This window comes from Schistocerca americana, chromosome 2 (genome assembly GCF_021461395.2).
Source record: "Schistocerca americana isolate TAMUIC-IGC-003095 chromosome 2, iqSchAmer2.1, whole genome shotgun sequence".
NCBI classification, from domain to species: Eukaryota; Metazoa; Arthropoda; class Insecta; order Orthoptera; family Acrididae; genus Schistocerca; species Schistocerca americana.
In genome coordinates this window covers 494,156,464-494,228,552 of record NC_060120.1, presented here as the reverse complement: position 1 = coordinate 494,228,552, position 72,089 = coordinate 494,156,464, and positions in this window count along the sequence as shown.

Genomic DNA, 72,089 nt, shown 5'->3' with positions numbered 1-72,089 from the left:
AGCAGAGGAAGGTTAGGCATTGAAAATGATAAGTAAAAAATTGTTCACAATACTTATATTCTGATAACAACGCGTTACATGTAGCACTCTTAAGAGAGTGAACATTAAGAGCAAAGATAGTCTACTCGTCATACTTGACGTATACAAACAAAAGAACCAAGGAACCAGATAACCAACATAGCACTACCACTTAATCTGGCGACAATTCCGATTTATGAACAAGATACATGTGTTGCTCTCTATCAAGTGGTTTAGTTAATACATCAGCAGGCATTTCCTTTGACTGCAAATACTTAACAACAGTTTCATTTCTTTTAACACGTTGTCTAATAAAATGTCCTTTAGCACAAACATGTTTTAATCTAGAATGCAGCACAGGATTTTGTGACAGTCAAATTGAAGTCTGGTTGTCATGGAAAATGATTACAGGATTTTGGTGCTTATTATTTAACAACTCACTTATTAGCTGTCTCAAATAAAGCGCCTCTTTGGCTGCAGAATTCAAAGCTGCATGTTCAGCTTGGGTAGTTGAGGTTGCTGCATCCTTCAGTTTCTTGCTCTCCCATGAAATTATGTTTTTCCCCAAAAGAAAAACACATATTTGTGATAACCCTGTAGTTAAATTATCTACAAAATTCGAATCAACAAAACCAGCTATATTCAGATCCTTGAAATCTCCTTTGTCAAACACAATGCCATAATCTATAGTACCCTTGACATAACGAAGCACCCTTTTTGCTGCTTTCCAGTGAACACTAGTAAACTTACAATAATACTGGCTTAAAACATTTGCTGCATAAGATATGTCAGGTCTTGTATTAGTGCTGATATACAGCAAACAACCTATAAGTTCTTGATATTGCTCTTGAATTTTATCACCCTGCATATCCCAAAGCTTTAATTCAGCTTCCATTGGTGTTTTAACAGGAGTACAATCGACCATATAAAAGCGTTTCAGCATATCTGCAATATAACCCTTCTCGCCAAGTTTTATACTACTTTCCCCCCCAGTCTCTGGTTATACAGAGTGCTACAAAAAGGTACGGCCGAACTTTCAGGAAACATTCCTCACACACAAAGAAAGAAAATTATGTGGACATGTGTCCGGAAACGCTTACTTTCCATGTTAAAGCTCATTTTAGTACTTCTATTCAAATCACATTAATCATGGAATGGAAACACACAGCAACAGAACGTACCAGCGTGACTTCAAAAACTTTGTTACAGGAAATGTTCAAAATGTCCTCCGTTAGCGAGGATATATGCATCCACCCTCCGTCGCATGGAATCCCTGATGCGCTGATGCAGCCCTGGAGAATGGCGTATTGTATCACAGCCGTCCACAATACGAGCACGAACAGTCTCTACATTTGGTACCGCGGTTGCGTAGGCAAGAGCTTTCAAATGCCCCCATAAATGAAAGTCAAGAGGGTTGAGGTCAGGAGAACGTGGAGGCCATGGAATTGGTCCGCCTCCACCAATCCATCGGTCACCGAATCTGTTCTTGATAAGCGTACGAACACTTTGACTGAAATGTGCAGGAGCTCCATCGTGCATGAACTACATGTGTCGTACTTGTAAAGGCACATGTTCTAGTAGAACAGGTAGAGTATCCCATATGAAATCATGATAACGTGCTCCATTGAGCGCAGGTGGAAGAACAAGGGGCCCAATCAAGAAATCACCAATGCCTGCCCAAACGTTCACAAAAAATCTGTGTTGATGACGTGATTGCACAATTGTGTGCGGATTCTCGTTAGCCCACACATGTTGATTGTGAAAATTTACAATTTGATCACGTTGGAATGAAGCCTCATCCGTAAAGAGAACACTTGCACTGAAATGAGGATTGACACATTGTTGGATGAACTATTCGCAGAAGTGTACCCGTGGAGGCCAATCAGCTGCTGATAGTGCCTGCACACGCTGTTCAAAATGGTTGAAATGGCTCTGAGCACTATGGGATTTAACATCTGAGGTCATCAGTCCCATAGAACTAACCTAAGGACATCACACACATCCATGCCCGACACAGGATTCGAGCCTGTGACCGTAGCAGCAGCGCGGTTCCGGACTGAAGTGCCTAGAACCGCTCAGTCACAGCGGCTGGCTGCACACGCTGTACATGGTACGGAAACAACTGGTTCTCCCGTAGCACTCTCCATACAGTGACGTGGTCAACGTTACCTTGTACAGCAGCAACTTCTCTGACGGTGAGATTAGGGTTATCGTCAACTGCACGAAGAATTGCCTCGTGCATTGCAGGTGTCCTCGTCGTTCTAGGACTTCCCCAGTCGCGAGTCATAGGCTGGAATGTTCCGTGCTCCCTAAGACGCCGATCAATTGCTTCGAACGTCTTCCTGTCGGGACACCTTCGTTCTGGAAATCTGTCTCGATACAAACGTACCGCGCCACGGCTATTGCCCCGTGCCAATCCATACATCAAATGGGCATCTGCCAACTCCGCATTCGTAAACATTGCACTGACTGCAAAACCACGTTCGTGATGAACACTAACCTGTTGATGCTACGTACTGATGTGCTTGATGCTAGTACTGTAGGGCAATGAGTCGCATGTCAACACTAGCACCGAAGTCAACACTACCTTCCTTCAATTGGGCCAACTAGCGGTGAATCGAGGAAGTACAGTACATACTGACGAAACTAAAATGAGCTCTAACATGGAAATCAAGCGTATCCGGACACATGTCCACATAACATCTTTTCTTTATTTGTATGTGAGGAATGTTTCCTAAAAGTTTGGCCGCTCCCTTTTGTAACACCCTGCACACATACCCAGACAGGGCTTGGCTTCTCCTAGGTCTTTAGCTTCAAAATTCTCAGACAATCAGTGATACAACTTATCTTTCATCACACTGTTATTACACAAGACATAAAAATCATCTACATACAAACCAATAATTGCAACAACTTTACCGACTTTTTAATAAACACACAATTTTCATCGGTATTTGCAACATAACCCACGTCTTTTCATTCCACTGTCCCGCCGGTTGTTTCAAACAATAAATGGCCTTATTAGTTTATAGACTTTACCTTCACTCCCTTTTAAAAAAAAAAAAAAAAAGAAACATCTTGTTGCTTCATGAGAATAGTTTCCTCCAAGTTCCCATACAGAAAGTCAGTCTTAATATCAAACTGATATATCCTAAGGTCAAGATTTACAGTTAAACTAATGAAAGCTCTAAGAGTACTACGTCTCACAACAGGTGGAAAAGTCTCACAATAATCTATACCAAATATTTGTGTAAACTTGTTAGCAACAAGTCTAGCACGTTCCTTTTCAGCTTAAATATCCACTTGTTACCTACAATTCTTTTATTACTCTTTGGTGGATCCACAAGTTCCCAAACACCATTGTTCTGTAAACACCTAATTTCCTCTTTCATGGCCTTTATCCAGTCTTCTTGGTCACTCCTCAAAATGGCATCGTCCAAGTTCACAGGATCTCCTCCCTAGCTAGAAAAATCACTTACCAAATAGATGACATACGGGTACTTCTTGTGTTTGGGTACCCAGGCTGACCTTCTGACTGGTTGGCCCTCTTTTGAAGCAGCAGCGTTCATCGGATGCTCCTCAGTCTCTTCTGTGTCTGCCACAGACTGAGCATCTGGGATGTAGTGTGGGTCTTGTTCTCTGTCACTGCCAGCATTGCTGACTTCTTCCCCTGGCGCTCTCCATTCAGTATAGTGTTTATTTGACCAGAAAAAACTGTAATCTCCATTATTAACAGCTAGTGTCCTAGTTTGTCAGTCATACACTCATTCTCCAGAAAAACAACACTCCTACCTTTCATTATTTTCTTGGGGTTCTGTGGATCAATTAGTCTGTAACTTTTGGTCATTTCATCATAACCTACAAAAACAGGTTCTTTAGCTTTGGCATCTTACTTTCTTCTGTTTTGATCTGCTATATGGAGACGAGGTCGACAAGCATACACCTTTAAATGGTTCAAACGAGATACTTTCCTAGTCCATAGTTCCTGTGGAGTCTTACCATTAAGTGTTTTGTGTAGAACACGGTTCTTTATGTAAACAGCTGTAATGCATGCCTCTGTGCAATACTGCTTAGGCAGACCACATTGAAGTAGCATGCACCATTCCATCTCACAAATTGATCTGTTGGCCCTCTCCACAACCACACTCTGTTCTGGGCTATAGGGCACACTCATCTAACGCTCTGTTCCATTTTCTCTTCTCAAATTAAAATTTGACTTCTCAAATTCACTGCTATTGTCAGATCTAATTGATTTTATCCTTGCACCAATTCTATTTTCAACCCAAATTTTAAACTCACAGAAAAATTCAAATGTTTGATCTTTACTCTTGAGAAAGTAACAGAATGTCCTTCTGGAATAATCACCCACTAGTACATACATGTACTTAGCCATACCATGTGACATTTGCTCCATGGGGCCCCATAAATCCATATGCACAAGGCCAAGCAACTCAGATGCACGTTGCCCTCCAGTTTTAGGAAATGGGAATGTCGACATCTTACCTAGTACACAGGATCTGCACTTGTCAAGAGTTTCAGAGTCACAACACTCCAACTTTATGCCACTACTCTGTAAACATAGCTTAAGTCCAGTGTCAACTCTAACATGACCAAGTCTACGCTGTCATAAGTCTTCCAGATTACTAACATTTTTAACAGCGAGAGTATGCTCATCTGACCACACGGGTTCTACATTTTTTAGTTTATAAATGCTATATGACTCTGATCCAGGAATTATGTCGCCACTTTTGAGCATCTTACATCCATCTTTGTCTAAAACAACATTCATTCCTTTCTTGACTAAAGCAGAAAATGACAATAGATTAGTCGCTAAGCAAGGGACAAGAATAACATTCTTTATTGAGGATGTATCTGGTAAATTGACTATAACATCACCTTTCCCTTCGCTCACTAATTCAACATTATCAGCACACTTCAAACTTTTGGTTGCAATTTTCTGTTTTAAAATCTTTAAGCAATTCCTTGCCTGATGTGATGTGTGACGATGCTCTGGAATCAATGATCCATCCATTCTGGTTGAAATCTGACATACCAAGTGAACAAAACAATGACTTTTCTATTCCCTTTGTTTCTTTCTTTGACGATTCTTGCTTTTGAGGACATTAGGACTTGAAGTGACCATACATCCAGCAACTGAAACATTTCACTTTCTTCTTTTCTTCCTTGTTTTTTGAGAAACCCTGTTGTGATTTCTTATAATTCTTTGAAGATAAGGCAATATCACTGCCATCTTTGTCCAACTTGAGGTATTCTTCCACACTACCATTTAGGATCTTTGTTTTGATATTTTATGATGTGACATTTTCGTCCGTCGTACTGGAGTCTATACCCATCCAATATGGTAAAACAAACTTTTGGTAAACCTCTAAGCATAATCAGTGCAATTAGCCCATCATCAAGTGATTTGCGCATGCTCTGCAGTTTGTTGGCTACATCCAAAATTTGAGTAACGTAATTCTGAATATTTCCTTCGCATTTGGATAATGTAGAATCCAGCAGAACATCCCACAGATTCATCCATCTGGTTTTATTCTTACCAGAAAGCAGGTATTCCAACGTATCCCAAGCTTCCTTTGCCTTTGTTGTGTTTTCCACGTGTGCATACAGAGATTTATCCACATGCAAAAGAATAAGTGTCCACGTATCTGTATCCTTCTCTGCATTTGTAGCAGTACTTGCACCTATGGTGTAATCCCATAATTTCCCGCGAGTTAGAATGAGTTTCATTCCGAACTTCCACGTGTTATAATCATCCTTGATTCTCAGTTTGTCTACCACTGGAGTAGTGGTTTTTGTCAAACTCACATTTAAAGCCATTTTCAGACACTCGAATTCAAAGCACTAGAATAAGTGGCTGATTTCTTCTGAAAAACGAGAGTTCAAATGCTCATGAGGTTGACAATACACAAATCAAAATAAGTATCACACACAACGCGGTCACATAAGCTAACACTCTTCTTCAGTTATTTATCTTCCTACCCACACAACAAACATAGTTCACTGGACAGATTTACTTCTCTTGGCCCATAACCAGTTAACAGAGCAAGGTTATGCATTGACAAAGATAAGTAACAAATTGTTCATAATACTTATATTCTGATAACAACACCATACATGTAGCACACTTACGAGAGTGAACATCAAGAGCAAAGACAGTCTACTCGTCATACTCAACGTATACAAACAAAAGAACCATGGAGCCAGATTACCAACATAACATATCAAAATTACAAACATTATTATCTGTGTTCTTTTGTAGAGGAAGAATGAGTGTTTTCTGTTTCAATGTCTTATCGATTCTACTGTTCTCGCTGACGCACGTTAATTGTTCACAGTCTGTAACTTATACAATTATTTGTAGTAGAAATGTAATTTGCTGAATATATTAGAGATTACTAATTGTACTGCGTGTTTTTGTCAGTAGCGAGTACCTATCCTGTATATGATTCAGTATGTAATCATTGAATGTGGCCCTGGCCATTATATGTAGGCTCATTATTGTAGCGACGCCATTAATGAGAGAAATTGTGTAAGTTCTTCCAACAGTAATTTAATGATGAAAGTATAGAAGGAATAATTTTAATAATTTGAAAACCGCGTCCTGCAAATTTTTTCAATTCATATTAGGCCGGAGGTTCAGTTTTTATTAATAACAATATCAATGAGTGCTTACGCTGCCATTGCACATAGGCAGCTATCCTGGAGCATCCAACCCCCCAGAGAAAATTAATTAAAAAGTGTTTAAATTTACTATCGCGTAATATTAAAAAAGGATACTTAATCCATCGTGAGTAGGACTGTTGTCTTCACATTGGGATATGTATACTATTGTTGGTGATAGCGCCCAGAGAAAAATCAGACGTCGCTTTTAGCAAACATAAAAGAGATAAGATTTGTTATTTCTATATCTCAAAACTGTTGCATACAACTCCTGTAGAAAGTGTCATAATTTCTGTCTCTACGCTGGCCTTAGGTTGTGTTCCAAAAATGAACAGCATACAGACAGAAGTGATGACACTTTCTGCAGGACCTGACCTTTATTTTGCAATACAATACTCAAGCACGCACAGTGCAAGCTGTTAGTGATTTGTTTGACTGTTGGGGCTGCTTAAGTGCTATACCACTTACTGCACTGCCCTTACTAAAGCCCTCGTCAGTTCAAGTTGATTTCTAAACTGAAGGAAGCACTTCACGGCATTCGCTTCAGAACCGCTGTAAATTCGTCGGGCAATAGACCGCGCCGCTCGATCTGTGATGACAACTGGTACTGCTAAAAGTTTCCTACGACTTCCAAATCGCTGGCACCGTCTTATACACAATGCTGGCGATTACGTCGAAGGGCAATAAAACTTTGAAACAAGTATCTATTTTGTAAGAGGTGTAAATAAATAGTTGCCACTATTAAAGTTCCAACCCTCGTATAATTCGGAATTACGGAAAACTAGCGTAGCAGAGCTACTATTTTGGGCCTGCAGCATCCAAAACTGTAAGGTCGAACTTTATACGTTTAGCAAAAGCCTTGCTAGTGTTTGGAGCGATTCGGACAAAATAAATTTTGTATGTACTGCAATCTTTATTTCATCGATGTCGTTCACCAAAGTCATTAATACCGGAAAATGGTGTGATACTTTTTCAAATACTCTAACTGGGTTGCTGCATGTGGAGTGCTGTGTTACTCGTATTAAGTCGCACCGAATTTCGGAAGCGAATGAATTTCAGTACAGGAGAGCTGATTGGCCGTTCTCGAACCGAGCGGAAATGGTTCGTCGTTTATAAGGCGATCCCCAGCAGCGTTCGGTTTTAGGTAAGCCATAAAAAAGCTGACGCAGGCGGCACCGTAAGAAATTGCGTCTCCCTCTGTCAGAATCTGTGTCGCTCCGAGACTTGCCTCGGCGAACAACTTGGGAGCGATAGACGGCGATTGTTTTTTCCACGTGCCGTAGAGCTACGATACGGGATAGAATATTTCGTGAAATCAAGTGACACGAACGGCTCTGTGGCCCGGACATTAACAGCTCTAATAGTACGCCTTGTAGCAAGAACTCTGCAAACAGCTGTGTATTGAAATAATTTTATAAAGACTCTACCGTTTTCGTGGCTTGTAGTCACATCATCAGATGCATATAAAGGTTAAAACGTGGTAAACAACTTGGCGAGGAATGTAGCAGGCCCTACCGTCTTAGTTAAAACCATAATTTCCGTTGGGGATAGGCAATGAATAATAAGTTGAGGGAGGGAAAACATCTACATCTAATCATCTCTCACCCAACGTTTTATTCATTGACTATTCGGTCTAAAGACACAATGGGTTAAACTAAGAATATTCGGCCGTCTGTGTTCTTCGCCATTTTGTTTACCATGTTTTAATGTTTATAAGCACCTGATGACGCAGCTACAAGCTACGAAACCGGAAGTCCCTTAATTAAAGTAGTTCAAAAGACAGCTGTTTGTTGCTTCAAAAAGATGATGATATGTTTCAATCTGGAAAATTTAAATTATGCAAGGAAGGTACTAATCCCTTGCCTACGTGTTGGTGCTTACATACCTGCAACGGAGTCGCGCTTGGATTGCTTATAGGCTGCGGTATAGCCCGACAACGGAAACTTTCTGATCGCCCCTTGCACACTGTACAGTCACATTTAACTGTCAAACCTTTCAAAAGTCTGAATAACCACCTTTTGCAGCGTGGACCGCTGAGAGACGTGCTGGAAGTCAGTGAGATTCTGGAAGGTACCGACAGTGACGTGGAGCCGTGTCGACTCCAGAGCCATTTATTTTTGTGGCCAGGGAAGCACGGTAAACAAATCCTCGTGCTCATAGGCCCACGAACGTGCACGGCGGGCTGTGTGACACGTTGCATTGTCCAGCTGGTAGACGTCATCGTGTCTAGGAAAGAGACGTGCTGGAAGTCAGTGAGACTCTGGAAGTTACCGACAGGGATGTGGAGCCGTGTCGACTCCAGGACCATTTATTTTGGTGGCCAGGGATGCACGGTAAACAAATCCTCGTGCTCATAGAACCACCCACGTGCACTGTGGGCTGTGTGACACGTTGCATTGTCCAGCTGGTAGATGTCATCGTGCCGAGGAAAGAAAAAATACTACTTATAGGGGTAGATATGTTCCCCAAGAATAGATAGCCTATATACATGCATTGATCCAGTGTGTCTATCCGAATGACGAAATCACCAAGGGAATGCCACGAAAACATTCCCCAGACCCTATAGCTCTGTTCTTCGCCTTGGACCGTACCGACGATCGTTTCAATTCGTCTGGTTTCAGAAGTTTCACGCCGATGGAGTACAAAATTTGAATCATCTTAAAAGGCCACCTGTTACCATTCAGTGGACGTCCAGTTGAAGCACTGGCGCCGGCCGGTGTGGTCGAGCGATTCTAGGCGCTACAGTCTGGAACCGCGCTATCGCTACGGTCGCAGGTTCGAATCCTGCCTCGGGCATGGATGTGTTGATGTCCTTGGGTTAGTTAGGTTTAAGTTGTTCTAGGGGACTGATGACCTCGGAAGTTAAGTCCCATAGTGCTCAGAGTCATTTGAACCATTTCTTTGAAGCACTGGCGTGCAAATTCAAGCCTTCGTCGCCGATGAACAGCAGTCAACATGAATTCACGAACCAGGCGCCTGCTGCAGACGCCCATACGCGGCAACGTTCACTGATTGGTCGTTGAGCTTATAGACTCTCGAGCTTATCGAGTATCCGTCCCGATTTGCGATTGGATTTGAGACTTACTCGTACTTGCAGGTAGAACTGAAGACGTCGCTATTAACGAAACAAAATCGTCAAATACAAAGGTAATTTCCAGAGTACTCCAAGGATGTGCAAAAGGACCTATATAAATAATCTAGTAGAAAGCATCGGTAGCTCCTTAAGACAGTTTTCAGATGATACGGTTGTCTATAAGAAAGTAGTAACTCCAGAAGTGCGTATAAATTTGCAGAGTGACATGCAGAGGATTGATGAATGGTGCAAGCTTTGGCAGTTTGCCCTGAACGTGAATAAATGTAACATATTGCGCATACATTGGGAAAGAAATACTACACAGTTGATGACAAACTGCTGGAAACAGTAACCACCACGAAATGTCTAGGAGTAACTATCCAGAGCGACCTTAAGTGGAATGGGCTTTTAAAACAGATATTAGGAAAAGCAGGGACTGAGATTCATAGGAAAAATCCTAAGGATATGGAACACATCCACGAAGGAAATGGCTTATAAGGCGCTTGCTCGACCGATAACTCAGTACTGACCATTAATCTGGGACTCTTACCAGGTAGCACTGACAGACGAGATAGAGAAGATCCAACGAAAAGCGGCGCATTTCATCACGGATTCGTTTTGTCGGCGCGAGAGCGTTACATAGGTACACAGCGAACTAAAGTGGCAGACGCTACAAGAGAGACGTTATGCAACACGGAGATGTTTACTATTGAAGGTTCGGGAAAACCGTTTTCGGGAAGAGCCCGACAACATATTAATTCCTCCCACACACATCTCACGAAACGACCAACAAAATTTGAAAAATTAGAGCTAATGCAGAGGTTTACCGACAATTATTCTTCCCACTCGCCATTCGCAAGTGGAACAGGGAAGGAGGGATGAGTTAATGGTACCAGAAGTACCCTCCCCCACACGCTGTTAGGTGGCTTTCAGAGTATGATGTACTCGTAGATCCCGGCAGTGTAGTGAAACTACGGGAAACCACTGTAAATCTGGATGGCTGAAGAGGAGTCTGGATCGCCACGCTCCCGCACGGGAGCAGGTACCGTACCTTAACACTGCGCAGCGATGCTTGGTGCTACTGCGCTAACAGTCCCATTTTTCAGGACCTGTGGCCCTTTTAGAAACTGTGAATTACATAATGTAATGAGATTGATGCATTTTAACTGAGTAACGTGCACACTCACTCACAACTGACATTTAATAAAAAAAATAATTCTTTCAAGAATTTTTCAGGCCTTCCGTAGTAGTCTGCTAGCAGAGTCTTCTTTACGTCAAGCTGACGGAAGAAAATCGTAGCACCGAGAAGGAGTTGTGCAACATAAATGAAAGTTCGTAGGCGCGATTCTACAGCTGAATGAAGATTTAGTGCCAGAATGGCGTTAGTAGCGCCCCCGTGAGGGTGCAAATCAGGTACGTTTCAAATACACTATATGACGATCATGTGCGTTAGTTAACTTTCAGCTCGAACGTGGTGAGTTAATGTTAGTCAAGAATGCCTTTAAGGCGACAAAGATGCCATTATCAAAATCTAAGATTGAAGGAGGTCGTGTAATAGTGCTACGAGAAGCTGGATGTTCCTTCTACTATACTACAGAAAGAGTTGATAGGAATGTAGCCGCTGTTTATGATTGCTGGCTCAAGTGAGAGATCGTAGGAGGACAAGTTCTGTAGTCAATCTCCTCCTAGTCTCCTACCAGCGGAGTGGAATGGCACAGGAAGTTACAGGAAGTCCATTACTTGTTCTTAGTGTACAAAATGGCTGTCCTCTCTTATGGCCGACCAGAACCTCGACGACGAGCATGCCTGCCCTCACGTTCCCATGCAGTCCTGCATCGGGAACGCCCCACTAATTTGGACATTGCACGATTCGACCAGCCAGCCAAATGGAGACCCATAATGAGACCCCTATCCAACTCTATCAGGTCGAGACAAAGCCGTCTCTTACGAGTACACAGCCTCTGCCTGTCCTTCACAGTGATCACTCATCATTTGACGCTTTTCACGCCCTTTGTATGTGTTAACAGTCCTGAAGAGAACAGATACGTGTTCTCAGTCTCTGAAATACTTGCATCTGTTGCCAGATCCTTCGCGAAATTAGAAAACATGCAATTTGTAAGGGACAGAATAAAATCACTCTACTGAGTCAAAGAAGATTTGTGCCAGTCACGTTTTGTGTCATTTCTAAACCATAATCAAGTCCAAATCCGAAGTGAGGGTCTTCAATAAGGTTCTACACTTAGAATTGATAGCACGTTTATTATTGACAATAATGCACAACGAGAACAGAACTGACCTCTTGTATGGAGAATGCAGCTATTTATACAACCATATAATATTCCGAAATCTTGGTATTTATACAAAAATTGAATTTTCCAGAGTATACAAACATTACGTACATAAGGTATTTGAAGATATTTCCAGAAATGATAGATACTATATAAAAAATAATTGCTAATGGTTTGGTTTGTACCAGCGACGCTTGCCCCTACATCACACTACATGCACGGTATCTCGAGGTATTGTACCTGTCTCACAAGCTTCCATTGGTGCTGGATCTATATTTTTCAATTGACTTCGTTGCGGCGCTGGCGGGCTCTTGCCTTTACGTCGAATTCTTACATCCTCTTCATCATGACGATCATGCACATTAGGCTCTCCCGTAGAAGATTTACGATTGTCGAGTGGGTCTTCAGTTTCCTTGAACCTCCCAACGTCCATCTGCACATCTGGACTGTAGCAGAGCATCATACGGAGGACATGAACAACGTTTCTGCGTTTTTAGGTGTTCTCGATGACTCGTCACGATCCTCAACTTCCTATATGAGCCCCAAAAAGGGACGAAGGCTACGATATGACCCAGAGCAGGGCTTTGCTAACTTTTCCCATGGTACTAAATCTCGCACTGGCGTCAAAACCCGTACTAAGTCTCCTGGGCTGTATCTCACTGGCTGGTGCTTGGCATTACTGCGCTCTCGCCGCTACGGTCGCAGGTTCGAATCCTGCCTCGGGCATGGATGTTTGTGATGTCCTTAGGTTAGTTAGGTTTAACTAGTTCTAAGTTCTAGGGGACTAATGACCTCAGCAGTTGAGTCCCATAGTGCTCAGAGTCATTTGAACCATTTTAGCGCTCTCGGTCTTTTCCTTGGGCGTCCAGGATCCGTGTAAGAGCCAACTCACTTTTCGGTCCTGGTGACGAAATGTTTCATATAGTCGCCGTAAGTATCATCCGATTGAAATGGAAACAATATATCCATTTTCGCTTCGGTCTCGCGACCATAGAACTGAAAATACTATGTGAAGCTACTGGTCTCTTGCTTCGCTGTTTGTATGTGAATGGAACGACAGGCGGTATTGTGTACAAAACTCTCTGTTCAACATCAACATACATCGAGAGTATATCTCCCAAAGTCTTATTAATAAATTCTGTGAGGCCATTTGTCTGTGGACGGTAGACAGTTGTCACCCTGTGTGTGATACCACAATGTGAAGTTACCTTTGATCCTAGTCTAGAGTGGAAAACTGTATCATGATCAGAATTCATCAAATGCAATGCCCTGTGCGTCGAAACGATGTCTTCTAGAAGAAACTTGGCAATTTCTGGAGCTTCAAAAGTCGACACAGCTTCGGTGACAGCACAGCCGATGACTAACTCATCTCAGACGTGGAGAGCACTCTGAGTGCATAAGCTGTAACGTTTCCATTATCTTCCTGTAATTGTACTAGAACTGCCCCTATCACATAACCTCTATCGTCATGCAATGCTAGAAATGGAGATGTTAGCACCTCCTTCAAGACAGGGAAATATGTTTCTTGCATCCTCGTGTCATGAAATTTTGGTGTCTCCCTGCAATAGTTCTTGCAAGGAACGTGCTTTGGTACAGAAGTCCTTTGTTAGTACCCGGTAGTGAGAGAACATTTTAAGAGAAAGTCTCGTATCACGATTTTGCTGGGGAATCGGAACGTCAGTGACTGATTTATTTTCTTTGGATCAGGGCATATTCCATCGTCATTAACTACACACCTCAATCAGAACACACTTCAGCGTGGTTGTGAGGCGGTTTGATGTTCTTCAAATGTCTTCGCAAAAATGACAGCAATTATAAGACAGCATTTACCAGACAGTAAAAGTATACCGTGAATTCAAGGTCTCGAATCACGTTGTTCATCGTGACTGGAGCGTTATATAGTCCAAACCGCGTACCTCGCATTCGTGGACGCAGTCAGGCATTACGAAGACAGTCTTCCCAGTCAGCCTCGGCAACCTCAATTTGTCAGTGGCATTTCTGCATGTTTATAGTTGAGATGTACTTTCAAGCAGTCTAGAATGTCCTCAATGCGTCTCAATGGCCCCTTGTGCAGTGGTCAGAAGTCGACGCAGAAATGACATAAGTCATCCTTCTTCTTTACAGGGAGCACACGAGAGGACGAAGGACTCTCTGAAGGTCCAGTGATGTCATCTTGTAGCATCTTTTGCACTTCCTCGACGATTATCCGTAGCTCACCCGGTGACACACTATATGGGTGGTGCCTAATTGGATAATGGATGATTCCCAGTGTTCGTACTGTCTTTCAGCACGGACCGCTTGGTCTACCATTCTCCATTTCGCATCAGAATGCATCGAAAACTGACGCAGAATGGCCATCACTCGTCGACGATGTTCCTCGGCCTTATCAGATCCTTTTGGCGTTTTACAGCGCTTCCCTCCCCTGCCCTGTTTGTAGCAATAGTGGAGCGCGATTCTTCGACGTTGCCATCAAGCTGCCCATCCTGGACAGGATCGGTTGTCCCCATGCACATACAGCACATTTACGGACGCGGGTGAAGCTGCTCATCTCAGTTGGTGATACAACGTTCTCCTTGAGCACCTACAATGATTATGGTCTTCGAGTCACATGTATATGTCTTTTGTGAGCCCAAGTAGTTTTGGCAGTAGAGAAAGCTTCACAGATTAGCTAGTATCACTACTGGAGCTCGCCTTGTTGCTGATCGCAGGATAACAATATCGTCAACGGCAAAGAGCCGCCTACAGAAATCTTTGTTATGTGCACTTGTTGGAATAGCCTCGTCAATTTGGAGATCTGCAGGGAATCCCATCTGAGAATAACATTATGACTACAATCTGATAAAACGACGCAGTCAAAGGGCTGTCTTGTGATATTGGTAGCTACTATTGCGATGCAACTTCCTGTCGCCAGGACGTATTTTCCATTTGAGACTTTCCGTACAATCGCTTTCGTATCATGGAACACAGTCTTCCTTAGCTGACGATGATATGCAACTGACTTCGCGACCTGGCGTGTGGCATCTAGCCCGACACTTCACCAGGGAGAAAATGCACACCCCAACACTCCAGGGGCCTGACGGACCTGCATACTCAATGGAGGAGAAAGCAGAACTAATGACCCGCACACTCGCAGCGTCTTCACTCCAAACCTGGTACCATCAGATCCAGTGTTCACACTTGCTACTGACCAAGAGGTTACACGCATTTTAGCACAACCATCGCGCGACGACATTCGACATGCTTGCACAGCCGAAGTCTCCAGAGCTACAACGCATTCCGCTGCTAGGAAAGCCCCTGGTCATGATGGAATTCAAAACCGTGTCCTCCAGGAGTTCACGGATAAAGCCAATGAATACCTAACACACGTAACGAATGCCATACTAAAACACCAACACTTCCCCACCTTTTGGAAGACGGCCAAGTTCCTGACGTTCAGGATGCGGGGGAAAGACCACAGCCTTCCAAAAAATTACCGACCCATCAGTCTTCTGAGTTCGCTCAGTAAGATTGTTGAGAAGGTGATTCTCAAACGCATCACTAGGCACTGCATAACAAATTACATCCTGAGACCGGAGTAATTCGGCTTCAGGGATCACCACTCCACAACACAAAAGTCTTGCGGGTCGTTGAACATATAACACAAGGCTTCAACAGAAACAAAGCAACAGGGGCGGTGTTCCTGGACATCGAAAAGGCTTTCGACCGTCTATGGCACAACGACCTCATTCGCAAACTCAGCGACGTGGGGTTTCCCGACGGGCTGGTGCGTCTCATACACTCATACCTCACAGACAGGAGTTTCAACAATGACGTGCAGGGAAAACAATCAACAAGACACGGTATACACGCGGGGGTACCCCAGGGAAGCATCCTAGGGCCCCTACTGCTCAGTCTCTACATAAACGATCTCCCAACGACACACAACACAATAATGACAATCTACGCGGATGACACAGCTGTCCTCGCGCAAGATTTGAAACCATCAAGCATTACGTCACGCTTACAGACCGCACACAGAGTGGCTTAGAGGAATGGCGTGTTAGATAAACGTCGACAAGTGCGAAGCCGTTCTGTTCACTAGAAGACCGAAGAAACTGCCCAAACACCGATACTGCAGACCAATTACTCTACATGCACACCTAATACGTTTCCGCGAGAAAGTCAAATACCTCGGTGTCTGGCTGGACCAGAAATAACTCTGTGGGGACCACATACAATACATGACCAACAGTGCAAGCGCGAGGCTCAAACAGCTCTACCCTATGCTCAACAGGCGTAGCACACTGAACAGAAGGGTGTCGAGGTCCATGTACATGACACTTATTCGACCCCTGATGATGCACGCAGCCCCTGTCTGGGGATACGCTACGCCCACAGGCCTGCGCCGTCTGCGGATCATACAAAACCAGGTACTCAAAATCATAAGAAATGCTCCACGATACCACGCATCGTGGACCTTCACCGGTAATACCGACTTGAGACTCTCACGGAGGTAATCCACAAACTCACCACAAGACTCTACAGAAACTCCAGACATTCACTGAACCCGTTCATTCTAATCTGGGAAACTACGACCACAACCATAGATGGAAACATGAAAGACTAAAGGACATACTTGCAAGGACCTAAGATCTATGGCCAAGTACACGCAAACACAACGGTACAGGTGAGCCCCTGTTAATCAGCCACCATTACTGGATATCCAGTGGGAACACACTTGCCGAACATACCATACACTACATGCAGACAAGTTTCACACACACCCCACACAGTGAGATGATCCATGGCCGATCTCCCACTAATATGTAACGATCCTGATTGTTCCAGGAATGTAGCGCCCGCAGTAAACCGGGATACATCGCCATCGCCTGCGACGGTAATGGTACATGATACCCACACTAACAAACCCAACCTTGCATGAACTATTGCAGCTAGTAAGCCACTACTGTTCTTACTACCAATGCCACTGGCGCATAGCCGGTCGGGGTGGCCGAGAGGTTCTAGGCGCTACAGCCTGGAACCGCGCGACCGCTACGGTCGCAGGTTCGAATCCTGCCTCGGGCATGGATGTGTGTCATGTCCTTAGGTTAGTTAGGTTTTAGTAGTTCTAAGTTCCAGTGGACTGATGACCTCAGAAGTTAACTCCCATAGTGCTCAGAGCCATTTAAACCCACTGTCCCAAAGGTTTTTTTCCCCGCGGCACGAGCCTTGACACCTTTTTCCCTCTGCTCTTCAAATTGCTACCCTCATTCGCGTATCGTTCCCTATCTATCACCTGATGGACCGTGTTAGTGCTTAGTCTTACCGAGATGCACGGATAACACCACAGCCCAGCATCCTGTGATCCACATATTAGATGACTAAACATGTTGACGGAGGTGACAGTAGAACTTTTGGTTTTGTCACCACGTTGGTGCGGGCGTGGAGGGACCCCATCTCTATTAACCGACTTCTAACCAAAGAGAACCCCTGAGTCGACTAGCACCCGAGTATATTGGCCGTCGATGAATAAGTCAATGGGATCTCTTGATATCTTGGTAACTGCATCTACTGAGAATATGCATCTATGTCTGCCTTACCACCATAGACTGTCACCTCAGTTTTCCTTAATTCGGTGAATGCGAGAGCGTCTGGTACCTCTATACGGTGGCGAGGAACAGCTACGGCGTGTTGGAAAGCGTAATGGTCCAGGGTACGGCAATGGGTTTCGTACTATAGGTCGACTATAATCGACGGCAGCCGACAGCCGTGAATGGTTGCCGTCTTGCGGCTTAACAGTCATGTACACTTTACTTCTCTCTCTGCAGAATCGTACAACGTGATTAGCGTTTCCAGAGAAAAAAACATGCTGTCGTATTTTTTAGGTCCTCTAAAAGTATGTTTTTATGCGGGGCGTTGTCCTTGATGGAAGTATCTCTTGTATCTACGTCGTCCGAGTTGGTCGAGTCAATTTGATGGCAGAAATTGGTTCTAAAGACCGATACACATCTTCCTCAAATTTCTCTACCATCTCTTAACTTACAGGTGCTACATCCAATTTTCCTATCTCTTATGTACTCGATCAGACATTTATGGCTGACAGAAACTGCTATATGTCTTCTGGCGCGTGGCAATGGTGAGCACATCGAGGTTTCCAAGACTCCCATAAGGACCACATTCGGCAGTTGGTCATACCTCTTCCGTCTGACTATTTTTTTACCGTTTATTCCCTGATACCACTTGATAAATATGTCTGTTGTTGTGACGTTCTTTACCAGAAGAGCTTGGTAAATGTCTTCTGCGACTGTTTCAATCAAGTGTGAGATTTTGTAGGCCTCCGTCACGAGGTGACACAGCGACAAAACGCATTGTATGTGCAGATGTGTGGTTAACCCGTGGCATTGGGACCTGTTCTTCAATGAGCTTGCTGCTGATTGAAGCCAAACGTGTTTTTCAGTTCGGCCGGCAATTTTTCCCAGGTACTTCGTTGTTCTCTAAGCACTGTTAAGCTCTACCGTCCAAGTGGAAGTGCACATTTGCCGAACAAATTGGCTTGGTTCAAATGGCTCTGAGCACTATGGGACTTAACATCTAAGCTCATCAGTCCCCTAGAACTTAGAACTACTTAAACCTTACTAACCTAAGGACATCACAAACACCCATGCCCAAAGCAGGATTCGATCCTGCGATCGTAGCGGTCGAGTGGTATCAGACTGAAGGGCCTAGAGCCGCTCGGCCACTCCGGCCGGCCTTGCCGAACACATATGTACTCAGATGTGTTGTATTTGGTGACACGGTCGAAACAATTCAGCAATTTCGTCGTGGCCTGATCAGCGTCTCCAGAAAACACTAAAGGATTCCTGATGTGCAGCTAACTTACTTCTATTCTGGAATCCATCTGTCTCGTGAATATACAGGAACAATGTACTGCTTGTATTCTAGTTCCTGTAAGTGTAGCCGACAGCTTTTACATTGCCTAACAGGAGCTACGTCGATGTAGATGTTTTGAAGTACCTGGCGTTTCCGACATACAACGTCACATCTAAACCACAATTAAGACCAAATTTTTAAGGCATGCTCTTCAATGAGCTACAACGCTTTGTACGGTGAGCCAAACGGGCCCATTCTCCTGTTACTGCTTCTCTACTGATAACACAGTACTCATCGCCTCCGTTTATATTGGCACCCGCCTCTCGTGGCAACAAGTAGTCAATTTTGCATTACATAGGGATGTCCAAGTAACTTCGCAGGTAGTGTATCAAAGGTAAATTGTGTTTGTAACCCATAATGGAAGAATATGTAGTGCTAACGGCCAGTATTTAACTGTATTTTGAAGAATTGTGCAATACAGGTCTACATAGCTTTGTACCGTCCTCCTGTTTTCTCAGTCACAGTTCTGATTGCCATAAATATCAAATTTACGGCTAGGATTACTAGAGACACACTAGTACATCCATCAAATGGACTCACACCAATAAATACCGTAATTTTTTCTATGTTAGGTTGGTGATAATCATTTAATGTCATAAGATAAGCAACAGTGGGTGCAGTGTTACAGAAAAGCAGGAAAGAAGGACACAAATTAGTTGGAAGTGTGAACCACTAGTAAGAGGTCAAGAGGGTCTTCGTTCATGCACATCTTGCATTTATAAGGACAAACTCTCTTCTCAAGGGATAAACGTTGTATCTCTCACCTCAGGGCCGACTTCTTCCTTGTCATTAAAAAGAAAATATAGTATCAACGAACAGAGGAGTTCTTGGCACTGCTTGTATCCATAGAAAATAACACTTTAAAGAGATGAAGATTTTTGTAGGTAATAACTCTCGAAACGGATCTTTAGGAACGTTTTTACTTGTCGATCAAATGCGAACGTAGTGTGTCTTTTCATATCGACAGCATTGTTACGATCAAAAAAGTCTGGACTTGTTGCTAAGATGTATGTATGTAAAAATAGGAAATGAATATATCAAACAGACGTACGCCGACCGTAGACCCAAAACTTAATTTCTATTTCAGCATAGTAGTAAATTAGCGAATGGTGCACGGAACGTGCAGTTGCTATCGTCGACTTTGCAACGATCCAGCACGCATAACACATTTCGAAAAAAGAGTCAAGACACCTTGATTTACCTGGGAATTATTTTGAGGAAGTGGAAGTTGGGTAGTTATAATTTTACACTTTCCTTGAGTCATTTTTATAGCACACTCGTAATTTCCTTGTTCTTTTGTTAAATACACACATAAAAAGAAAAGATTTGCATCACCTCGGTTCCCAGAACTCCTGAAGATAGACGTTGACTGTGGATATTGTATCACAGGCACAGTCCCGTTGAATGTTCAGAGATGTCACTAAACCCACCCAAAGATGTAAACAACTATGCATGAGCAGCACCTATTAGACGGAGAGGGTCCAAGAGCTGATCAGTTCCACTTATTCTTCCATGAACGAGGTACACGGCTCGTGTTGCCTGTAGTTCAGACATGTCTAGACGGTCAATAGCGTGGTTCGATCGAGTCCGCATTGTTACTTTGTGCCAGGAAGGGCTCTCAACAAGGGAAGCTTCCAGGCATCTCGGAGTGAGACAAAGCGATGTTGTTCTAGCATGGAGGAGATACAGAGAGACAGGAACTGTCGATGATATGCCTCGCTCAGGCCGTCCGGGCTACTACTGCAGTGGATGACCGCTATCTACGGATTATGGCTCGGAGGAACCCTGACAGCAACGCCACCATGTTGAATAATGCTTTTCGTGCAGCCACAGGACGTCATGTTACGACTCAAACTGTGCGCAATAGGCTGTATCATGCGCAACTTCACTCCCGACGTCCATGGCGAGGTTGCAAACAAGAGACCATGCAGCACAGTGTAGATGGGCCCAGAAACATGCCGAATGGACCTCTCAGGATTGGCATCACATTCCCTTCACCGATGAGTGTTGCATATTCCTTCAACCAGACAATCGTCGGAGATGAGATGCAGCGAGTGCGGTAAGGTGGAGGTTCCCTGCTGTTTTGGGGTGGCATTATGTGGGGCCGACGTACGCCGCTGGTGGTCATGGAAGCCGCCGTAATGGCTGTACCATATGTGAGTGCCATCCTCCGACCGATAGTGCATCTATATCGGCAGCATACTGGCGAGGCATTCGTCTTCATGGACGACAATTCGCGCCCCCATCGTGCTCATCTTGTGAATGACTTCCTTCAGGATAACGACATCGCTCGACTAGAGTGGCCAGCGTGTTCCTCAGACATGAACCCTATCGAACATGCCTGGGATAGATTGAAAAGGGCTGTTTATGGATGACGTGAACCACAAACCACTGTGAAGGATCTACGCCGAATCGCCGTTAGGAGTGGGACAATCTGGAACAACAGTGCCTTGATGAACTTGTGGATAGTATGCCACGACGAATACAGGCGTGCATCAGTGAAAGAGGACATGCTACAGGGTATTAGAGGTACTGGTGTGTACAGCAATCTGGACCACCACCACTGAAGATGTCGCTGTATGGTTGTATAACATGTATTGTGTGGTTTTCATGAGCAATAAAAAGGGCGGAAATGATATTTATGTTGATCTCTATTCCAATATTCTGTACAGGTTCCGGAACTCTCGGAACCGAGATGATGCAAAACTTTTTTTGATGTGTGTATATCCGTACGCTTGTCTTGTAATTCCAGTACGACTGTACGAGATTTCAATTTGCCGGGCGCGGAATGGAAGCTAGGACCTTACCTTCCTTCATCCAGGTCTATCACACAGTTTCAAACTTCCAGGGATTTTCAGAGCGAAGCATGCAGCTCTTTCTAGAAACATTCCCCACAGCTGTGGCTAAGCCATCCCTCTGCAGTATCCATTCTTCTAGAAGGGCTAGTCCTGTAGCCTTACGGAGAACTTCTGTGAAGTTAGGAAGGTAGGAAGTAGTGCTGTGCGGACGGGTCATGTGTCGTGCTTGTATATCTTGCACGGTAGAGCACTTGCAAGCAAAAGCCAGAGATCCCAAGCTCGAGTCCCAGGAAGTTTCAAATCAGCGCATACACTGCTCCCCGCTGTATAGTGAAACTTTCTCCTGGAGTATCATGATGGTCATAACTTAATCATAGCTAACACTTGATTCAAGAATCATAAAAGAAGGTTGTATACATGGAAGAATCCTGAAGATACTAGAAAGTATCACATAGACTTTTTCAGGGGCAGATGTGGACTCTGACCACAATCTATTGGTTATGAACTGTAGATTAAAACTGAAGAAACTGCAAAAAAGTGGGAATTTAAGGAGATGGGACCTGGATAAACTGACTAAACCATAGGTTGTCCAGAGTTTCAGAGAGAGAGCATTGACGGGAATGGGGGAAAGAAACACAGTAGAAGAAGAATGTTTAGCTTTGAGAGATGAAGTAGTGAAGGCAGCAGAGGATCAAGTACGTAAAAAGACGAGGGCTAGTAGAAATCCTTGGGTAACAGACGAGATACTGAATTTAATTGATGAAAGGAGAAAATACAAAAATGCAGTAAGTGAAGCAGGCAATAAGGAATACAAACGTCTCAAAAATGAGATCGACTGGAAGTGCAAAATAGCTAAGCATTGATGGCTAGAAGACAAATGTAAGGATGTAGAGGCTTATCTCACGAGGGCCAAGATAGATACTGCCTACAGGATAATTAAAGAGACCTTTGGAGAAAAGAGAGTCACTTGTATGAATATCAAGTACTCAGATGGAAACCCAGTTCTAAGCAAAGAAGGGAAAGCAGAAAGGTGGAAGGAGTATATAGAGGGTCTATACAAGAGCGATGTACTTGAGGAGAATATTATGGAAATGGAAGAGGATGTAGATGAAGATGAAATGGGAGATATGATACCGCGTGAAGAGTTTGACATAGCACTGAAAGACCTGAGTCGAAACAAGGCCCCAGGAGTAGACAACATTCCATCAGAACTACTGACGGCCTTGGGAGAGCCAATCCTGACAAAACTCTACCATCTGGTGAGCAAGATGTAAGAGACAGGCGAAATTCCCTCAGACTTCAAGAAGAACATAATAATACCAATCTCAAAGAAAGCAGGTGTTGACAGATGTGAAAATTACAGAACTATCCGTTTAATAAGTCACAGCTGCAAAATACTAACGCGAATTCTTTACAGACGAATGGAAAAACTGGTAGAAGCCGACCTCGGCGAAGATCAGTTTGGATTCCGTAGAAATGTTGGAACACATGAGGCAATACTGACCATACGACTTATCTTAGAAGCTAGATTAGGGAAAGGCAAACCTACGTTTCTAGCATTTGTAGACTTAGAGAAAGCTTTTGACAATGTTGACTGGAAACTCTCAAATTCTGAAGGTGGCAGGGGTAAAATACAGGGAGCGAAAGGCTATTTACAATTTCAACAGAAACCAGATGGCAGTTACAACAGTCGAGGGGCATGAAAGGGAAACAGTGGTTGGGAAGGGAGTGAGGTAGGATTGTAGCCTATCCCCGATGTTATTCAATCTGTTTATTAAGCAAGCAGCAAAGGAAACAAAAGAAAAATTCGGAGTAGGTATTAAAATTCATGGAGAAGAAATAAAAACTTCGAGGTTCGCTGATGACATTGTAATTCTGTCAGAGACAACAAAGGACTTGGAAGAGCAGTTGAACGGAATGGACAGTGTCTTCAAAGGAGGCTATAAGATGAACCTCAATAAAAGCAAAACGCTGATAATGGAATGTAGTCGAATTAAATCGGGTGATGCTGAGGGAATTAGATTAGGAAATGAGACACTTAAAGTAGTAAAGGAGTTTTGCTATTTGTGAAGCGAAATAACTGATGGTGGTCGAAGTAGAGAGGATATATAATGCAGACTGGCAATGGCAAGGAAAGCGTTTCTGAAGAAGAGAAATTTGTTAACATCGAGTGTCAGGAAGTCGTTTGTGAAAGTATTTGTATGGAGTGTAGCCATGCATGGAAGTGAAACATGGACGATAAATACTTTGGACAAGAAGAGAATAGAAGGTTTAGAAATGTGGTGCTACAGAAGAATGCTGAAGATTGGATGGGTAGATCACATAACTAATGAGGAGCTACTGAACAGAATTGGGGAGAAGAGGAGTTTGTGGCACAACTTGACAAGAAGAAGGGACCGGTTGGTAGGACATGTTCTGAGGCATCAGGGGATCACAAATTTAGCATTGGAGGGTAGCGTGGAGGGTAAAAATCGTAGAGGGAGACCAAGAGATGAATACACTAAGCAGATTCAGAAGGATGTAGTTGCGGTAAATACTGGGAGATGAAGAAGCTTGCACAGGATAGAGTAGCATGGAGAGCTGCATCAAACCAGTCTCAGGACTGAAGACGACAACAACAACAACAACATCGTGATTGTTTCCACTTAATGCTTGAGCCATTTTTTACATTTTTCCTCTGGAATGTCAGCATCGTATGAGAGATCAAAGCTCATACCTGGCAACTGTCGAGTTGATAGGTGTGAGTATGAATCTTCGGAGGGTTCTTGATATCATCATCGTACCTCGACATTCCCAGGTTGTGATGAATCGATCACATCCAACTAGCTCCCTTTAAAACTTCTCAATTATTATTTGTTGCCATTTGTGCTATTAAATTTTCTCATCGTTCCTCTACGAATCACAAGGTTTTTTTTCCATTTGGCACGAAAACCGGCTTTAGCTCACACTTATCGTTATTAAAACAACAAACTCTTGTAAGCAATGTGCCAACAACTCATTAATGCTGGGTTGAAGTACCTATCTTCCTATAATGCTGCTTACCTACTGCTATCAGAAAATTTCCTATCATCGTCAAGTGCTGCTTTGTTATACGAATCCATTCCACTGAAATTAAAATAGAGGGATTTTGCTTTCGAAGTTCTCGTTCTACACACTAGTAGTATTTTAATGATGTTGACAGGTGGTCCGTGTAAAAGCAATTGTTGCTTTTGAAAGTCCCACAGCATGTTTCTTGAAAGATATTAGGTGAATGTCACTGATAGCAAAGTTCTAACTGTAGTATATATATTTGTGATGAACTTTCAAAATGTCTCTGAAGTTTGATCTTTTACGTATGTAATTTTTTGATGGCACTGAGAGGTAGTCTGTATAAAAGCAACTTCCGCTGTCGAAATTTCCACACCATATTCCTTGAAAGACATGAGGTGAATGTCTCTGATAATAATGTTCAAGCTGTATCATTAGCATACGTATGTATGATGAGCTTTCAAAAGCTCTGAAGTTCCAACCACTGATGTTTTCTCATTTGTATCTCTATATTCCACAAATTATCCGTCACTGTAAACATACAAATAAAGTAAATCAAAAATTTTAATTTCGTAATAGTGAAGGGAGTATCGATTATAGTTTGGAAAAGAATGTAGCAGCAAAAACTTCAAGACAAAGCTATGCTTCTCCACAAGAGGTGCTTAGACTCTTGAGTAAGCTAGGTAATTTGTTACTGAGAATTAATATCCTAGAGAGACTGATTCATCCAACATTATGAGTTTGGTTTTCAGCAGTTTCCGCGACTTCCAAAAATGTTGTATTGGGAATTTCTGACAGAATAATAAAAATTAATAACTTCTACCTGCTTAAATCTCTACAAGACTAAGTGGTTCATACATTGAGAAAACACAGATATCATTCTTACATCATTTTGCCATGGGTATAAATGCGTTTATCGGCCTTCTAAAGAAAATCATATATGTTGTGCCCTGTGAAATAAAGTAATGGCCACAGGGTCCAAGTCGCCTATATTATTCCATTTGAATGTGGCAGTATTAATTTGAAAATCTATTCGAAGTGTTTCCAGGTGCTGTGCCGAACATCAACCTGGAATACAGTACAGAAATCTAGAAATATTTGCTCTTACCGAACACAGAGTTACGAATAAGCACGAAGTGCTTTTTTTGGGTGAAAAAACTGATTACAGCCCTCAATTGAAAGTACAAAAACTCAGTTATCAAGTCCACTATGTACAATGTTTGTTAACCGGTTTAATGGAATGTTACAGGGCTTTCGTGAATAAAAGTGTCGTTGTTCTTGTCTTCCATGCATTTTTCTTCATTAGTATGGTGGAAATGGTCACCTTAATGTAACTATCTTTTTGTTATACGTTTCGGACAACCAAGAAGAGAGGTATGTGATGTTTGAAGAGGCTGCTTTCGTAATTTAGAATTTTCCTTAATAAGAATTGAAGAAACTTAGGTTCGGTCTATGTGCTCCTTCTGAAAATGCTGAGAACATACTTACGATTGTTGGTCGGCTTTGAGCCATTCCTTCTCACAGTGTTCACCCAGAGAATTTCTGGTGTTGGGCTGTTAGGAAACATGAAACCAAATGACAGAATTAGCACTATATACTAAATGTAAACAGTACAGCCAAAATTAGTTTCTATGAAAGAAAATATCACGCGAAGAAGACCAGTTACTAATCAAATGTGATTGCTTTACACTTTAGACTATAATTAGGACGATTAGTACACACGTAAATGACGAAATCTGGCATTTTGGTAGAACACTTCAACCAGAAGCTAATATTTTGGGGCAGCTAACGTCGTGGACGTTGGTTTGAAGTTTGTGATGTCATGAATACTCTCCTAACTTATATGTCCATGGTTAGACTTGTATTATTGCCCTACCTCCTTTTCTTGACTATGTTGGATATTGCCGAAAGTTACAGTGTTAAAACTGCTATTTGGTGCACATTATTCGCTACACCACATTTAGATACAATGTTACCATCCTTTATAAACAGACTTTTTTTGATTCCTTTTACATAAATAAATATACTCCAAACCATAACTTTCCTTGGCCACTGCACCAACATATAGCCACGTAACGTTTCTATTTATGGTAAATGCTAATATTTTAGATCCTCCACTTGTACCCAGATTTTCTCCGTACACTGTTTAAAGTAATTTGTGAGCCTTGCCTGCACTTCTGCAATGCTTTCTCCTTTTAATAATAGCAAATGGCATATGTTTTCGTTATATATTCCACTTTTCATTATTTGACTTTGTCCAAGAGCATGTTTGGTATTCTTTTGTGTGTGTATAACTCATGAACTGCACTCAAAAGGAGAAATTTCTTTAACAGGAAATACGTCGTCTTCATTGGAGTCTGTGTTAAAATCTTCACATAGTTTACAAGCAAATAGTTAAAACTATAGGTAGACAGATCAGAATTTACAATCTTTTCTCAGTTTTTTGTGTGTCTGGGAGCTCTACTTGTACGCCAGTCAACCTTCAGGTATTCTTATTAGCCCAATAGCAGTCTGCAGAACTCTGTTAAACACCACATTGCAACCGATCTGTAAGCTGTTCATTCGTGTTCACCACATAGAATCGATCGGTACAGAGTATAGTGGGGCACATCGTAAATAATATTTATTGGTGTTTAATACATTTATACGATTATCCATGGGGTAAATCAAACCGTCCATTCTATAGTTACAAAGTGTAGCTTCCAGTCAGATATCGCCATGTTCCTTAGCTAACAAAGGCTTAAATGTTTCTTGTAGATGCGTATCTGAGCTTTTTATGAAATGTATAAGATGGTTACGAATATCTTTATTCACTCCAGTGCTGGTGATATTACATGTAAATTTATTATACATCTTCACTCTACGACTGAAGGTTCTCCAAATTAGACAGTCTACTCCAACTGTCATATAATTCTTCACAATCGCGTTATTGTTTCCTTGGTAGTTTCCGTTCAGAAATCCTGGTTTGATGTTAGGTAATCAGACATTGGCATTTTCTTAAAAATCTCAGCAAAATTTTGTGTTATATCCAGATCCATAATATTTATCTACAAGGAGCTGTTGTAATATTCTAGGCTGTTGATCGATCAGGTCTATTTTCGTGACAGGCACTTCCACTTCCAGTGCTTCCTTGACGATTTTTTCCAGTATTTCTCTTCCTATCACGTTGTCAGTCCCTTGAAGGAGAAATGATGTTTTGTCTTGACATCATGGCTCACTGAGATGAAGTTGGGGAATATACTACCTAGCTAACTGTTAAAGGACCCAAACATCTCCTTCAATATTGCAGACCGTTCCTTCTTTAATTTCTGCTGGCGGTCCACCTGATCATAGATGTTATGCAATATAATATTGTCGCAAAAGGATTCTGTAGCTCTTCTTGCTAAGGAGCTAGCGATTTTTGAGGTATTTTATAATAACGATGTCAGTAACATGAAACTTACTTCTTCCATCAGTTTTAAACTTCACAAACTTGTTTTCAGCTGCTAGATGCACAACATTGTCAAGTACACCTCATGTTCATACAATACATCCACCATTTTTAGGATGATCCAACTGGGAGCAGGGCATTACACATAGATATTTTTCCTGTATTAGTTAATATAGTAAACACCCTCGAATCCATCATTTTCTGAAAGAACAACATGTGACCACTTTGCGTTATTGTATAAAGTAAATGTATCTTGTATTCCTTTTTGGTATTCAGATCTTTCCCATATTCTATGTGGAAATGTATATGGAAATTATTCTGAATTTTCTGCAAGAATATTTGTGTTCTTACTGAATACCATCCTCATGTGTGGGTTGGTTTCCTTACCATCCGACTGTGATACAGATTCCCCATCCAACCTATCTACAAAGTGAACGACTTCCTCTTTTTCCAAATGTCTACCCTGAAACAAACACCTGTAACCGCTCACAGCAGTTCCTGTCAGAACCAACGTTAGGTACACTACAACACATGGGCTGTCGTGGATATAGTGCGTGTTCCAATGTTAGTTAGCTTATTGTAAGCAGGTGTATTGGCTTTCCTACCTTAGATTACTGCTTTGTGCTTACTGATTTTTATGAAATTTAGCTTTATGACCACCTAACTATGGTGACAAACGTTTATACCTTCTGCTATGTTAATAATACGGAATACTATTCAACAACAGCAGTCAAAGCTCTGTACATGCACTAAACATCCGGTATGTATGCAACAAATTTTAAACATTGTGTGCAGTAATAGTATTCTATTTCATTTTTTTATTTTTGTTTTTTTCGGGTAGACATATGGAAGAAGAGGAAGAAGTACACTTTGCAGATATTCTGGCTGGACGGGGAACCTTATCACTGTTGAATGGTAAACAACGCAGTCCACACCTCAGCAGGGTATCCAATAAAAACATAAATATTATTCGACCAAATCTTTATTCATTTGCATATATATATATATATATGATGTCCCGAACGGTTGTGACGGTTTTTGGACGATTCGTTTTGGTGTCTGAATATGGAAGGTATGCAACCCTCTAGCCATCTGTGTGCTGCGGATGGACGACATTAGCTACTAACATTCCTGGGCATGCCCTACATCCCTCCACACAGTCCTTGTGTGCATTCAACTGCAGACCTCGTGTGGTCTGCTAGTGCAGTAACGTTGTTGATTGGACTACGACCTGTACCAATACACAGTTGTGGAAATGAGCGACATGGTCCTTGCAGGCGCAAAGCGAACTGCAGTGGGAGAGTTGTCGCAGGATCATATTCGGAACGTTTTCCTAACAGTCGCATCTCTCATTATTCCACGTTCGCTGCCATCGAGAGGCCACTCAGTGTAGAATTTTGTCCGTAGTCTACTGTTTTCCCTCTGGTAGCTACCGAAACTTGATGCTGATTGTCCACGATCGGCTCGGACACTATAGTTGGGGATGGACATGCTGACATTGTTCTAAGAGGACCCAGCCACCAACACTTGGCAGGTGTCACAGGCGGTGTAAACGGGTGAAAGTACCCTGTGCGTGTGTAGGCCATGAACACTGGCTCCAACCACACTACCTGCAGAAAAGTTCAAACATTACGCGAGGAGGACCACCCACGAGGGTTACTCTTTGCACCGTGGTATTTACAACAACGCATACTCCATGGACGAACGAAAATCCTTGTGCGCAGGTGATTGAAAATTACCAACACAGCTTCGGTAGTAACATTTGAGCCGGGATAATTCGTGACCATATCATTGCGCTGTATCTACTGCCGAATAGACTAAGACAATCAATTAGATATGTTTTGCTTACTCTGTTGACTGTAGTGCCAGTAGATCTTCGGATGGGCATACGGCTGCAACATGACTGAGCTCCAGCGCACTTTGATATCGATGTGCGGTAACACCTCAACGTCGCAAATCCCAACCGACTGGTAGAGGTGGACCAGTTAAATGGTCAGCACGGCCGCCGCATTTGACACGTCTCGACTATTTTCTGTGGGGTGGTATGAAGAGTATAGTGTATGACATACTTGTCACTTCAGCAGACTGTAACGCCGGAAATGCATATCCTCCTATTTCCATCTATTGTACTATTATTTTTTTCCTTGTTTTGTTACCTAAAGATATGACATTTCTGTCTCTTTATATATTGTAATTGTTTTACTGTTTGTATATATATATTTATGCGCTTATGTCTATGTATAATTGGTTTGTTTTGTGAATATTATTTGTATTTTTACGCTGGGTCTTGCCTAGGGAAAACTGCTATCGAACGATTACATCGATAGGTCGTGTGAAGAATCAAAGTGTGTAGGATCTTTGGTAGTGTTAACTCTGCCGCCTGGAGCGCGGGCAGAGCAGGGGGAGTCCAGCTGGAGTAGCGAGTGGAGCAGGTGTGTTGTGTGTAGCTCCCGCGAGTTGCCGCGCTTTCGGGGTTTGGCAGCATGTAATTGCGCTTGACTTGCGATGATAGCTTCTGACATGGTGTCGCGGACGGGAAGCATTAGCTGGCGCACATCAAGAGCCCGTTTCGTCTGGTGACCGTGTTGAGAAGAAGGCGCGCCAACATCCAGCTTCTGCAACAGCGACGGCCGACAATGAGTGACTGTCGCCACCTCCTCGATCGACGACTTCAAACCTTCAATCAACCAACAAGGAAGACTAAAAGCACGTAAAGTTTCAGAACTGTATGGCAGACCTCAGCTTTTCAAATTGTTCCACTGGCCTCGCAAAATTACAGCAACTTAGCATGAACCTTTGTTGCTCGTTGTCCCAATTGCATTGCCAAGCAGGGTCCCTTCCTTTTCCGAAATGAACCCGAGTGTCGTTGAAATTCAAACGCCAGCATTAAAATAATATAATAGGATTTCATTGCTTTAATTTCAAAGTTCAGTTAAAGTATTCATAGCTGGCTACAATATTTAGGTTACACGAGCACAAATTAAGAGTGCGAGTTTTGTTAGCATATTTTAGCTTACCTGTGACTGCAGCTCAGCTTGGTACGTACTAAATTTTACTATTGTTAATAGTTCAGAATCATTTAATTCAAGTTCAAAGTTAAATCTCTTGTTTCTACATTGCGTAGAGTCAAGTTGCTTTTGAAATGATTGTTGAGGTAGTCCAAGACTAACCGTATTTTACTGGATTTCGATGTGCTTCAGAAAGAAAGCTCACTATTAACTTCAGTCACTAAATTAACTTTAGATTTTCCGGTTTTATTAATTCTTTTGCTAAATTAAGTCAGAGTGTAGCGAAATTTATTACTTTTGACAAACTTTCAGTTTTCACACTACACGTGTCAACCTTCAGTTGCCACGCTTCTAGTGCTAATTATATGTGTAATAACCTTTCTTTTTCAGTTACTATAGTAATTGTCCTTGGGACTGGCGACCGTGATTTCCCCCAAATCTCAAATATCTAATTACCGCTAGTTAATTGATAACGTAACGGCCGCACATTTACTTTCTTTATTAACTTTACCCCTTTTCAAAATTAATTTCCACCAGTTTCATTTGCATTTTTCCTTTCATTTAAATGTAACCCTTTCCTCCCTCTTTACCGACAGATTAACTTCGGTGACGATTGCTTTCCCAAATTTCCATTAGGTACACGCGGTTTAATTTTTCACAGTCATTAAGGTCGATAAGTGAGGGGGAGGTTACAAGACGACATTACTGCTCGAGTCTACGAAGCGATTGAAATACTTCGAAGACTACCGCACGTATTGGCTCATGTACTTGAGGCTCAGCACCGCCGATGCGGGCTCTGCATGGACGTAGGAGGTACACAGTTTGATGCTCTTTTATTATGTAGACAGACCGATGTGACGCTCAAATTAGATTTATTGACGTAATGTGGAACACTCAGTGTGTCTTCTCGAACAAAACATTAATCGTTGTCGGCATTTTGTTTTTTTTTGGGGGGGGGGGGACCCTGTATATGTATGATCGTTATTAATTAGCTAGTGAGGAACGTTGAGAATCCTTTTCAAGATTACTAATTATGACGTAAAATAGAGCTCCTACTTAAACGGCAAAGAAGGAAAAGGGTGAATAACTGTAGTGTTCAAAGAATTTTATTTATTCATCTGCATGAATGTTATCCACTTCAAAACAGACCACATTAGATATTACACACTTACGTCAGAGCTTTTTCCAAGCCTCCAAACACACCTGGAATTCGCTATTAATGTTAGCGTCTAGCTTTCTCATCAATACGTTTTTGAGTGTCATGTACGCTTGTAAACCAACTCTTTACCGGTTTCTTTATTTTTAAGAACAGAAAATAGTCACATGGGGGCTATATCAGATGAATATGGAATATGGGGCATCATTACAGTATTGTCTCTGGCCAAAATTGCACGAGGTGTTAGTAGGTGCATTATCGTCGTTGAAAAGCCGTGAAGTCTTTCGACACTAATTCGGGAAGTTTCTTTTCGAAGTGGTTCGTGCAAATGGCTTTGAACGAGTAAGCAGTGCACATGGATTACTGTGTCTTTAAATTATAAGAACACAGGAAGAATAACCGTCACGTTTGAGCACATTTGTCGCTTCGTTTCAGTCTTCGCGATTGAGAATGCTTCCACCGAGACGACAACGCCTTAGCTTCGACGTCATAGACAAAACACCATGTTTCATCACCTGTTATTATACTTTTCAATAGGTCTCCATTGTTGCTGACTTCCACTAACGATTCCTGAGCATCCCTCTTTCACTGATGTGTTTGTTTGAATATCAACAACTTTGGAGCGAATTGTGAAACTAGATTATGAACTTTGTGGGGAACATCCTCTCCTGCGACGCACTCAGAGCTCTTGGCAATTATTATAAGCAACGTTGAACCTAAATGTTTGCAGATGATAGCTGACCGAGGAGTGCCGTTCAAGAACAATACGGAACGTCCAGAAGCCGATAACATTTCGAAAACAGCTATCTCTGATTTTCCGTTGAAGACGAATCTAAATCCCCACATTCCTGTTTATTTCCAGCTGAAACATCTAGCCCCTTCGTTCTCTGCAAAACAGCCTATGAAATAAGTTAGGCAACAAACACACATTTCAAATTAGGTGTCACACATTTTTCAGCACAAAATTCTCTCATATATTCAGCCGTGGAATGTAGCTTAAGGATTACCATAAATAATGGAGAAGAAAGTCTTTAAATTTCTAACTGCAATTAACATCTATATACGAAGGAACAACGACATCCTAGCAGAGACTTTCAAACAAGCATAAACTTCGCTAGTGGAGCTCTTCCAACTGTGTATGACTGCGGCAGTAAACTATGATTTACGCAGACTGCTACTAAACTGTAAATGAACTTTATTTCCAACAAATGATGCATGGCTAGGCATTTACACAGATCTTTCGACTTTTCAATAATGCTAGCTTATTATATCTGTACTCAATTACAGCATATCTACAATAACAATAGCACTGAGGTACTCGGTGCTTACAAATTACTTTAATTTCGCTACATGTTCCAGAAGCACTTGTTCCAGTTTCTTCTGTATTCAAAATACCTAAATTTGTTGTTAGCTGTCCCGTAACACCGTACTACAGATTCCTACAGATTTATCAACTGGCGAGAAATAAACTTCAATATTTGCCAGCTTTATTGTATACTGTCCCAACCAAAGGAAACAAGAGTAATTCAATGTGGTTGAGTTACATCAGGTGATGCTGAGAGAAAATTAAAAAATGAGACAGTAAAAGAAATAGAGTTTTACTACATGCGTCGTAAAGTAATTGTGTGGGCCGAAGCAGAAAGGGGATATAATTCAGACTGGCAACAATAAGAGGAACTTGTCTGTAAACGATATATTTGTTACTATCGAATGCAAATTCGTTAGGAAGTCTTTTATGAAGGTATTTCTCTGGACTGCAGTCTTGTACGAAAGTGAAACATGGACAACAAACAGTGCACAGAAGTAGGAAATAGAAACTATTCAGATGTGGTGCCACAGCAGAATCCTGAAGATTAGATGGGTGTATCAGGTAAATAATGAGGAGGTGCTTGATAGGTTTAGAGATCAAATAAAATTATGGAAAAACATGGCGAAAAGCAGTGTATTGTTTTAAGGAACAGTTTGGTAATGGAGGGTGTAGGAGGGGGGATGGAGACGGCAGTATTGTAAGCGGGTGGTGCAGTGGTTAGAACACTGGACTCGCATTCGGCAAGACATTGATTCAGATTCCTATTTGGACTTCGAGATTTAGGTTTTTCATGATTTCCCTACATCGCCTATGGAAAATGCTGCGATGGTTCCTTTGGAAGGGTACGGCCGATTTCCTTCCCCATCCTTCCTTAATCCGAGCTTGTCGTCCTTCTCTAATGACGTTATCGATAGTCCGCTAAACACGATTCTTCTTTCCTTCCTTCTCACAATATGGCTTGCATAGGATAATCTAATGTTAGGAGCTGCATCAAAGCAGTCTTTGGACTAAAGATCACAAAAGTAATTATTTGTCTCGTATACTTCTGACTGGCACCGAATTCCCTAATAGTTGCATGATCAACAAAAACTGGAACTTTCATAATGTAATACACGCTACTATAAGTGTTCATTTGTCTTCAGTGCTATATATTTTCCAATGTATTAAATGTACAAATTTGATTCATGCGTAAATAGAACCTTACACTTACCAAGTTTGCATTTTGATTTCGACAGATATTGTATGAGGGCCCCTCTGCTCAAACGACACACTTCCAAAGCGGTAGTCCAGATCGTTTGATACCTTACGTAGCGACAGCCTGTCAATGGTCATCGGAGCAGCACTGATGCATTCTCTGAGCTGTTCCAGTATCCTTGGCAGTTGGGGTATGTAAGTACGGTCCTTTATGTACCCCTGAAGGAAGAAGTCACAAAGCGTTAGGTCAGGTGACCTGGGGAGGGAAGCCCATCGTTCAGGCAGCGACGAACATCGATGCTCCAATGAGATTGTACCGCTTAACATGCGCAAACTGTTGATTTTTCTGGATTGCGTACATTTCCCTCGCCCTATCCACAGTTGCATCTTGCACAGTTGGTCGACTGGTACTGTTATATTTACAGAGAAAAAACAGTGTCCCTAAATTGTCGATACCAACGGAGAATGCTCTGTTCACGTGGGGGTCCTCTTCCATAACTTTTCCTGGTGCACGTTGAAGCGTTGTAACAGATAAATATGTGACACATTCCAACACACAAACGCTCTTTACTTCCCTTGCCGTCGTTTTTCAAGGCACTGCACTCGTAAAGTCAACTTTTGGTCACAATGCAAACTTGAAGAGTTTACTGTTCTGCTCATGCATCACTCATACAAAGTGTGTGAGAAAATGAGACTGACAACACTTGCGCTATCTGGTGACGCTGTGTTGTTCTGCTTGTGTAAAGGAGTGTGCTCAACCCCTCCTGCGGCTCAGTCTGAGTTTCAGCTCCGTTCATTCATCACGTTACTTTTGAGAGCCCCGTCAGCTGGATTTAGAGCAAAGTTACACTATCATGTTTTGCGTTAACCTTTTAGGATCCGCGAATATGATCTATGTAAAGTTGATACAGGACTACGGGGAACATTCTGCAATACGAGCACATGTTTTTCGCTGGCCAAAATCGTTTTTTGAAGGCCGCAAACATGATGAAGATGAACCTCACTAAGGGAGACCTTCAACTTTAAAAATCGACGAAAAATTCGAACGTGTGAGTGCTCTTGTGAGATCGGACCGAATTTGTTCCTCCAGCACGAACTGTCAACCAAGTGCTTTACAAACATGTGCTTGAATCGAACGAGACCGGACAATGCAGACAAGTGGTTGCTGCATCATGACAACGCCTCTTGTCGAACGTCAACCTTCATCAAGGAATTTTTGACCTCAAAAGGCATTCCTGTGGTTCCACAGCACTCTCTTAACCTGATCTGAGTCCTTGTGACTTTTATATCTCGCGAAACTAAAAAATTTCTTAAAAGTACATCATTCTAGGACTCTGGAGAACATTCAAAGGAATGTCACCGACTGGTCGAAGGCCTTGTCAGTTGAAGCCTTTCAGTACTGCTGCCAAGACTGGCAACAACGACCCTTTTGGCGTATATCTGCTAAGAACTACTTCGAAGGACATAATACTGTTGTACCAAAACGTAAAAACTTCGGTAGAAAACAAATCAGTCTCCTTACTTTCTTCGCACACCTCGCATTTGCGTATGTAATAGTTCTTAAAATATACGGGGTGTTCGGAAATTCCTGTTAAAAACTTCTAGGACTTTGGAAACGAAGTGAGTAGACAATATTTTTAATTGGCACCTATGTACGTAAACGTACGACTTCGTGTTACAGCTGTTTGAGAACATATTTGCTAGGTGGGTATGCTACAGGGTAATCATGGTGTGGGGTGCTTACGTCGGGCTGGCTGATGTCATTTGACGTCTATCTTACATCTCTGACCTGGTTCGAGCCTCACTGAAGCGTCTGTGAGTGTTAGAACAACATGGTTGAGTACAAATTTGCAGCATACACCGACATGACCAGTCTGTAAAGCGAACCTCACCTTAATGGAAGAGCTACTCGTCGCCCTTATCAGGATCGTTATCTACAACGTATGACTTCACCGCGTATCCTTTTCGCCACAATCATCCAAAGGCCTCGAGAAAGGCTACATTCAGCTCCAGCAGGCATGACTGTGGTGCTCCAAGGAGACGCCGAACACCCGAAATGTGAGAGGGCGTACTTCATCACGATGAAGAGAACCCATCAACGAGTACACGAGCAAATTCTTTGTAGAGTGGAACTGTAAAACAAGTGATGTACTGGGTCAAGCCTGATAAATAACTTTTAAAAGTTACCAGCATGATTTCAAATGGTCGTAGTATGCAAGCGACACGTTTGCGGACATGGGTTCCTAGTCTAAATATTACGTACTCACTCCCCTCTACGAATCCTAAAAGTTTGTAACGGGAATTTTCGAACGTTTTGTAGAAAGACACTACCTTTTTAAGCCTTGCTTGATCAATTTTCGCTGTCTAGATTGGCTTCGAATTTCGAAGAAAATTACAACGTTCATTGGCATTACTGATTACACAATAACTAGCACCTTCGGGGAGATACCTACAGCAATTGCCCTCGATTTCAGCATTAGCCGTATCAAGTACTGCCATGTACGTTTGCGGACATGGTTTCCTAGTCTAGATATTACGTACTCACTCTCCTCTACGAATCCTAAAAGTTTGTAACAGGAATTTTCGAACGTTTCGCAGAAAGACACTACGTTTTTTAGCCTTGCTTGTTCAATTTCTTCTGTCTAGATTGGCTTCGAATTCCGAATAAAATTACAACGTTCATTCGCATTACTGATTACACAATAACTCGCACCTTCGGGAAGATACCTACAGTAATTGCCCTCGATTTCAGCATTAGCCGTATCATTATGCTCGGGGCACTGATGTACGAGCGACTTGTAAACAGCCGGCCCGCCGGGGCTCCCGTTTCGGCGGCTGTTTACATTCGCGCCGCAGTCGCCAGCGAACCAGCTAGCAGGCCGTGCTGAAAACAAATCCGAAGGGCGAGGATATTTGCGCAGATCTCGTGTAGCGGCGTCGCTTCCACCTGTTGTCCAGCGGCCCTCCGGTCGGCCTCGTTGCGGTGGCAGGGCGCGGCAGGGACGGGTAGGGATGAGAAGGGGTGCAGAGGGTGAGGGTGGAGGGCGGAGGGCGGAGGGTGGCCGCGCTGCCGCTGCCGTGGCGTTGGAGGGCGCTGCCGCTGCCAGACGCTCTGCAGCGCCAGTCTCCGGCGGACGGCGGCGGCGGCGGCGGCAGCGGCGGCGACAACATGCAGGTAACGGCGCGCGATCGCTCTAGCCGGCATTCAGCTCACGCTGTCGTAGGAACTGGAACGGCGACGATTGCCGAAGGTGAACGCCAGGCACATTTCTCACACTGATCCTCCAGAGGTCACCAACAGCGAAGAGACCTCGCGGACGATAGCCTGATCCTCCGCTTTCAGTTGCTGGTAGTCATGCATGTAACTGGCAGGTGGTTCTCAGTGGCTTGCAGGCACGCTGATGTGCAAAGGCGAGAAAAGATTACTTGCTTCAAGTTGTGACGCTGGTAGCAGATGTCACTGTGTGTGGTTCTGTCCAGCACAGTGTTGCTGGGTCACATACAGCGCGGGCCAGCCACGCAGGTAGCCTATATCCTGCGTTGTTAGTCCGCTAGCATCATTCGTTTCTTCGTGACTTCCAAGAAATCCGGCAGTAGATGATCGTTTCTCGAACGTGTGAATGGGCGACGTTTCACCCTATACAGTCGTAGAAAATCGTTTTTAATGAAATTCGTCTTCAATTATCCGATGAACAGGGTCTCTGATTGTTACTAAAGCCGGCCGCTGTGACCGACCGGTTCTAAACGCTTCAGTCCGGAACCACGCTGCAGCTACGTTCGCAGGTTCGAATCCTACCTCGGGCTTGCATGTGCGTGATGTCCTTAGGTTACTTAGGTTTAAGTAGTTCTAAGTCTCGGGGACTGATGATCTCAGATGTTAAGTCCCATAGTGCTTAGAGCCATTTTTTATCGTAAATAATTTTTTTAACAGCTTTACGTTGCCTCCATACTCCAATCTTCCACTGCCTTCTTTCTTCTGCTGTCTGTTTTTTGCTTTATTCTTGTAATTCTCTCATTTTGAAAACTTTCCAGTTTCATTACTGCTTCTACATTTCGTTTCCTCTTGAATGTCTGCTTATTTAGAACAATTTTTGCCACGTCTCCCTGTATCTTCAACTACCAGTTATCTTTAAAATTTTTGACAATATATTATAATTTGTATATTGAATGTTCTAAGGTTCTTTCTTTCGATATTTCCATAACTGAAACACAATCTGTTTTCCTCAGGTCCACATGATGACGGACAGCCGCCGATTTGTAACGAGTGAAGTCGTACCAGGTCACTTTAACTTAAAAACTTTAGCCACTGTAATAACTTTTCCTGTCAGTAGTTCAGTTGTTTTCAGTCATCCCAAATCGAATGCTTCTGATTATATAGATTCAGCTCTAACCCCTGTCTTGTAATGTTAAATCTTTTCATGATTAAAAAGGAACTTTTTGCTTCAAGTACGATTTTTGAAGCGAAATGCAAAGGATTTATTAGAATAAACCAGTCACTTATGTAATTCCCTATCGCGTTCAGTACTGAGTTTGTCTTACCATCGCTCCATAGTTACTGCGTCTAACAACCATAATAACGTTGTTTCAATATTCTAATATTAATTATTCCCATCAGTTCATATCCTCTCACTGTGTTTCTAGTGTTACTTTAAGTACTCACAAGCCACTTATCAAATATTTCACTAATCTATTCGTTATTTACGGGGCTGTTTCGTCTTATTATGTGCTTTACTTGTCCAGCTGATTTTTAACATCCCTGTAAAGTTTTATAGACCACATATGTCATCTATACGTGCCTGCTTTGTGTTTTACATAATATTTAAAATATTATCTCTACATCTAAGGTTTCTGAGTGAGTATAATTCCTCTTCTCACCATAATCACAGTGAAGTCTTATGGGGAAAATACTGCCAGATTTCTACAACTGCTTGGAGCAGTGTGTGGTACTATTTAAATCAGCTAGTCGGTTTTGTTTGTTTTAGTACAGGAATTTCATTGTTAACCATAAATACACAGCTGAATTTATACGTACTGCGCATTGCACATTGGAACATAACAAAATGAATTTTCAAATTTCACATGATTCAATATTCACTAGCGGAGAGTGGGCTCTGGAATATCCTGGCGTACTGTAATAGTTACTCGCACTAGCGGATGTTCTCCACAACAGTATTACAATTGTGGTATATGTATGTATGTCGACTTTCATTTGTCCCATGAAACCTGTATGTCTGTTTATATTCCATACTCTTGTAGCTACGTTTCATAGCTTTCATAATTTGGTAGGGGGGGGGGGGGGGGTGAGGGAGTCAGTGGTCGAGATACTGCAGTTTTATTTGAAGTCTGTGACTAGTTCTATCTAACTTTGGTAGATGGGAAAAGCACGGTCAGGTTCCTCAAAATTTGTCACCTTCTTAAGAATGCGCTTGGTGTCTTCCATGTGCACTCAAACTAGGTCATTTCTTCATCAGTGGGTCCAATTTTTTCTCCGACATAATAGAATAGGTCGAAAATCAATGGCTAAAGGTACGTAAACACATTCTAATACAGCTCGCATGTTTTCTCTCTTATTTTAGTGGCTTATTAATTGCAACTGCTCTTAATAAGGGTCTAACCTACAGGCTAATCCCTTGAAGGTTTTCAGCGGTTACAAGTGACAAGATATTCTAGAATTTATTTAACATTTCTTCATAACAATATTCTCCAGGTATTTCAATGAAGGACGCGTTTCTAAAAAACTTAAAATCATTTTATCTCTTGCATGAAATCTTCCAAACTACTTGAGTATCATTATTAACGTTATCAACCCAAATGTAAATATGTTAGACTGCTTCGAATAAAACTCTCCTTTTTATATTGTTGGTCTATGTATGAAGAACAACGATTTTCAGTTGATATGTCTTGTCAATAGCTATTCAACAATAAAAGCAATCAACACATGCATGAAATGTAAGGAAACTAATCACATCAATCAATTTCGCTCTAATTTGGCTCGTAGGTATTATTTTTGTTATGACCTGGTACGACTTCACTCGCTACAAATCGGCGGCTGTCCTTCATCATGTGTTCAATTATGGACAGTGGACTCACGTGAAGACTGCTGTACCGTGCCGCACGAGAGCTGATGCTTCTTGGTGAATCTGGCAGAATACACTCATCCAATCAAATATTTTATCGTGACCTTCTGCCAAATTTTTACCGTCATACAATAACAAGTGTTACATCACTGTGAAAAAAAAAATGGCTCTGAGCACTATGGGACTTAACATCTATGGTCATCAGTCCCCTAGAACTTAGAACTACTTAAACCTAACTAACCTAAGGACGGCACACAACACCCAGCCATCACGAGGCAGAGAAAATCCCTGACCCCGCCGAGAATCGAACCCGGGAACCCGGGCGTGGGAAGCGAGAACGCTACCGCACGACCACGAGATGCGGGCTACATCACTGTGATTCTTCTTTTATTAAGAATTCTTCGAGGTTTTCCCATTTCCTTAAAAACTGCCACTTTCCTAACAGCGTGCCAAAAACTTTGAATAGAGGTTGTTGGGGCAATCTGTATTATATACATGGATAGTAACCAGCCCCATAGTATTCATTCTGTATTGCGTAAGTGATTCCCACTATCAGTGCATCAAAGACGCAACGAAAAGCTCCATACAATCCAAAAGTCCAATACTCAGAACTCCGTAACCCTAGCCTGATATCTGCCTTCCTAACAAGCACCATTAAGTCCTGACAGTAATAACAGCAATTAAAATTATCTTGGAGTTGTAGTTCGTAGTAGTCTGTAAAGAGCGACCGGTGGTTCTGTCTAAGGGTCACTTAAATGTATCTACACTACTGGCCATTAAAATTGCTACACCACGAAGATGACGTGCTACAGACACGGATTTTATCCGACAGGAAGAAGATGCTGTGATGTGCAAATGATTAGCTTCTCAGAGCATTCACACAAGGTAGGCGCCGATGGCCACACCTACAACGTGCTGACATGAGGAAGGTTTCCGAACCGATTTCTCATACACAAACAGCAGTAGACAGGCGTTGCCTGGTGAAACGTTGTTGTAATGCCTCGTGTAAGGAGGAGAAATGCGTACCATCAAGTTTCCGACTTTGATAAAGGTCGGATTGTAGCCTGTCGCGATTGCGGTTTATCGTATCGCGACACTGCTGCTCGCGTTGGTCGAGGTCCAATGACTCTTAGCAGAATATGGAATCGGTGGGTTCATGAGGGTAATACGGAACGCCGTGCTGGATGCCAACGGCCTCGTATCACTAGCAGTCGACATTACAGGCATCTTATCCGCATGGCTGTAACGGATCGTGCAGCCACGTCTCGATCCCTGAGTCAACAGATGGGGACGTTTGCAAGTCAATAACCATCTTCACGAACAGTTCGAATACGTTTGTAGCAGCATAGACTATCAGCTCGAAGATCTTGGCTGCGGTTACCCTTGACGCTGCATCACAGACAGGAGGGCCTGCGATGGTGTACTCAACGACGAACGTGGGTGCGCGAATGGCAAAACATCATTTTTTCGGATGAATCCAGGTTCCGTTCACAGCATCATGATGGTAGTATCCGTGTTTGGAGACATCACAGTGAACGCAAATTGGAAGCGTGTATTCGTCATCCCCATACTGGCGTATCACCCGGCGTGATGGTATGGGGTGCCATTCGTTACACGTCTCGGTCACCTCTTGTTCGCATTGACGGCACTTTGAACAGTGGACGTTACATTTCAGATGTGTTACGACCCGTGGCTCTACCCTTCATTCATTCCCTGCGAAACCCTACATTTCAGCAGGATAATGGACGACCGCATGTTGCAGGTCCTGAACGGGCCTTTCTGGACACAGAAAATGTTCGACTGCTGTCCTGGCCAGCACATTCTACAAATCTCTCACCAATTGAAATCGTCTGGTCAATGGTGGCCGAGCAACTGGCTCTTCACAATACGCCATTCACTACTCTTTATGAACTGTGGTATCGTTTTGAAGCTGCATGGGCAGCTGTAACTGTACACGCCATCCAAGCTCTGTTTGACTCAATGCTCAGGCGTATCAAGGCCGTTATTACGGCCAGAGGTGGTTGTTCTGGGTACTGATTTCTCAGGATCTATGCACCGAAATTGCGAGAAAATGTAATCACATGTGAGTACTAGTATAATATATTTGTCCAATGAATACCCGTTTATCATCTGCATTTCTTCTTGGTGTAGCAATTTTAATGGCCAGTAGTGTAGGAAATTAAGACTTAATACATAGTCAAATTATGTGCTACAAAACTTGGATAGTTCGATGCAATTCCGAGGCTTTCCCTTCCGATAATTGACTGGGGCGGGCTACAATCTTATTCTACAGTTTCTTATCTTTGTATACATCTTTGCTTCCGCCGTTTGCCGATAGGTGGCGACTACGGTAAGTAGCAACGTCAGACAGTTAGCTTGGACCTCGGTCAACATAACTTCATTCAAGAATTAGTCGATTTATGTCTGCATTATAAAGTTGTTCTTGATTGAAAATGTTAGTTTACGAGCCTAATTCTCGTCATTTGCGGGAGATGTTACTGTTTTGTTTCACTATGAAGAAAGTAGCGGCTGAGTCTCATCAAATGCTCTCAGTTACGTATGGTAAGGACGCTATTAGTGAACGATCGTGTCGTGAGTGATTTCAATGATTCAAGAACTGTGATTTTAAAGTCGTAGACCATCATGGTGGTGGAAGAGAGAATGTTTTCGAATATGCAGAATTGGAGACATTGCTGAGTGAAGACTTGCGTCAAACTCAAGAAGAATTGGCACGATTAGTGGGACTGACACAGCAAGCCATTTCAAAACGTCTGAAGGCTATGGGCATGATTCAGAAATAAGGAACTTGGGTCCCGTGTGAGTTGAAACCAAGAGACGTTGAACGGCGTTTTTGTGTTTTTGTAAACAGTTGCTTCAGAGGCAAACACGGAAGGGGTTTCAGCATCGATTTATGACCGGGAACCAGAAGTGGCTTCATTACGATAACCCTAAACGCGAAAAATCATGAGGATATCCCGGCCACGTCGACGGCCAAACCGAATATTCACGGCTCCTAGATCATGCTCTGCATTTGATGGGACCAGCTCGATGTTGTACACTATGAGGTGTTAAAACCAAGTGAAACAATCAGAGGTGATCGTTATCGAACCCAATTAATGCGTTTGAGCAGAGCATTAAAAGACAAACGGCCCCAATACAGCGAGAGGCACGATAAAGTGATTTTGTCGCACGACAACGCTCGACCCCACGTTGCAAAAGAGGTGAAAACATAAATGGAAACCTTAAAATGGGAGGTCCTACCCCGCCCGCCGTATTCTCCCGATATTTCTCCCTCTGACTATCACCTGTTTAGATCAGTGGCACATGAGCTGGCTGACCTACAATTCCGATCTCATGAAGAAGTCACAAATTGGATCGATTCTTGGATCGCTTCAAAAGATGAACAATTTTTTCGACGCGGGGTTCGTACACTGCCCGAAAGATGGGAGAAAGTAGGGGCCAGCGATGGAAAATACTTTGAATGATATATTTGTAACGAATTTGTTTCACTAAAGCCTCAAATGTCGGGGAAATAACGGCGGAATCAAAGTTGTAAGTCTTGTACAAAATTTCGATAGTTCGATGCAATTCCGAGGTTTTCCCTTCCAATAATTGACTGTGGCGGTCTACAATCTTATTCTATAGTTTCTTATATTTATTTGAGACTCTTGTAAATTATTAACATTTTTAATGAACACCTTCCGTTTCTCTCCACTGATTTTCAGTTTCTTCTTTGTTACTTTTCTCTGTAACTCATTATTATGATTCTGAGTTATCTTTGCTGGAAAGAGTATTTACTTGCAGCGTGTTAAAATTTATGTTAGGGGAAGCAGACCAAAGACTGCATAGTTAAGGAACAACCTTCAATATCTGTGGTATTACCAAAGAGAAAACAACATAATTTTCGGTCTATATTTAACGGAATATCTTCATTTTTAGAAAGCAACAGCGGCAGAAAGGTAATAACTTCAGCGAAGCATTCAAAAATGCTAAATAAACGGGAAATGCACAGTCTTTCGCTCACCTGCCCTTAAGACTACGTAAAACATGCCCAAAGAGTGCACATTTAGCAAATGTCACAAATGAGCGCCATACCAAACTCAAACGTAGAGCATTGTTCGTTCCACCGCATTAACACACTGGGTCTAGTCATCTATAATAGCCTCCTTGTACTGCTCGTCACATCCTGCACAGAAATTAGCCGATCTGTCTGCTGTCTCTTCAGGTAGGTCTGTTTCTTCTGGAACAGGATGCCTCCTTAGAAGCAATGTTCTTTATGGAACAGTGTGCCTGCCCAATATTAAGCCTATAGGACGGTTTTATCTTGGTCCTGGTAAGTACTTGCTTCTTGTCAGTATTTAGCTCAAAAATAAGTTTTGTGTGGAGAGGATGCCATGCCCCCTGATCCTCTGGCTTGTCGCCTCTTCTTAATATTCGTTTAGCTTTCAGTGAAGACAAGATTTGTACTGGAGACATTGCTGTTTCTACTGTGGTTTCACTTTCCCATAAATGGGGGTTTCTACCTGGGTCATCATTATAGGTGCAGTTAAATTCTGTCTGTTGGAATAGAAATTATTCTGTTTCTCCAGTATTCCTGGGTTAGATCATACTGGAGTCAATAAGTTACTTTAGATGAAAGAAACTCTTCCTGCGAGAGCACGTCGAGATTGAATGGATGTATGCCTGTTGCACGGAAGACGTTCAAATGGCTCTGAGCACTATGGGACTTAACATCTGTGGTCATCAGTCCCCTAGAACTTAGAACTACTTAAACCTAGCTAACCTAAGGACATCACACAACACCCAGCCATCACGAGGCAGAGAAAATCCCTCACCCCGCCGGGAATCGAACGGAAGAAGTGTTTCGTCTTATGCAGAGAGGTAATTGGTTCGTAGGCGTTAGGGAAATACCAGACATACGTCACTCTGCGTAATTGCAATGTATGAATGGTCAAATGGATCCATGGTGTAGGGGCTGAAGTTTGTAACTGGCGTGTAGTAGAGATCAGAGTTCATGGAAACTTCCTCTGAAATCATGGGGAGAGTTACTTTGGGAGCATCATCCTCTTTCATGGAAATATTTTGGCTGGTGGTATGAAAAAGCCGACAGAATTCATATTCGCGATACGACTGTGACTATTTGGCCTCTTTCTGCTCACCTTCCCATCCAAACGTTCTTCCTTTGGACATACGACCTCTGCGGTCTTGTTGGGAATAGAAGGTATTCCTGTCTCAACCGTGTTATCGATGCACTGAGCAAGAAACTTTTTCTCTTCTAGTATCTCCTTTAAATTAAAAGAAAGAGACTGTCAGTTTGGGGCTCACTGAATCCGATACTCCTATGTAAGCTGCATTTCTGCGGAGTCTAAAACGTAAAAAGGTGCTTTTTGAAGTCATCTTGAACCCAGCACTGTCCAGTTGCTTTTCTATTCTTACTGAACTGGTGATCCATCGTGTTAGCCCCTGGGTATTCACACAACAGTTGCATGTGCTGATTCCTTCTGGTATCGGAAAACTTAGCATCAAGGTCCCTGAAGAAAAAACATCAAAAAATATGTTCTCGGCTCGAAGTAATCAGTGATTTCCTTCCTGACAAGTCCAGTGGTAACCTTTCGCCAGCTTTCTCCACTTCTGATTCGTTGTCTCGCCTCATTGTGCATCTCTTCAACGAAGATGAGCTTCCTGTCCGATTTTCATACTTAATTTGATGTCATTCTGAAACGATACCTACTCCTCTGACTTTGAAACCAACGTAAGGAGACAGGAAGTTACAGCTGCATTCTAGAGATTACGCACGCACTCTTTGCAGTCGTTATATTCGTGGTCTTCTGTACATTAACAATGATTCCGAAAAAAGTCAGTAACTGTAGCATACGTCAGATATGCAGAAACTGTGAATGCGTTGAAATAGACTGAAAGCCAGCCCTTGATAATGTAGTCAAGAAATAATACAATAATAATAATAACAATAATAATAATAATTATTATTATAATTATTATTATCACTATTATTATTATTTACTAGAAAATAACCATGTGGAGGTGCCTTATTTCTAATTTTGCAACACTTTGGTTTTGGTGTCCGCATGTGGCAGTGAATGCTTTCTCAGTTGGTCGAGGTTGAAAAGTTGTGTAACATTGGACCCATATTAGAAACCCATTGGTTTGCAGTTATTAAGATTTTCTGTGATAGCGTTAAAACACACCAGGCAGAGGAGAACTTCTTTATTCAGCACGGATGCACTTCCTGTTGAAGAAAGAGACGGTACTCTGTTACTGAAGACCCTGTTGATCATAAGATGTCAAAACACTAAGTGAAGTACAATTTCACTCAACGTGCGTTCCTTAAGGCAATTTACGTGTATTCCCTAATAACAGTGTCCTAAAATTACGGCCTCAGAACAGTGGAAATATATAGTATTTCTATATAGGGGAACAATGTGACACTCAGCCGCCTTCTGCAGTATATCCTTACAGTTAATAAATCGTACGTCCTCAAACGCAAATAATTTTTTAGTTGACTACAGTCTATTTTGAAACAGCTTTTTACATAAAACTAAGTTGTAGGTGGGCGATGCATTTACCGTATGTATGTAGTAAGCGATCGCAGACGTATATCAATATAAATCAAAGTTCTACTTGTAGAAATTCTGAAGATTGCCATTTTATCACTGAAAAGTATAAGAGAACTAAACTTATATTTTGTTGCTCTTCACAACTCCAGCATCCATCTTTTTTAAGATAATGTCCGCAGCTCGTGATCGTAGCGTACTCGCTTCCCACGCCCGGGTTCCCGGGTTCGATTCCCGGCGGGGTCAGGGATTTTCTCTGCCTCGTGATGACTGGGTGTTGTGTGATGTCCTTAGGTTAGTTAGGTTTAAGTAGTTCTAAGTTCTAAGAGACTGATGACCATAGATGTTAAGTGGCATAGTGCTCAGAGCCCCCCCCCCTTTTTTTTAACATAATAAGTTATAAGTCGACAAACAATTTTAAACGTGTGAACTATCGAAATACATGGAATGTACCGTACTCCTTTCGACCAAACAGGATATGCTTCGTTGAAAAGCACCATCATACGTCTCTACAAAATTTATAATTTTGTTTAATTTTAGAACTGTGCCATTCTTTTTTGTAACATTGTTATATCAGACAACTGTGTTATTCTGGGAAGTGGTGTCCAACTTAAGTACTGCAAAGCTAATATTATGCATAAGAATCGTTTTGAGTTTTTTTTTTTTTTTTTTTTTTTTTTCACTATGGGACTCAACTGCTGAGGTCATTAGTCCCCTAGAACTTAGAACTAGTTAAACCTAACTAACCTAAGGACATCACAAACATCCATGCCCGAGGCAGGATTCGAACCTGCGACCGTAGCGGTCTTGCGGTTCCAGACTGCAGCGCCTTTAACCGCACGGCCACTTCGGCCGGCGTTTTGAGTTTCTTTACACAAAACTGAACGTGAAATCACAATTTTTACAGTGGCTGCAGGTAATGCGTTTAAGTAAAGTGATACGGGTTTCGTCGATTTAAATACTTACTGCGTTTGGAGAACATGACATAGCCAACGCCTTGTTCGAAAAACTTCTAATACAGACGTGAGGTCACAAAAGAAAAATAGACAATCAATAAATAATGGTAATGTCAACAGTTCTCTTAGGGAACCTAAGAAAGTAAACGGTAATCTACATTTTAGGGAATTAGGTTTAGCGTCTTGTCGATTTATAGCATATTAGAGACAGTTTTAGAAAAATGTGCGAAAGAATCTACAACTGTATTGTAATTTGTACGTATTCGTTTAGAAAAACCAAGCAATAACCTTTACAACGGCAGTCAGACAAAGACATGAACCTCACACTTTCCAATTTTTTTCGAAGCAGCTTTGTAGGTATCTTCCAGAGCACAAATTATTCTGTACCATAAGAATGCACTTTCTGAAGCCAGAACAAATTTCTGTCCTCTTGATACTGTTGTCCTCAGTCACACGATGGCAGATTGAGATGGTTCAAATGGCTCTGAGCACTATGGGACTTAACTTCTGAGGTCATCTGTCCCCTAGAACTTAGAACTACTTAAGCCTAACTAACCTAAGAACATCACACACATCCATGCCCGAGGCAGGATTCGAACCTGCGACCGCGGCTGTCGCGCGGTTCCTGACTGTAGGGCCTAGAACCGCTCAGCCACTCCGGCCGGCGATGACTGATTAAACGATTTATCTGACTAGAACTTATGCTCAAAATTTTACCCTTTGTGCTACATCATAACATTTCAACTATTATAGTACGCATTACACAATTATTAAGCATTCAAATACCAGAACTGCCAGTTGATTAAGAACGAAAGGCTAGTATCCCAACAGAATCATGCGACTATTAATTGTTTTGAATAACCTGAAATGTTCAATTATTACTTGTTGCTGGGGGAAATAAGTGACCAATTAAAAACCATTTGCCTTCACCATTCTCCTTATATAAACCAACAATGAATTCGAAAATTTTCTCGTTTCGTTAAAATTGCGAGTCTTTTCTGTTTGCTTTGCGTTCCAAACAGGTAATTATCTCTCCATACATCAGCTCATCTAATTTGGCTGGGGATCACTATATGGCATGGCGATAAATGATATTTAACGCCAATGTTACAGTACAATACGCCCTTTACTCCTGATGAACAGATTTCATTAACGGCAATTTTCGCCACCTGCTTTGACAGACTGGTCCTAAAATTACATCCATTCAACAGACACGAGCTTTTACCTCACACGCTTTTGAGTTTACACAGCTCCCCACACACAGTAGCGTGTCGATGACAAATTGTGACCTCACTCTCTACTTTAGATGAGATTACTGTTGGCCAAGTAATACCTGTGCAACAGAACGACACCGCCTTCTTTTGACGAACTGAACAAGTGATCTAAAAGGTAAATTTTCGCTCTGTTTCATAAAACACTATCGTATACGATGGAGCAGCTGTCACCGAGGCAACAAAACCGGTTATGTTATGATTTTCTTAATGGTCAACATTACGTTTGTTACTCTTTTTCACTTTATCTAGCTATTTTTCCCCCAAAACGATTCAGATGGAAAGTAATTGGCCTCATAATTTCTGATGTATCTAATTAGTAGAACATTTGCACCAAAAAAACAATGTTTCGAAAGTCAGCTCTTACATCTCGACGTTCACTTATCTGTATTAGTAGTTTCAGAAAGTGAAACTGTGTAGTTGCTTTTCATCCTAGGGTTAGCTTCATCATGGGAGTAATCTTCAGAAACTGGTTTCGTAGTTCGTATATATTACGTTAATGGTATGGGTGTGTGCCATCCACCCACATAGAATCGGTGCAGTCCCACAACCCCTGGGCACTCTGGCACACTTTGATCTTGAATATGCTCATTGAAATTCCAGGTCATCAGGTGATCATGAAGGTCATGCATGATGTCACTGATGATGACCCTGAACTCATGACGTCATTGTTATTATTACTAGTAAGCCATGAAGCCCTGTCTTCTTTCTGAGTCATCAGTCTTCTGACTTGTTTGATCTTTGAGGCGTCGCGCCACGAATTCCTCTCCTTTGCCACCCTCATCACGCCTTAGAAGCGGTATAAACATACATCCTCAATATTTACTGAATATATTCCCATCTCTGTCTTCCTCTATAGTTTTTACCCTCTACAGCTTCCTCTAGTACCATGAAGGTTATTCCATGATGTCTTAACTGATATCCTACCATTCTGTCCCTTCTTCTTGTTAGTGTTTTAAATATACTGCTTTCCTCTCCGATTTTGCGCAGGACATCCTCATTTCTTACCTTATATTCCACCTAATTTTCAACATTCGTCTGTAATTCCATATTTCGAATGCTTCGATTTTCTTGTGTTCCGGTTGACCCATGTTTCACGCTGCTGTTCTCCAAACGTATATTCTTACAAATTTCTTCCTCAAATTAAGGCCTATGTTTGATACCAGTAGACTTCTCTTCCTCAAGACTGTCATTTTGCCAGTGGTAGTCAGCATTTGATCTCCTCCTTTTCCTGCCATCATAGGTTTATTTATTTCCTATGCAACAGAATTCCTTAACTTTACTTACTTAGTGACCATCAATCCTAATGTAAAGTTTCTAGTTGTTCTCATTTCTGCCATTTTTCATCATATTCTTAGTTCTTAGATTTACTGTTAGTGCATACTCTGTATGAGTAGACTGTTCATTCCATTCAGCAGAAATTGCAAATCATATTCCCTTTCACTGAGGATAATAATGCCAACAGCCAAACTTATCATTAATATCCTTTCACCTTGAACTTTAATTCCACTTTTACTATCATCGTTCCTTCTTCGATGTATATATTGTGCAGTCGGGGTGAGAGATCATATCCCTGTCTTACACCGATTTTAATCTGAGCTCTTCGTTCTTGGTTTTCGACATGTTATCCTTGTCAGTAATTGGATGCACGAACTGTTGAGCTGATGGTTAGATAATTCTCGCACTTGTCAGCTCTTGCAGTGTTCGTAACTGTGTGGATGATACTTTTCCGAAAGTAGATGGTTTATCGCCAGACTCATACAGTCTACACACCAACGTGAATAGTCGTTTTGTTGCCACTTACCCCAGTGATTTTAGAAATTCTGGTGGAATGTTATCTATACCTTCTGTATTATTTGATCTGAAGTCTTCCAATGCTCATTTAAGGTCTGATTTTAATACTGGATCCGCTATCTCTTCCCTTTAGACCACAGTGTCTTCTTCAATCACATCTGACACATTTCCTCCTCATAAAGACCTTCAATGTACTCCTTCCAGCAATTCGATCATACCTCTGTGTTTAACAACGGAATTCCCGTTGCACTCTTAATGTTACACCATTGCTTTTAATGCACAGAGGCTGTTTTGATTTCTCTGTATGGTGAGGGAGTCCTTCGGACAATCATTTCTTTTTCGATTTCTTCACATTTTTCCTGCAGCCATTTTTCCTTAGCTTCCCTGCACTTCCCATTTATTTAATTCCTAAGTGACTTCTTGAATTTCCCTGAATCATATTGTACTTTCTTCTTTCATCGATCATCTTAAGTACTTCTTCTGTTACCCATGATTTGATCGCAGTTATCTTCTTTGTTCCTGAATTCTTCTTCCAACTTCCGTAACTGCATTTTTTACAGATATCCATTCTTCTTCAATTAAAAGGCCTACTGGGGTCTATAGCCTCAGAGAACTTCGAGCATACTTCATCATGCCTCGGTACCTCCGTATACCACTTCTTAGACTATCGATTCTACCTGACTAGTTTCTTAAACTTCAGCTTATTCTTCATGACTACTACTTTGTGATCTCAGTCTATATTTACTCCTGGGTACGCCTTACAATCCAGTATCTGATTTCGGAATCTCTGCCCGATCATTATGTAATCTAACTGAAACATTCCCGCCGTATCTCCCGGCCTTTTCCAAGTATCGTCCTTTTGTATGTCTTGAACAGAGTATTCGCTGCTAGTAGCTGATATTTGTTGTAGAACTCAGTCGGTCTTTCTCCTCTCTCATTCCTAAAACCAAGCCCCTATTCTCCCGTAGCACTTTCATCTACTCCTTCCCGTACAACCGAATTCCCATCCCCCATGGCTATTAGATTTTCATTTCCCTTTTCTATTGAATTACCCGTTCAGTATCGTCGTATATTTGGTCTGTCTCTTCATCTTCAGCTTTTCGACGTCGTCATGTATACCTGAACTATCGTTGCTGGTGTTGGTTTGCCATATGTTATGATGAGAATAACTCTACCACTTAACTGTTCACTGTAACACATTCTCTTCCCTACCTTCCTATTCATTACGAATCGCACTCCCGTCATGTTATTTCCTACTGCTGTTAATATTACCCTATACTCATATGACCAGAAATCCTTGACTTCTTTCCATTTCACTTCGCTGTTCCCTACTATATCTAGATGGAGCCTTTGCATTTCCGTTTCCAGATTTTATAGCTTCTATGTTCAAGCGTCTGACATTCCACGCTCCGACTCGTAGAACGTTTTTCTTGCCTTGGATATTCGGTCTTTGCCTCTTGGTCACCTACCCCATGGTAGTCCAATCCCGGAGATCCGAATGTAGGACTATTCTGGAATCTTCAGTCAATGGAGGCCATCATGACACATTTTCAATAACAGCCCACATGCCCTCTGGATGCACTTGTCTTTAATGCAATGGTTTCCATTACTCACTGCATCCTTATTCCGTTGTTCATCACTGACTCTTCCGCCTTCAGCGACCGTTTCCCACCCCAAGAGCAAGAGAGTGCCCTGCCCCTTTGTCTGCTCCTCCACCCTCTTTCACAAGGCCTTTAGTAGAATTAGGGTCGACTCCTTTCGCTTGAAGTCTGCGGCCTCCAAGTACGATGATTTTTATTCAAAATTTAAGTGGTGACGGGGTTAGAACATGGAACTGAGGACATTTTGATTACTAATCAAAGACGCTACTCCCAGACCACGGGCTCTTTCCCCTTATATCTAGCGAGTCACAGTGTAGTAATGAAAATCCAAGCTGGCAGAAACAGACAAGTTGTGCTAGAGGAAAATTAAAAACCATGCCTACTCCTCCTCTTTATATCCATCCAATCACAGTGCAGTACACCATACCTCCAACCAATCAGAGCTTAGTATCAAAACCCAAGATTCCTCATATATCCCAATTGTGTTAATAGAAAATTTTAAACCGTGTGCTCTTCACTTCCCTCCCACAATCTCAGCAGTCATAATACAGTATTAGAAGTCCAAGATGATGAAAACAAACCAACTGTCCTCCATGCCCTATGAAACTCCTCTGTATCTCCAACCAGTCTAAGTGCAGCATTTAAATGATCTGCAAAAATTGTGTCAGTTTACATTTTTCTGATTTACACATCTTGTTATGACCCTTCCCCCCTCTCGCTCTCCTTACCTCCAGCCAATCAAAAAATTAAAGATGATGGAAACAGACCAATAGTTCTTTACACATCCTTCCTCTTGTCTTTCTAACAAATAAAACTTCAGTATTTAAATGATAAGCCCGATATGTATTAAAAATGACGTATACTCCATCTGAAAGTAAAAAAAATATCCATTATTTCCAATAAAAAAATGCTTATATGTTGTATTACTTAGGGACACACACACACATATCTCTGACGTAATATTAATTTAATATCAGTGTCAAAGCTATTCATTATTTACCTACATACACATACTTCTGGTGTAATAATTAAAACATGGTCAAAGATATGTTTTGTAAGCATATGCAAACATGTCTCTGTATTTAATACGATGCATTCTGTATTCCTTACAAACATGTGAACGCTAGTAATCATTTCTTGTTTCAGACACACACCCAAAACTGTACTACATTATCTTACTGAGGGAATAAAAGAAAACCAAATAAAATATTTGAAAAGATAATAATTTTATTACTAGTGTATAAAAATTTCCACAGTATACTCTCAAAATTTATATTATACAAATATATGAATTTAATGCACATTTTACATCGTCTTCTGCATCTTTTTACAGCCTTGTAAATAGCTGTGTCAAGCAATTTGAGTAGATGTTTGAAACAACTCCATTAGACAACCAAGTTTTCACTGCTAAATCTGCCTTAATGAAATCGAAATGGCACTGAATATCACTGTCCGGGCTACCAGTGTACCTTCCGAGTAATATATTTTTAATACAGAAATTGACCACCATTGAAACAAACATTTTCGTCATTCATACACATCACACAGTTCAAAATCAACATAGGCGTAGTGTTCAGCTTTGGTAAAGCGCTATCTCTGAAGCGAGTGTATTATCCTGTCGTTCATTTCTACAAAACTTTTACGTCACCGATAACTTAACGTGAGACAGCTGAACACACTTCCGAAATAAAGAAGGAGTCACAACAGTTTCTCTTAGAAATCTAATATTAATTTTTTATTCTTCCATAACATGGTACTTTGTGAAAAGAAACTGACATTTTTATGCACACAAATAATTACGTATCGATATTTTCAAAATTGACTACGCCCGTGTTATTCACCCTTACACGACATATTCTGCACGTATTACCGCTTCTGACAAAGTCTATTTTAGTGAGATTGATGCTCAAGGATCTTGACGGTAGACACGTACTGAACTCCTTCAGATGAACCATTACCGTTGTTCCAGATTCGGTAGTGACGCTCTTTTTGCACTGAATATCGAATGGTGCCACCTTTTCTCCAATGGCGACAGTCCCCAAATTCATCAGATTTTATAACGTTGAAGTCCTGCTTCCATGGGTTACAGCAAATAACTAATAATAAAAGTGTATAGATTCTTTTTAGAAGCTGTGTATGTTGTACTTACATCTTTTGCTTCCTTGATAAGTGCACTTGTCTTAGGAGCGATGGTACTGAGACCCCTCCCAGCACTCGCTGCAGCCTTGTGAGAAGTAAGTTACGGTATTATCTCTTGCAGTCTGTTATCAGTTTCTGCTCGCCCATCTTGTGCTGTACATTATACCCTCTAAAACGGCTGTATTATTTGGCCAATTTTTTAAATTCTTCTGCGTTATATGTTCTGTTCTGTCCACATGTATAATACAATAAATACATGGCTCTTCCAGAATGAACTTTTTACGGGTGTTTCTTAGCCGCGGCGTCCCGTCTTTCGCTCTAGTATTTTCAACGGCCGTCGTAAAATTTTAGGCAATAATCGAAGTCATCTCTTTAATACATATTATTGTCTTTCGCTTTCGATTGGTTCATATTACAACAAACTGTCCTAGTAAAAAGACTGCAAAATGGTAGAAATTAATGTGACATTTATCTATGCTTTACTTTGTGACTGCTTGGGTTCTGCTGAGAAGACCCTTTATTAGAATTTCTGTGAAGAAATGATAGGCCAGTCGTACGCGATGGCCAAAACCAGTGCTGCTGGATGCTCAGGCCTGGAGCATAGTCAGCGTTCTAACTCGTCCCAGAGGTCTTCAATCGGATTTAGGTCACCAGTCGAGGCAGGAATTTTGTTGTCCACAAACCACTGTTTCACAGATACTGCGTCATGGTAGGGTGCATTAACATGTTGATAAATACATTTATTGCCTCTGACTACTCCTATACTGTATATAGTACACAATATCGTAAAATGTCTCAAATGTCTCTGCATTTGGCGTCTTCTTAAGTGGAATAATGGGACCAAGCTCTATCCACGGAAAATAGCCTCATAGCGTAACACAATCACGTCCATACTTCGCTGGTAACAGGTAGGGTACGCCTCTCGAAATCAGTCATCCACGGTCCAGCGGTGTTGATCTTTACAACACCCTAACGCTGTTAAGCGCTGACTGCAGAAACGTGTCGATCTCTGCACTCCATTCTGTATACAGTCGTTTACAGTGTGCTAAAAGTTGTAACTCCTTTTTAATCGATAAAGCGGCATAAATAGCTTGTTTCGTCTTTTTAAATTTTGTGCAGTGCATTTTAGACCAATTTCATACATAAAAGTGACATAACTGGGCCAAAAACTGGCAGTGGACAATGACGGCTGGCGGTCTGTTACGATCAGTGACAACTGTCGGCCAGTCATCAATGAAGCTGAATGATCAATAACGGTCAGTTATCAATGATGGTCAGTTTTCAGGGTGACTTGTTATCCGATGTGTTTAAAACCCTTAATAAACAACGCTGTGACACAAGGACGACCTTAATTTGATGTTGAGTAATCAGCAGTATGAAGCAATTAACTGCGATCTATGGTAACACTGTTATTCACTCGATGTCCAGACAACATCTAACAAAATAGCTTACACTGGGACGCACTCATGGGCTATAATATTTTTCAAATACGCTAGTTTTCACGGTGGAGTCATTATGTCCTCCAGATTTCATGTGGTTTGCAAAAATAAATATTGTTGGATTGTCACGATTTTTTAATGGATGCCAATGTGCTAACTCTGATTCACAATAAATTTCGGGGAATCCCCCTCCAGACTTTTTACAAGAACCCTGGCTCTGATTCACAACACATTTCTGGATGGGACATCTCTGTAGATCTTTCTTTGAAATTTTGAGTAAGCTTCAACCTTCTGGTAATCTCCGCGATATTCCAAATAAATATTGATGTTTTAAAAACTGGTCTGAAGCGGTTATTTCTTCATAATTTAACGCAGAAGAGCTTCTATGTTTCTAGGTCGAGAGATAGAGGGTGAGAGAGGTTAGAAATTTTTGCCAGCAAAAACCTGTGGGAATAGAGTAATACAGAGCCTTACCTAAAAAATAGGAAACTCACAAAACAACCTCCCCCTCCCCTCCCACCAGCTTCATTAGAGTCTTCGAATTAGCAAAGGCGAAATCAAATATTATACAGAGGTATACCGATCAACAAAAATATGAAAATATGTAGGGAACGTTCTGTTTCTATTGTATTTCGATACCAAAATAGTGAATGAATCCCTGACCATGTAGAACTATATACTGAAAAAAAAAACAAGGAAAGGAAACGATTATGTCCGTCGCAAAAAATTGGATATAATATCAGAAATAACTGCTGGAAGTGTGCTCTCTGGTTTAGAATACACTCACATGTTAGTGACTAGAAGCTCAAAGACCTGATTAAAGAACTTGTCTCATTAGTGGCTAATCGTCTGGGGCAACCCGAGACGTACGACAACAGAGCCGGAGCAGCTACTAACGTAGTCATCACACAAACGAATACAAGAGAGGTAAATAAAATTTCCAAATGTGTAATCCTCTCTGCACTGACCAGCAGTAATCACAAAGTAATTATGTACAAAGTTAACCATAAAAACAATGTTGAAGAAGCCTTAATTACTGCAGAATGATTTGGCTAAGAAAGTAAACTGGGGAAAAGCTACGCGAATGGTATCCTGTTCTGACAGATTATCAGGCTGTAGGCGACAGATCTAAGGGCTCACGTACAACAAGATACAATACAAAACACGTAACTCGAATGTATCTCCAAAACTGTCCCCATATAATTAATGAAGATGCCGTGGTCCCCTAAGTTGACGGACCTTAGGAGACGTACAAGGCGACCTACAAGAAAGTTCCCCTACAGGCATAATACAGGAATCTTATGCTCCAATACCGACAACCGCTTGATCAACACAAACAGGCCCTGTTTGAAATTTGCCTGAGAAACCATCTAATGACAGATGTGTGGGGTAACCTGCGCATTATAGTGACAGAATAAAATCAAAACTCTAGATGCTCTGCTCCCAGTGGAAACTGAAGAATGATCGATGACCCGTGGATGGAGACAGTCAATAATATACCTGATTGACAAACCTCTCCCAATCGACGATCAAGATGATAGGTAACTTCACACGCAATTTAGATATCCGCTGCAGAGTGAATACACCAATAGCTTGATAACTACACCGTTCGCTGAAGAAGAAATTGCCTTGGGCATACCAAAACTGAAAAACAAAAAGGTCAGGACTACATTCATGCCAAAGCTCTCAACCTAATAAAAGTTCTAATTGTTCTAGTCCTAGTCAAACCACTGAAAGATTTCCTAACTTTTGGTAGAATATTTTCCACCCGTAAATCAGTAAATGCTGTAACTGTAAATAGTCGGAGGATAAGGATCCGGCTAATCATAAAAGCTATAGACCATTCTGTCTCATTATCACACTTCCAAAGATTAGGAACGACTTCTGTGTGGAAGATTTGACAAGCACAGGGAGCTTCGCGGAATCAATTAATGTCACTTTCTATTTAGAAAAGAGAAATCTGTTGAAGATGTATTAAATAAGACAATCGAGTGATAGACATATGTAACAAAAAATACGCGATTGTAATGTTGATAGACTAAGCGGGAGCATTTGATAATTAATTTTTGTGCCTAGATGTGCGAACTGCAGGTATCCTGTCAGTATTGCAGATTTATCGACTATTGGAGGAATAAACTTGTGGCATGGCTAGCCCACACAAAATGTGGTGAAAAAGAACTACTAAATAGTGCAAAAAGTACAGAAAAAGAACTACTAAACAGTGCACACCGTGGTCGATTTCGGGCCAGTATTTTTGGCTCTGGTAATCAAACCTCTCTGGTGGGGACTGGAAGAAAGAGGACCAAATGGATACTGTAGCAGTGTATGCAGACTTGGTTGTAATGTCAGGGAAATGAAGAGCTGAGCTCGAGGGGATGACAAACGGCCTCCTCTCGTCGATTCAGCGATCGTGCATAGATAACAAATTAACCATACCCCCAAGAAAACCGCACACACATTCCTAAAAGATCAGATTTCATTGCATAGAAGTCCTAAACTAGAAATCACACTTATCACCAGAAAAACAGTCACGTTATGCCTTGGAGAGAGCATAACTTAGCACAACACATTCGGACAAACACAAAGCAAGCCACGATATGCACAAAAGTGTCAGCTCCTAACCAGCTAACTAAAAGCTACCACGGCATGCGGTGGATGCTGTGCTGTTTTCACGTCCATCGTAGCCTTCGAAACATGGGGTTTGGCGCATTAATTTTATTGCGCGTAGAACAGCCAAATCCCGAGGCGTGCCTAGAGACCGTTGCTACCACGTAAACTGATGCTTTATTGGTGATCATTGGGATATACCCAGTAGATATTACGGTAAAATGCCGTCCAGTAGCCAAATGGTTACGTAAAGGGGGTTTGACGAAATTGCCACAAATATTGGAATAAAGGAAAACAGCTAGGTCCCAACTCTTGAACTGGAAAGTGAGTACGTGGCAGAACAACTGGAACAACAGCGAAATTTGCCAAAGTGTCCATGAACTTTTCCTGTGCATTCACGAACGCCGAGCCGATGGTCGCGTGTGTAAAACCCACGCTAGGCATGGTACTAGGTAGTTATAACTAAAGTGCAGCTACTCGAGAGGTTCCAGTGTGGGCAATGGTTATCATGGCAGTGAAACTTGGTAGATATGCTAAAAAAATGCGTTAATGCGCAACCGATGTACATTGGAAAACAGATGAGTTGCAACTCTGGCTACCTGGTGCAAATATGGTACTGTTCACTGTTTGTGTAACGGTATGACATCCACGCTGTCACTTGACAAGCCATAGCTGAGCAGTATGTCTATCGACAAGAGAAACCGCGCGGTGTTAGTGAAACTGTTTTATTTGAACGACAGCAATTACAGTGCTCTATCGAGAGAGTATCGTCGGCTGAAAGATCTGAGTAGAGGTCTGATCTCATTAAATGATGAAGATAATGAAATTCGATAACATGGGAGAGCTTAGTGTGGCACCTGGAGGAGGAAGGTGTCCTATCGCAGTGGAAGTTATTGCCACGGCTGCTGCGACTATAACTGACCATGCAGCACGTGTCCCTGGTGGTGCTAGTGCTCGTAGTGTGTAACGAGAAGATTTGTGGTCTGCTTTACATTAGTACCGCACAAGATCCAGATAGTGTAGCAACTGAGACCTCGTCATCTGCAATGACATTCTGAATTTGCCCTTCGGTTTCTGGCGCGAGTCGAAGTTGATGAAGTGTGGTCAGGTAATATTCTATGGTGTGATGACGCACATTTTACACTACAGGGTGCAGTGAATACACGGGACTTCCGAAATTAGGGTGCCATTAACGCGGATGTTGTGCACGACGTGCCACTGATCTCGCTTTATGTGACTGTGTGGTGTGGATTCACAAGCACATTTATTGTGGATCCCTCTTCTTTGAAGAAAATGCACCCAGAGGGCCTGTCAGGTGCACTTTACGTCTGCATGTTATCGAAACCTCCTTGTACAGCATGCAACTATGTGGAAACGAATGCTATAGTGGAAAGTGAGGCAACAACTCATGTCACTCGACCAGTGAAAGATCAGCCTAATGCAACCTTCCACGAAAGCGTTATCTCCAGAGGTTTTCCTAGAGCATGGCCTGCAAGATCGCCTTGTGATGTCACAGCCAGACACCACACTTGCTAGGTGGTAGCTTAAATCGGACGCGGTCCATTTAATACATGTTGGACCCGCGTGTCGCCACTGTGTGATCGCAGACCGAGCGCCACCACAAGGCAGGTCTCGAGATGCGATATAGCACTCGCCCCAGTTGTACGGACGACATTGCTAGCGACTACACGGACGAAGCATCGCTCATTAGCCGAGCAGATAGTTAGCATGCATTGCTCATTAGCCGAGCAGACAGTTAGAATAGCCTTCAGCTAAGTCCATGGCTACGACCTAGCAAGGCCCCATTTCTAACATTGCATGTACCTCAAGATAGAGTCTCACTTGTATCACCAAGAACGTTGTAAACCAATGAAGATATAAAAGTTAAGTGTTCTAGTAGCTACATACTTTTCTTTATAACATTAATAAGTATCCTGTTTCAGACCTCTATCTAGCCTCCTTGAAATAACGCGTGCCTTTCGGCTACTTCAGTGTGGCGTAGCTGTCTTGTTACGCCACAACACGCCTGGTCTGAATCCATGAAACTCATGGCTGTGGACATACCTAAAAAATGCGTTTAAAACGGACACGTTCGCCCTCTGCCTATCTGAAGCCCAGTATACAGGAACACTTTGCTCAGATACCAACGGAATAGTTGCGAGCTAGTGCTGATCACGTCGTTACAGATGCAGCATCTCGTCGACGTCTCCGATGCTCATATTGAACAAACAGTGTAAGTAGAAATTAATAATAAAGTCACCATTATGCCTTTCTCACTTGTTTGACTATTTCTGCCCACGTCCTTTTCCTAATCCATTACATACGACATCATTTCTATAAGTCCTTCTTGCAAACACAGCGCCAGATTTGCACTGGTGGCCGTAGCTGTAATTAATTTCTGTCCACCATAAACCAGTTCCGCATTAACGCATTAGAACATCCACCAAGTTTCGACGCCATACGATAATTACAGCCTATACTGGATCTAACGGAACATGGCCCACGTCCAGTTTAGCTATACAAATTCAAGAAAAAGGGCAACGACATCTGTGGAAGAGGAAGAGGAGGAGGAGGAGGAGGAGGAATAGGAGGAGGAGATTAGTGTTTAACGTCCCGTCGACATCGAGATCGTTAGAGACAGAGCACAAGCTCGGGTTAGGGAAGGATGTGCAGCGAAATGGGCCGTGCCATTTCAAGGGAACCACACTGACATTTGCCTCTAGTGATTTAGGGAAATCACGGAAAACCTAAATCTGGCTGTCCGGATGCGGGTTTAAACCGTCGTCCTCCCGAACGACATCTATCATTGTGGTCGTAGGGGAACTTCCAACAACATTATCTTTAACTGTAACTCCTCTAATTTAATTAGGGAATCAATAGACACTAACCAACCACAATAGGAACTCGTAAGAAATTGCGATGGGTGAGCTAAAATAAACAACGTCGCTGCTATGGGAATGTAAAAGTTGCCTGACTCCGACGGTAACAAAATCTCTCCGATTCCACACAGAATGGCCATAGTAACATGAATGTGGATAACGAAGTGCTACCAGGTGCACCTAGTGTTGTGTAAGACGTGAATGCGAATGTAGTGTTACAGATCGTGGGTATGCAACCAGCATCACTGCGCCATATGGGGCACACCTGCAGTACTGCTCCAGTCCCACCTCGGCGACGGTAGCGACATGCAGGGCGTCGGAAGGAGGTACATAATACATGAAGTGTAATACAGTGCTGCAAAAATTCCCGATGCTTCCCCGAGACTGTTTTCAAACACACACAAAGTTACTGTTATGGTACAAGCAGATTGGTAACTTGCTCTGACGCCATTCCAAAGAGTTATACGAGAGCTTGCTGAAAAGTAATGCTTTCGAATCTTTTTGTAAAAAGCTCTTAAATATTTCTAAATAAAACAAACTTTATTAATATACAAGATCATTGTTCTAAATGTCTACGTATTCGCAGTCCTCTGCCGCGATGAGGCCCCGAATCGTAGCGTGTAACACAATAGTGTGTAACATAGCCACGTCGCTGCGTGAGAAACAGCCTGCTAGAATCGAGTTTCGAACTCTAAGAGTTCGTTCACAGATTGAGCACCTTCCCCTGCGCCTTGACAATACCAGAGCATAAACGAGCGCAGCGACATCTGCAACAATCTTACGCCTTGGTTCACTGCTATCGATCATCCTCCATCCAGTCCCAACTTGATCTGTTTCCAGAACTTAAAGAGCACCTTCACCGACTTCATTTTGGTAGTGATGAAGCGGTGAAAACTGAGGTAAGGTTGTGGCTCCGTCAGCAAAGTCATACATTCTACAGTCAGGGTATCAATAAACTGGTCTCTTGCTGGGAGAAATGCTTTCGTCGGCAGGATGACTATATTGAGGAAAAAAGGTGAACAAGAAGAATGGAAATGTAGGATGTCGGCAAAGTGTGTTTTTTGCGTAAAACATTCGGAGGCATTACTTTTCAGCATGACCTCCTGTATATTCATTTTTGTAAGGTTATAGCATTCGTTCTAACTGTTCCTCTCTGCTCGTAGCCCTCTTGTTTAGAACCAACTGTACATTAACTGTTACTATCAAATGTTTGCCTAGTAGTCAATCTTTTTTTTTTAAACATATTTTAACCATTATATTTGCATACATTTTCTCAAATAAAATAGTTTCCGTCACACAACATTTTGTTACCGTTACTGAACCATTGTTATTATTCTGAGAACTATTTTCTAAGCCATTACCACATGTGACAGCCTTAGAAATGATAAAGAACACGACCTATTGAAACTTCCTGGCAGATTAAAAGTGTGTGCCGGACCGAGAATCAAACTCGAGACTTTGATGGGTAGCTCAGTTAGTAGAGCACTTGCCCGCGAAAGACAAAGGTCCCTAGTTCAAATCTCGGTCCCGCCCATAGTTTTAATCTGCCAGGAAGTTTCAAAATCAGCGCACACTCCGCTGCAGAGTGAAAATTTCATTCTGAACACGACGTTATTATAAATAGACACCTTAGGTCTAAAAGAAGCAATACATAAATATCACTTGATTTATAGCAACCAACTCGTGTTATAGTAGTTATTTCATTGTATCATACTCACAAATCTTTTTCAACGCTCGAGCCACAACGTTTACACATGGTCTCACTATCTTTTGTGCCTCGTCTAATCTTTTTGTTTCGTTTTCTGTGTGCACAAAGCAAAATTTTTTTTTATCGATAGCGATCACGTGAAGGAAAGATCAACGGTGTTCATAAACTAACTTATGAAGAACACGGAAGGATAGACGAAAGACCGTTCACTGAATTCTACGATTTATTTCTGAGATGATCTGGTTTCTAACCTATTATCAAAAAATGTCAACGTGACACGATAATACACTCATATATCGTGATTTGAATAAACAAGACAGCTGCGATTGTTAGAATTCTATACTGGAGAACACAATCGGTTTCGCAAATTGAATTTGCATCTTTAGATGCATCACTGTATATAAAGGGATAAAAAGAACTTATCAGAAATTTAGCCATCCCAAAAAATGGACAAATAAAAGCGATAAGGTCTGTGCTTTCTTACATTCCAAAAATTAAATATTCTATTTAAACCGGATAAAGCTATTCCCAAGATCTATATCCAGGTATATAAAACTTCTGACTCACGAATGTGCGAGCGACTTCGATAAAATATACTGGGGGCTAAGGCCATCCCCAACATAAAAACTTAAACTTTGTGTTCTGCCTTACGGCAGGTCTTGTCATGGGGGAAGCCTCGTCAGAGAGGTCCACCGCATGAGTGTCTAGGGAAGTGGTACCAGTGGTGGTTTCCCGTGGCCCTCCACTGGTGATGAAGAAATAATGAGGACAATACAACACCCAGGCCCTGAGCGTGACAGACCACAGCGCTAACCATTCAGCTATCGGGGCGGACAACCTACAAAAGAACCGAGTAAAACCGTCAAAGTAAGAACTTAGTAACTATTAAAATAATTTACAATAAGAAACAATTAAAATACTTATCAGAAACTCCGCATTTGTAACATTAAAGAGAAAGAATTGTTAACAGTGTCACGCTGTACTCCATTGTAGACAGCCTATGGAGGAAGCGTTGCTGTTGCCGGCGCCAGGTAACTGCTATCTATAACGAGGCCTACGAGGAGAGCCGCGTGTGCGTAGTGTCGCAAACTTGAAATAACCTAGGTAACTAGATACCTAGACTCAAATGTAAGGGCAGGGCTGAAAATCTCTAATTACCAGACTACAATAACTGGAACAATACCCTCTGTTTATGAGTGATGTAAATCAGAATTATTGTTACAACCAATCTTGAAAGGCTTCCTGATACTATCTAGGGTCCTATATGTAAGCACCAATGCAGTGTTTTTACAATTAATAAAATTGTTTTCACAAATGAAAAGCTTTTTACATTAACAGAAAACAATGATAAGGCTGGTAAACTCATTCACTTGAATAATAAAAATTGGCTAGGATGTTTCTATGACGCAAATCTGTCTGGGAGTTGAGGGTATTTCCTGGCGCTTTTTTCAATGCTCAAAAAATCTCGAATTATTCTAAAATATTTAGAAAATTACCCCTTTTCTCCCCGAGAAGTATCAGAAGACTGGTGGCCGCGTCAGAGACTGTGTGTCCCCTCTCCTGTAAGTGAGCACTCAAAGCTGACTTTGTATTGGAATTAGCAGTATCTTACATTAAAATCTTACGTTAAAACTTCTCCCCGTGTCGCTGTATTTTGAAGGATAGCTGTTATAAAAAATACTTTCATTTGGATTCCTCTCTATGTATAGATTTTCGACCTTTACCTTTGGAGATAAGATAGGCTTGTGTTATACTCTTTGCAGCCAGCTGTTTACCTGTTTCCATGGATATGATTCCATAGGAAGAAAACCTGTCGTAATTCATATCTTTAACGACACTATCACGAGAGGAATCAGGGTAGTATAGTCACCATGCAATCTTTATGTTACGTTTCAGGTAAACCCCTATATAATAGAACTATCAATTTCATGGGCGACGTCTGCTTCATAGCCATTGGAGTTAGCTATGCATTACTCAACTTCAAAAGCTAGGCTGGACAATGGGACACTATGGAACCGATGCAGCATGGAGCGAAATACTACCACCCTCTGTTGCCATGGGTGGTTCGAAGAACTATGAATTACTATGTCTGAAGTTGTAGGTCTCCTATAAAGAACTCTAACAGTCGCAGTGGTCTTGTTTATTCAAATCATGGAATATTTCGGCTGTGATTGCGCTACATATAAAATAGTGAGACTCGTGTACCATTCCATTCTGTTAACCACAAGCTGACTGACATGAGTTGAAGGGTTCGAACGTTTTTCATTCAAACTTTCGACTGCGCCTATCACAAAAGTTGGAATTGCCAATTTTATAACTGCAAAGTGAAAATCTCATTCTGGATCAGAATTATTCGTTTGCCACACTTTAGTTCGAAGTTATTCGTTCGGTAAGTGGCAGAAATATTTCGAAGTGTTTTTGACGCCTTTATTGTTTCATTAAAGCACAAAATGAGTATCGAAAGTAAGTTCGCAATCTCTTTGATTTCACTCTTCATCTTTATGTGACAAACAGAACAAATTTTCCTTAACTACGCTAAAATTGTCACGTATTTCTAGTTGAACGCTCCAAATAATGAAGTACAGACAGAAAGTGTGAACTTACGATATTGTGCTGCAATGACAAAGCGAAACACTGCGAACTTAAACAAAAATCTAGTAGATGACTTACATAAACTCAAAACCTTTTCCTTCAGTTCTGAGCTTAAGCGTTCGCCCCATGTGGACTCCAAATGCATGTTGTTTCTTTCCCAGGCGCTTTACTAATCCATATGCGCGGCATTGTCCCCCTTTTCCACGGCAAACACAAGAACGGCAGGCCGTAAAAGACTCCACGGGGTGTAATAAATGATGTAGGTGGCTGGACCTTCAGAACTGCCGTAGGACTATTTGCGAGCAGCAGAAGCACGATTCTCAATTAGGGGGCTCCTAAATCATTCACCTGGGTCCCCGCGCTATTCCGCCTTCTTTCTTCCCCAGAGACGCATACACCTGAGTTTGCAAGTGCCGTGAGGCTTGGCAGTTATTAAGCGCTCCTTTTATTCTGCTCTGTCTTAGAATGACATAGAACTAGCTGTTTATATTCTCCCACTGGAATTATAACGAAACTGTTATAATTTTCACCACCTCTATCGAGGAGAAAGGAGAAAGGAGAAAGTATTAGGATTTCACATTCCTTCGACGGCGAGGACAGTAGAGAAGGAACGAAAACCAAGAAACCTAGATTGGGGGTAGATGAAAAGTGCACTACGTCAAGTCCTTTTTAAATGAACCATCCCGGTACCTCTCATGAGCGATTCAGGGAAACAATAGAAAACTTAAAACTGGATATTTGAGTCCATTATCTTAATACGCTACCTGACTCAAAACTATTTCTCTGGAAGTGTAACGTAGCAGTCAGGAAGTAACTCCTTGATTTCACTTTGAGACCTGCTTAAAAATATTATCTGTATAGTTTTTTACCACATTGTCGTGTATTTTGTCAATCATTTCATTGTACAAATACATTGTACAAATACATTAATCACAGACCTTTCGTTGCCTGTAAAAACCATGTATAACTTTTTTGGAATTAGCAGTCAGCTAGACTGAATGCAGTCTGAGAAGTATTGAAACCATTTTCATAAATAAGAAACACGCACACTCTCTTGGCAGTGTCTTGCATAGACGAAGAACTTTGACCCATTATCCCAGGATGCCTAGCATATCTACAGAACATCACTGATTCAGTTGTTCAGTGGTTAACGATATAGTCAGGAGTATATAGCGTCAGTAACATAGGCAGTCCTAAATTTGATACGGTCGCAGGTTCGAATCCTGCCTCGGGCATTGATGTGTGTGATGTCCTTAGGTTAGTTAGGTTTAAGAGTTCTAAGTTCAAGGGGACTGATGACTTCAGCAGTTAAGTCCCATAGTGCTCAGAGCCATTTATGAACCTAAATTTGATCACGATTTAAATCTCTTACTCAATCAGATACGAAACTTCCCTAGCTTTTACTTGATATCCTGTCGTTATCATAAGTAATACATCGTCATAGGTAGCTGAACCTACTTGAAAAGTATAATATCTATGTAACCCTTACCAGTTCGTTGTTCACATGAAGTACCATAATTCTGGCATACCTAATGTAAAACTGAATACTCTACAACTTTACTACAATCTGAACTTGTATTTGATTCGATTGTAAAATTAAGTTTTTCCACATCGTACACATTCACCATGGCTGCTGTACCTGTACCAACGACAAACAGAATATACGTCACTGTAATGTGTCGTACACAGGAGGGCCTGAACACGGGAAGGACACCATCTGTCTTGCAATCAGGTCCAAAGAAAACATTTTCTCTCTTTAGTCGTAGGTCATCAGTGATAATACACAGTGTACAGTTGCCAGGGTCCCACCAAATGGACCTTACAACTTTTCGACCCAGCAGGAGATGGAGTTTGTAGATTATAGAATACATATCAGTAAACCAAGTATTATTTAGAAATTATTTTTAGGAAGTTTACATTCCTTTTATAAAGCATAAGATGTTACAAAGAGCAAAAAAAAAAAAAAAGTTGCTACCAGGTAATACCATTGGAGGGTCGTGACAAATCAGTGTAAAGAGCTCGCATATGACGCATTTGAAAAAAATATGTTACGTAAGAGAGGAGATCTAGGGGTACGCCTACTGTGCCATAGTAGAACTCCGTCATGTGGGACCCTTGAAGCCGGAAGATCACTGGAACTCTTGGATCTAAATATAAAACGATTATTCAGAGTTGTTTTTTTTTTTGTATGCGCAGGCCGCGGTCTTGAAAATACACGTATGTTTCCTGGCATCATAAGTGCTAGCTGGGAAAGCAACGACGCCCTCGCAGCATCACGGGGAATGGACAGTGCGTAAAGGGGATAGCGTGCGTATGGTAACAGGCAGCGAAGCGCGAGGTACGATCCGTCGTGTACATGGTCAATAGAAGCGTCTGAAGTGCTAGCCGTCAGTTTACGAGCAGACATCCTCAGGGTCATAGACAACAGGTGGTAGATTACAACTCTGTGGAACGGTTATTGCGAGATATACTGATGAACCAAAGGATTCTGACCTGCTCCACAGCATGGCAGCGCACATTTGGAATGCAGTACACCAGAGATTCTGTGTGGCCTGGATTCGACTCTTAGGTGTGCGGCACTGTGTGGCACCACATGTCTAAGCACAGATTATCTAATTTCCTCAATTACGGGTGGCTGGTTTACAGGAGCTGAGTTGGTGCCAGACTGCTTTCCAAGCATGTTCCTTGGGAAACAAACCAGATCACAGTAGCACGTTTCAGACCTCCCTACTCGTATAGGAAATTGCCATCGCTGTCACAAAGGAGATTAAGTTTTAAAGAACTCACGTGGTTCGCAATAATTATCACGTAGTTCACAGCTGTCATACACTAATCGCCATTACAATTGCTACACCACGAAGATGACGTGCTACAGACGCGAAATTTAACCGACAGGAAGAAAATGCTGTGATATGCAAATGATTAGCTTTTCAGAACATTCACACAAGGTTGGCGCCGGTGGCCACACCTACAACCTGCTGACATGAGGAAAGTTTCCAACCAATTTCTCGTACACAAACAGCAGTTGACTGGCGTTGCCTGGTGAAACGTTGTTGTGATGCCTCGTGTAAGGAGGAGAAATGCGTACCATCACGTTTCCGACTTTGATAAAGGCCGGATTATAGCCTATCGCGATTGCGGTTTATCCTATTGCGACACTGCTGCTCGCGTTGGTCGAGGTCCAATGACTGTTAGCAGAATATGGAATCGGTGGGTTCAGGAGGGTAATACGGAACGCCGTGCTGGATCCCAACGGCCTCGTATCACTAGCAGTCGAGATGACAGGCATCTTATCGGCATGGCTGCAACGTGTATCGATCACTAAGTCAACAGATGGGGACGTTTGCAAGACAACAACCATCTGCACGAACAGTTCGACGACTTTTGCAGCAGAATGGACTATCAGTTCGGAGACCATAGTTGCGGTTACCTTTGACGCTGCATCACAGACAGGTGCGCCTGCGATGGTGTACTCTACGACGAACCTGGGTGCACGAATGGCAAAACGTCATTTTTTGGATGAATCCGGGTTCTCTTTACAGCATGATGATGGTCGCATCCGTGTTTGACGACATCGCGTTGAACGCACATTGGAAGCGTGTATTCGTCATCGCCATACTGGCGTGATTGTATGGGTGCCATTGGTTACACATCTCCGTCTCCTCTTGTTCGCACTGACGGCACTTTGAACAGTGGGCGTTACATTACAGATGTGTTATGACCCGTGGCTCTACCCTTCATTCGATCCCTGCGAAACCCTACATTTCAGCAGGATAATGCACGACCGCATGTTGCAGGTCCTGTACGATCCGCTCCGGTTACGCACCTTCCTTGCCACGTCACATGCCCGTAACGGCACCAGGCAGCATTTAGACACGCAGTGCCCATTTTGAGGTTTTGACTTACCAGTGTAGTCAGTCGCCTACGGTGGAGCGCAATAGGACAAGATAAAGGGGATTCTCCGGTTTGGAAGACTTATTTTATGCTCATGTTCATCACTTTTTTCTGTCAAAAATTATTTTTTCATACAAATTTTATTAAAAAAAAACTAAAGTAAATATCTCAAATAGTATATAAATAATGTTTACCCGCTAAACTGATGAGCCTTATGCAGCACAAAATGATGGCCACAATACCTCTGTGAGGATTGTGCCACTACACGGTTAGCACGATTGATGGTGAAGCATAAGTCTACTATCAAAATGTAATATATGTAGGTTATCTGAATTAAATTCTCTATGACATGAACCTCGAAAATCTAAATTATTGAAGTGCTTTTGATAACGGAGGTCACAAATATTACGAAAAATGTATTGTTTTCTGAGGTTCACGTCCACATTACAAGCGTATATTTTAAGAAACGAACAGGCTTCAGAAACGTTGTCTCGAGAAATATGCACTTAAAGTTTTGAGTTCGATTTTTGTGTATACAATTTAAAAATTTTTTACTTTCTATTAATCCCCTATTCCTGGGCGACACAGTAAACCATCCTTTTATCGAAGACCTAATTTTCTAAAGAGCGACTGTTAGACGGAATTCTAGCCTCGGCTCTGCTCTGGAACGAACACCGGTCCGAGTGCTTTAGACATTTCTCGTCCCTTTCCGTGACGAATGAGCAAGCTTCCATGACTTTCATCTTATGCAGGACACCATTAAATAAATTAAAAACAACGCACGTCCAATTTGTTATAAATTTGGATGACTTTTGCAGTTGTTTCGGAGCATGAGCCCAAATTAACGATTTCAGTGCTCCACCGTCGTTCTGCGTGTAAATTTCAAGCACTCGTCCATTAAATTGTCGTTAGATGTTTCTGCACATCAGCAGTAGCTTCAATAACCTCACTCCTCAGTGGTGGCTGATGATAAAAAGCATCCAGCGTATCTCAGCTCGCTTCCATTTGCATCAGCTATGAGAACCGTAGTCATGCAGTGGATTGTCAGTCGTTGAACTCTAGTGGTAAAGTGCCAACACAACAGCTTTGTTCATTTCACTTTTGTCACAATCATATACTCGAGACATCTGGTCTGAAGTATAACAACTATATCAATACTATCTTCGATCTAGAATGTTACAATAGCTTTAAAGCACGAAATATCGAACGGAGTCACAAACAGCCTAGATGTCGACAGCGGGCAGATTTGGTGTATGCGCGCCCCTATTGAAACATGATTTTCAAGTACAAAAAATTGTTTCCCAGTAAAATCTTTCTGAGCATATATTCTTAAGACTATATGGGGTAAAATATGGAAATGACCACAAACAGTATTTTGAAACCTTAGTTGCGTGAGGTGATAAAGCACACGTGAAGGTCAATATTTCCGATGTAGTATTCCGGTAATTGGAGACAATGGAATGTCTGGACTAACTATAATAATTGAAAATATTGTAATTTACTATCCCCGTTTGTGATCACAAAAACATCTCATCAGAGAGACTCGGAACACCACTATACGATGCACCAGTCAGATCTTGCTTCAAGGTCCCCTAACGTAAGTAAGAGACAAAAAACGTAATACGATCAGATGCCTAAAATACTAAATGTATCATCGTACGATGTCATC